The 72,089-nt window shown below is 39.8% G+C and overlaps 1 protein-coding gene across 1 annotated transcript; it reads left to right on the plus strand.

Moving 5' to 3' along the window:
• The first annotated feature begins 16,925 nt into the window (after nt 1-16,925).
• Nucleotides 16,926-57,298, plus strand: CPT1A (carnitine palmitoyltransferase 1A). The gene is made up of 20 exons (XM_071427625.1): nt 16,926-17,041; nt 30,312-30,394; nt 30,540-30,694; nt 31,705-31,844; nt 32,244-32,415; nt 35,470-35,571; nt 36,259-36,396; nt 37,259-37,336; nt 37,994-38,101; nt 38,926-39,013; nt 41,936-42,131; nt 42,680-42,868; nt 43,871-43,976; nt 45,768-45,884; nt 46,789-46,953; nt 47,686-47,820; nt 48,895-49,047; nt 50,116-50,220; nt 52,656-52,748; nt 54,200-57,298. Exons 3-20 carry the CDS (start codon nt 30,554-30,556, stop codon nt 54,284-54,286), a joined length of 2,313 nt encoding a protein of 770 aa, XP_071283726.1. The 5' UTR covers nt 16,926-17,041; nt 30,312-30,394; nt 30,540-30,553; the 3' UTR covers nt 54,287-57,298.
• Nucleotides 57,299-72,089: the final 14,791 nt, after the last annotated feature.

Genomic DNA, 72,089 nt, shown 5'->3' on the forward strand with positions numbered 1-72,089 from the left:
AGTCTCTGGATGTTTTCAATTTTTGAGCTGGAGTGTGCTGAGAGTAAATAATGTGGTGGTATATTTAGGTGGGAAGGGAAGCACATATCCCCAGAGCTGCTAGTGCAGCTTAGGGACTCCATGCAGAAAGAAGGCAAGCATCAGCTTTCTGTCCTGGCACTTTTTGTGTGGGAGCTGTTGCTGGACTTCTTCAGTTGTGAGCTGGGCTTTTCCTGGAGTGGAAGTATGAGATGGCACGTTTTTTGGGAAGGAGAGTGCATAGCCTCAGATTTGGTGGCACAGTTTAGAGGGTGAAATGGAAAAGTGCAGATGAGCAAGAGCTGGCTCTTTACCTTCCCCTGATGCCATCCCAAAGCACCACTAGATGGTGGTATGCACCTGCCTAACAATCTAAGTGTACCCTGATCTCCACCGAACACAAGTGCAGCTCCAAAAATGAAAAAGTCGGACAAATGTTCCCACACAGGAGCCAGGATAGAAAGATGTTGGTGGTCTCAGTTTCCCATTGCAGTTCATAAGCTGCAGCACCAACATTGGAGAGAAACATTTTCTTTCCCACCAGCAGTTCATCCTTCCAGGTCTGGATATAAACAGCCTCTCCTGATTGAAAGCTGTGGACAGCCACATCCAAAGGAAGGGAGAGTCTGCCAGTTGGGGAACCATGCACAGAGAACAAAACCCATGAGAGAGAGAGATATAATAAATAATTTCTCAACATACCATGGTCTTTCACATGCATTTGATCACCTTTTGTCACCACAGTATTAATTGGATGCAATCTGCCATGAAGAATTTCAAAGGGATTTACTCCCTCTCTAGCACATGGAGTAATCTAAATTGTCAGTAAAGCAACAGATAATACATCTACTTAAAATTTGACAATTTGTCTTGATAGTCTGATTTAACCTTTCTACTTTTTCATTAGATTTTCTCCAAGGGGTGTGCAAATGCTCCTTAAACCGAACAAAATTAGACAATCCCTGAACCACCTCTTTGAAGAAATGTGCTCCACTGTCTGAAGATAAACCCTCTGGAATTCAAAATCTAAGAATTATTTCTTTTATTAAAATTTTAACAACCTCCCTGGCTCAGCTGGTGCAGCAATAGAAAACTTCTGCACATCCTGAGAAGGTATCAACCAGAACTAGCAAATCCTTATAACATCTACATTTAGATAACTCAGAGAAATCTATTTTCCAGAATTCCCCTGGAGCTACTCCCCTTTTTACTACTCCTAGGGGTTTTAGGATTATTTGCATGGCAGATTGATTTTCTACTGGTTGTGAGAATTTGTCAATTCATAGTTCATGATTCAAAGTTCACAGGCAGCTGACCATAATCCCACAAACCACAGTTAAAACATTTTAAAAGAGTAAATGTGTTTCCATTGTCCTGCTGACTGGGGTATCCCCAAAGCCACACCCAGGCAGAGACACACACAGGCTCTGCTGAACTTGTCCATGCTACAGCCTCCCTGGCCTGCTGTTCACTCTGCTTTATCAAGGATTATTCTCAGCTGCACAGTCACTCGAGCTACTGACAATACTCCTCACCTTTAACCCATTCCTCCCAACAGAGTTATCCACCAGACTGCAGGAATTGTTTTTCTTTTTTGAATGTCTCAGTATTTCTACCAATTAAACTTCTTTCATTCACAAATTGGCATGGAGTTATTTGTCATTGTTACCTGACCATTGTTCCAGTTCTTTTGCAATTATATTCCAAACAGAGTAGAGCTGTTTCTTGATCTCTGTGGTAGTACTGTCCAGCATAGCTGCATCTTTCTTCCCATTGCTGGATTTCTGCTCATCCACCAGAATGCAAAAGAAAGCATCTTCTAAATCCAAAACAGTCAAATAAGTACTTGCCCATTATTTATTTGGATTATTGCTCTGAAATCCTTTACCAGCCTATGCTCTTCAGAATGAGCCTTCTTTACTGGGAATATATTATATTCAGATTGACACTCTAAGCAGCATTCAGGATTACATCCAGGATGTCATTCTTGGGTTCCTCCAAGGTCTGGTTCATTCATTAACAGGATCGAGCCTTCCATGCCTTTTCCTGTGGATCTGCAACTATGTGGAATTTCCCAGCTATGTGAGTATTTAACTTGCATAATAAATCACATCCTCTTTATCTGTCCCTGCCCCAATGTTATATAGGGTGAAAAGGGGGGAACTGACATTTTCCCATCTTCTGGCTCATCCCCTCTGCAACACACCTCAACACACCTTGCTGGTTTTACTCCTCCTCCTCAATACATGGCATCAGCATAACTCCTCCAGCTCACACCAGTGCCCTGCTTCTCCCCTGCCATCTACTCAGCCACCAACACCATCATCAAAAGCTGCAGAACCCTGCTTCCTGCTCCCACACCATCACAACAGAGCCACCAGGGACCCTGCAAACACCTGCCAAACCCAGGATTTCCATTCATACACATGCAGCTATTACGTTCAGCAAGGACATCACAGGCAGTTGTACAAGGCGTGGAAAGCACATACAGCCCCAGAGTCTGAAGTGCAGTTTATAAACTCTACAGAGAGAGGAAGGCTAGCAACAACTTCTTCTCCTGGCACTTGTTGGGGGGATTTTTGGTAGAAAAAAACCCTGGATGATTTCAGGTTTTGTGCTGTAACCTGCTGAAAGTAGGTATATATATAAAATAGCATAGTATATTGAGGTGGAAAAAAAAGCACAGGCTGTGTAGTTTGTGGGCTGCAATGCAAAATTGAAGGCCTGCAGCTGCTTTCTCTCCAGATACCTTTTGTGTGTGAACAGTCACCAGACATACTCAGTTTTGGAGCTGCAATTGTGGTTATATTGTGCCGTGGTGCACTTAAGTTTCTGGACAACTGCTTATCCCCATCTAGTGGGTTTGTAGATGAGCAACAGAAAGCAAGCAACTTTCTGTCCTGGCACTTTTTGTATGGAAGCTGTGCTTGAAAGTTTTTAATTTTGGAGATGGGTTCTGTGGAGTGTATGGGTTACTTCCTTTGAAGGAGAGTGCCTAGCCACAGTGGCAGTGGTGTAGTTAATAGGCTGCAAGGCTAAAGAGAAGGTGAGCAACACTCAGCATTTCCTAGGAAAAAGTTGTTGAATAGAAAGCACCAGGAGATAGGGCTGCTTGGGAAGAAATAACACACATGCAGCAAGTAAATTACAACAGCTTGAGACTGGCTCTAGTGGTTTGTGGTGCGTGCCATTCTTGCTTTTCCCTCTTTTAAAGCTTGCCAGCTTTGTTTGTAACCTGTGGGATTTTTCTGTGTTATAGTTGACTTTGTTCAGTTAAAGTGAATTAAATGTTCCAGGCAACACTTAAGTACTTCTAGGAAGTAGATAACTACCTGGTTCCTGTAGTTCATAAACACACCTTAGTTTAATAAGTCATCAGTTACAGGGAATTCTTGCACAACTTTTTTGCCTTTGGAGCTGAGTCTGCATGTCTCTCAGCAACTTTTTCTGTACTTCACACTGTTTTGCTTCTTATCCCTGTATATTGGTGAAAATTACTTCTGAAAATTAACTGGTGGTGGCATCTAGCAGAGAAAGGTATTTCAAATACCAGACATGCACCAAAAATGCACATTCTTTGGATTCTGTCTTATTTGTCACTCCTGTTAGTGGGACTGGTGGTCTTGTAAGTTGAAGGCCAGGTTCCACTCTCTAATGTTGCAGGGAGGCTTCAGTATAAAAATCACTGCTGAAAGTAGTTGTTTGAGCATGGATGTCACTCAGATGGAAAGCCTGAAAATCTTAAAAGTGAGAAGTTCAAATACCATGTTTTGGTTTAATGCTGCTCTTGTTGTTACACATCACCAGCATGTTAAGGACTTGTTCTCCTCTGCAGCAGCCATCAAAATGCAGGTTCATCTCCAAGCACAGCAACACTGACACAAAATGCACAGGTGAATGATTTGAATGCTTTGCTAGGTTGGAGCCAGGGACTCAGCACCCCACAGTATGGACTTCTCTTGGGAAGATGGAGGATCTGTAACTGATTTTGGTTTTGTCCTTGACAAGAGCCCATCACTAGGAGTGGAAAGGGCTTGCCCCAAGAGTCAGACAGGACTATGGACAGGACTATAATTATTTAAAAGTCACCAGGATTCGGGTGCAGTAAGCACAATTAACAATTTTGATGAAGTGCTGTGATTCTTAGGGCTGTGTGTGCACTATGACCTGCAGCCTAGAGAGCATGGATGTGCTTGAATGTGCTACTTGGCATTGTCAACACAATCAGCTGTCAGAGACAGGATCTGGCTGGCTGAATTAGCAGTCTTGCAGTGTGGGTGTAAATCTTTCTACACAGTAGTTTCTTCACCCAGCAAGGCAGTGTCTTTCATGGAGTGTCATGTGGGAAGTTCACCCTAGGCTCCCAAGCATTCCCACACTGTCTCTAGCTAAGAGAATTAAGTATACTGGGCTGGATTTCAAAGGAGACTCCCTCAAATTGCAGGTATTTCTTGGGATGCCCTGTCATTTAAATGAAGATAAAATGAGTCACTGCAGCTTTCTTGCTTCATTATGGTAAAATATTTTGCTTTAAAGCTGATGTTATGAATCACTTCCTTTTCTAATTAAATGTTTCATTACTTCAGTTGCTATATAGACACAATGTCAGAAGACACAAAAGACATCAAGTCAGAATACCAAATCTGTAAATCAAACCCCCACAGCAAACCACTACACTCACATTGGAAGAAATGGAGTTAACTCCACTGCAGTCATCAGCGGGAGCAGGCAGGCAGTATCTGGCCATAAATAAACATTGCTGGACCAACTTATTTGAGAAGAAATCTATCTCACTTCAATTTAGGTGTCTAAGAATTAATTTTAAGGGTAAGGTAAGTGGTGAGGGCTCCTCTCCTAGCCCCGGAGAGTCATTGCAATGCCTGTGGGGCATGTTCCAGCTGCCTGGAAAAGGATGTGTTGCCACCGCTCACAGAAGGATCTGGGATCAAATTTAGTAGATTAAGTAACAGAGAGGCACCATGAGGTAAGAAAACCTCTGCCATGAGGGCAGACTGAGGCAAGTGCCTGGATGTTGGCAAATTTTCTTTAAACTCATTTCCTCGGCCTGAAAAACACCACCTTGGCTTTATGGTACTCTCCCTTTCTAAAGTGGGAGGTTTCCCCCTTAAGCCCCTGAATAAACTGTGCTTTCTCCTTCTGAGGCATAAATCATAAACTCCCCATGTACATGAAAACACCAGTGGCCTCATTAACCACTGCAGCCCAGGGTCTGGGGCCATGAGGAAAACCTGTGCCACCCTGGGACTGCCCCTGAGAGCTGTGGCACTAGCAGGGATGCTTTCTCTAGTGATTTTACCAGCCAAGCATGCAGCTTCATTGTCTTCTTCTTTTAATTAGGGTGAACAACTTGATCTGTTGTTCAGCCACTTCCACCATGACTGATTGGTATTTGGTGAGATTTTGCTGAACAAGATGTGATTGAGCCACACTTGTCCACCTTTTCTGTTAGCAGGCTGAAATGTCAACACCAGCATAGGTGATAGTGTCCTAGCACCAGTATTTACAGAGAGAGAAATTGCTAAACCTCAAAGCATGTATCTTGTCCAGTTCAAGAGTCCATTTTGGGCAAGGGTGCCAAGTGTTTTTGTGCCTGTGGCCTTCTTTTGAAATGACAAGCTGTTTGAGAAAGACTCCCTCTATTTGTCCTCACCAGTTGTTTTTAAGGGATGATTCAAAGGTCTCTACTGTCTCTTAACTGCTGCAAGAATCTGTGTGAGGGAGGGGCAGGAATGGAGAACATGTCTAAATTTTCCCAGTAAAGTCAGGTCTTACATCTGATATTTACCCTACAGGCACAGTGAATGTGCGTAGCCCATGTACAGCTGCACATGCTGTAATATCCATTACTTAACATGCCTGGTAAGGAGTAAAGCCAACGACAGCATCCTACACATGAGACTCCAGGCAAGCAAGGGCATCTTTGGTGGGTAATGGCCCTCCATGCAATGCTGGAATCCCATGACACCCATGACACGGGTGACATCTTCACTGGAGCACTGCAGGCACAATGTGAAAGGTTAATCATGGGCTCACAGGGCTAACACTGTTATCACTGTCATCACCAGGTATCAGAGGAAGATTATGCAGCTGTGCACCCTGTGAAAAAAATGGAGATTTTGCAACCTTATCTCTGTTGCAGCATTGCTACTGTTACTGTCATTGTTATTATTATTACTGCTTCTGAAAAGTAGTGATGCATAGAGCCAGAATCCCCTCCACAGAAGGCCAGTGATGAAAGGGGGTGAGGGAAGTCAGCTGATACCTCCAAAAGCCCAATCATATTTGCATCAATATTCATGCTGTTTGTACACTATCTCAAGACATCCAGCAAAACTTCACACTTCTATCTCTGGAAGTCACATCCAACTCAAATCCCAGGAGAGGGCTGAGAATTGCAGATATCTTTGAGAAGCCACCATTGTGCCGGACTTTTTACCAAGATAAAAATGAACAAACAAGCAAACACTTTTCGCTTTCAAGGGGCTTTGTAGAAGTACACTCTGAAAAAGTATGAAAGCAGCGTAACTCTAAGTTTAGCTAATTTCTTAAGTGCAGTAATCCAAAACTATTTAAACACATCTCATGCTGGGATTTAAGAAGAATATTGACCTCCATGCAGGTAGTCCAATGCTACTGAGAAAATGATGAAATAACAAAAGATCAGTCATAAAATGATAGGATGAGAAAATGAATCCATCATTTCCTTCTTCTCTCCAAACAGATGAGCTGAAATATCTCCTCAAGTACAGAAGAGTCCAGGAAAAGGTAAAGGTCACACAATGGAAGGTCAATGGGTCATCTAGTTGAGTACTGCTTGAAAGCAGCTGCTGGAAAGGCAAGAAGAAAAGTTTCACAATGAGAAAAATACGCAATCTATGTTTTGGTAGTTATGTTGCATTAAACCTGAAGCATATATTTTCCAAGGCTTTTGTTTATCATTTCTTTTAGCAGCAGCCACATGACAGCACTATGACCTATTTTCTACTGCATATGTTGCACAAAATGCTTGTTCAATAACATATGCATTGATACTTGCACTCTAAAGACGCAATGTGACACAGTGCAGTACATCACCAAGTTTTCAAAGTGAGGATCACTTTGAAATCCTGAATTAAATTCAGGATTCATGAGGATGAGTACATTTAGGGACATGGTATTATGGCCTTTTTAAAATGCCTTTATTTTAGAGCGTGTATCTTTCCCCCATGCATCCTTTCCAAAGTAATTTTCATGCAATTATTTCTAAAAGAAAAATCTTCCTGCATGAAATTCGTGATTCAAATCATATTTTCTTCCTAGAAACCACATAAAATCAGTCACTGGCAGAGTCATTCTTGCTTTGTTACAAATACTAGGCCCGCATAAGATATCCTGAGGAATAGCACTCCGCTATTTTCATGGGCTTTGGTAGAAAGCCCATGCTTTCCTTGCATCCAGTGATGTTTCATAATATTGATTTTCTCCACTATTCTTCATTTTTAATCATTAAAAAAGTACAGTCTTTGAAGGAGAGATGCAACTGCTGTCCCTCCTCTGACCAGTTGATTTTCTTTTATATTGTCTTCTATACAGAAGACAACAAACTTCTCAGCCTTTGCTTTTAATAATTCCACATACCCATGCCTTTTTTTTTTTTATCTTAGCCATTCTCCCTTGACCCTAAAACTGCAGGTGTTATTCTAGTCATCCAGCAGTTCATCTGTGTGACTGCTAAATTCATTAGCTTTCCAGGCACAAATGCAAACTAGGCTTGTTCTCACACACAGAGATAGTGTGAAGCTCCAGCAGGGAGAACAGGGGGACTTGCAGTTGTCACTCCTGGCTGACAGTATTTTGACCAGTAGCCTGGCAGACATGGATTACCTGGGAAGCTGATCTGCCCTCAGATTTGTAAATAGCCCACAGAGCATATTGAAACTGTTTACGTCCTGAAAATCTTGTTTGTGAAACATGTTGATGGTCTGTGCTTCCAGTCACTTTTACTTATCTGTTCTCAGCTCTTTATGTGGTTACAATACATGTTTTGGATGCCTGTAGGAAGAATTTGTGCTTTGTGTACGACCAGGAAACTGAGCAGAGTTACACAGACTAGAACTGTTCAGTCACAAACAGGAACAAAGTCCACTGGATGCTTCAGGTCACTCCACAGACAACTCAAAGAGCAGGAAAGGACTTGTGCACTTGGTTTGCTTTCTGCTGCCCAGCTTACTATGACCTGAACTTAATTTTGGTAAATAGGTTAGTCAAACATTTTGCTTTCTGTAACAATTTTTATTACTCCTTGGGATGGTTTGATAAACACAGGGTCATTAAATGTGACTGAATAATTCAATTTTCTCCAGAAAGTGAAAAATGTTATGGTGCACTTCTTAGCTGTTTACTCACAGAGCCAATCTTTCACCTGCACGTGTTTAGGTGAAGTGTACCACAAAGTTCACTACTTATGCACCCAGTACAAAACACCTTTTTCCAGACTTGCTTTGCTTTTCATATATGTAATACATCAAGGTTCTCCAGAAATATCAAATTACAAAAATATAAAGGCAATACATTTTGCCTATTAAGTGAGAAAGGAAGACCAATATGACAAATTGTTTGCTCTGGGAATTGCTCAAGCAGGGCTAATAAATAAAAACAGCAAAACAGACAACTGTAGGGCAAAAACAGCCAACAACCAAAGTAACTCTTGAATCAATTCTCTGCCTTTAAACAATTTTGCTCTCTAATGAGGCCTTGGTGGTAAAACTAGCCATTGGCATTGCTGGTTAGGTGTCAGTTTCTGATGAGGGGAAAAAATGAAAAAAAAAACATCTTGCTTGATGTCAGATATTTCATGGCAGATATAAGGAAGATTTGGGCTTTTATGTTAAACATTCACGAGCAGTAACCAAGATCCTGGTTTGGAAACCACACATTTCTTCCTGGTAAGGATGTAAGAGGTTTCAACATGTCATCAGGGACATCAAAGGCAAGAGAACACAATAGAAGGGGAGGAATGCTTTCTAATGTCCTGTCCCAATTTCTGAAGGATTTCTCCCTCTTCTTACCCATTCAGCACTTTGTTTTGCTTGAGTTGAAAGTACTATAGAAGCTAAAGGAAACACATCACAAATAAATTATGCTTTATTATGGCTGCAAATATAAAAAGATAAGGAAATTCAACAGAAAAGGTACAAAGGTGGATTTTAATCATATGTGTACACTCAGCTTTGACTGAAGATGAGCCTTGCATACACTGCAAATCTACAGGGCCTTAAGATCTGTTGGTTATGCATTATTCATCTGAAACAAAGTCTAAGGAATTGAGTTCATATTGCAGCTTATTTATAGAAATTACTGGTGTGATCTGAGAGAAACCACAGCACTGAGATTTTTTACTTTAGGATGAGCATTATAATGAAAATGAGCCCTCTTTCAGGACTAAAGTTAGAATACTTTTACCTTTCCTGAAAGAGTGTTTGAGGAACAGTCAAAACATTCAGTTCATAAACAGTAGCACTGTGGATCTTAGTTTGATTGCTGTGACCATGGTGTTCAATACCGGATATTTTATCTGGCTTAGTTTGGAAATAGCTCTGGCACAGAGGCTAGATGCCAAGAGAAACTGGATGGGGACAGAGTTGGGGTGATTCAAATTTCCTGTATTTTCTGGGAAGTATTCTGAAATGTAGAGCAAAAAAACCATCCATCTCTAGGATGGAAGAGTATGTCCTCACACTGCTGTACTCCACACTAAAGAAGGCATACCTGAGTGAGAAGGAAATTTAGTAAGGAAGATGAGTAGATGTGCTTTAATCAGGCAGGCAGAGATGAATGCTGAGGTTTGAAGGGAAACACTGGGCTGCAGTGACACAGCAGCAACACTATGTACTCAACAGCAGTCCTAGTGAGTGTTGCGAGGCTTGGAGGCTTCATTTCAGTAAAAACTATGAGGAAAGAGGAATAATCTTTTAGTTCACTTCAAATCTTTTAATCTATTCAGCATGCAGTATTATCCTGTACTTTTCTCATTGTCTGAGAGACAATGGCAAAACCAGGTGAAACAAAAGGACTTTTCTTCTCTTTACTCCCCACCTGCATAGATGAGGTTTTGTGCAGCCTTCCTATGTCCTCTGCTTAGCTTGAACTTACAGGAGGAAGTCAGCTGATGCTCCTTAACTGTAAATTAGAGTAGCAAGGAATGACCTCACTTCCTTCATTTAAAGTTTTCTCTCTAAAGAACAGTTCAGTCTATTTCTGAAACCAGTCTGAGAACTACTATAAGGCGTGTAATTGGTATACCAGGAATCAAGCAAATAGTCAGAAATAATTCATATTATTGTCCTTGCAGACCTAGGTGAGTAACAAACAGTTCTGCTTCCATCCAGGAGACTGCAGCAGAAAATAGCACATACAATATCTGTGGCCCAATGAGTAAAAAAATTCTGCAATGAAAACCCCTTCAGTTTGGCTGATATTTGAAACTGTTAAGGAAAACTGTGCCATCAGTTTCAGAGTGACCGTTAGTCTGCATTACAGATTTTCCACTGACAGTAGATTATTTTAAATATTTTAGGAGTGGACATAACAGTATCTTTCCAAAAGTATCTGCCAGATCCACCAATCTGAAAACCCAATCTCTAAATATGCCTCTAGTCTTTGCTAGAAATGATTATGTGTATTTTCAGGCCACAGAGTTTTCTTTCTCAAAGTTTTGCAGAGTTCAGGGAATGCCACAAACACAACCACCATTAGGTTGCAACATTCACTGTGGCTTTTTCTAATATGGTAACCTTTAATACAGTAACCTTTCTAAAACAGTAACCTGTAGTATTGCACTTTTGACTAGTTCCCTTACCTTAGAAAACTTCCAACTACTTACTTTCTTTTCAAAGCTTGGCCAGGCTCCATTTTGCTACTGTTAACATAACCTTAGGCACATGCTGTGAGGCTTGCATGTAATACCCTTTGGACCTGGGATGTCATCCATCTTCTCACATCCAGGATGGCGTCAGATCATCTGTATTCTTCCCCTAATGTGACTGTGAAGGACAAAGTCAGGAGCCAAAAATACGCAAAGCAACAGATAAGAAGTGAAACATCAGAAGGAGAGAAATGAAAACCATGAGATCTAAAAATCTGCATGTGATGCAGTTCTGTCACTTGCTGTAGGTGTTCCCACCAAACAGCCTCTTGGCCCATTTTTCTGAGTGGAGGATCCCCTATGAACTTGCCCAGCAAGGCTCTCTCTTCTGTGTGCTAAGCAGTGCTTTCATTCTGGTCTTACTGGTCAATATGTATTAAAAATAACATGGAGAGACAGTGAATTGCTTGGAACATTGAGTATGCAGATGTCACTTAATTTCTTTTGCACTCTTCTGCCAAAGATGCTCAGGCACTTTTAGGAAATCCCAATGGGGTCTACTCATTGTTAGTTAATTAAAAATTTTAACTTTCCTTAAAAAACTTAGGTACCTGCTCAGTTTATGGACATTTTGGTCAATAGTGTATTAGAGCTATACTTGCCCACTTCCCAGTGGATATTGATTAGTGCTTGGGTTCACTTGGTTCCCAGGTCATCTCTTTGGAGGTACTGTTACAAAAGGTGAGACTATCTCAGCTGTTCCACACAGTAATACCAGAGACTGGGGACATAACCATGGCTATGGAGAGTTACTAGAGAGGATTTAATTTCTAAAGCAATAATGTGTTGCTTAGTGGTTACATGGCACCTGCACTTTGCAGACAAACTGTAAAGCCCGTTTAGTTTGACTGTACGCTTATTTTATTTGGATTTAAACTCCCATCAAAAGTTGTGACATGTTTTGAGTGATCATTTTGCCATTCCTTAAAAACAAAACACCTATCTCACTCAAGAAAATGAATAAACTAAAAGTGTTCTAAAAGGGATCTTGGTTAGGAAAAGAGGGGCATATTTATTTTCCCAAAACATTTTTCTGTTGCTGCAATCACAGATGTACACCACATGTTCTGTGCCAGATCTATCTCAGGGTAGTCTGATAACCCTGTTAACAACTCAGTCAAGTGAGGTTAGTTCTGGTTAAAAAAAGCAGTGCAAGACATGGCAAGACACTCTGATCTGCTTGAATATCTCTTGAACTGTTACTGCATCTTCATGAGAAAGTATTTTAGAATGGAAAAAGACTAAGCCAGCTCAAAGTCTGAGACATTAGTGTGCTGGCAGAGCTTGGTGTTACTCAGTATAACAACAGTGAATGAGATGGTTGATTCATACCAGTGAGGGCCTCTGACACATGATTGGTCTGGAAGATGTAAGAGAAGGAGGACGTGGCAAGGCATGGGCAGTATTTGTGGTATATGAAGTCACTAAATGATTTTTGCTGGCCAGTAATGTGCACTACACAGTTTTGCAATATTTTGATCGTGACAAAACATCTTATTCCTTCTGGATCCTGGATTTTGTAAAGATTTACATAGAAGCCTCTTTCATAGAAGCACAGAGTTGAAAGAGACTTGTCAGGATCACTGAGTCCAGCTCCTGGCCCTTTGCAGGCCACCCCAAGGATCCCACCAGGTACCTGAAGGCATTGTCCAAACACATCTTGAATTCTGTCAGGTTTGGTGCTGTTCCAGTGCCCAGCCACCCTCTGGGTGAAAAATCTTTTCCAAATATCTAACCTGAACTTCCCCCAACTCAGCTTCCTGCTGTTCCCTCAGGTCCTGTCAGTGGTCATGAGAGTGAAGACATCAGTGTCTGCCCCTCCTCTTCCTTCAGGAGGAAGTTGTAACTGGAATGAGGTCTCCCTTCAGTCTCCTCTAGGCTGGACAGACCAAATGACCTCAGCTGCTCCTCACACAGCTTCCCCTCAAGGCCCATCCTCATGGCCCTCCTTTGGACCCTCTCTAACAGCTTCATGTCATTTTTATATTGTGGCACCCAAAACTGCCCCCAGCACTCGAGGTGAGGCTGCCCCAGTGCAGAGCAGAGGGGACAATCCCCTCCCTTTCTGGCTGGGGATGCTGTGCCTGATGCCCCCAGGCCAGGGCTGGCCCTCCTGGCTGCCAGGGCCCTGCTGGCTCAGATCCAACTTGCCATAAACAGAGCCCCTATGTCCCTTTCCTGTGGCACTGCTCTACAGCCTCTCATTTCCTATCTATACACACAACCAGGGTTGTTGCCCTGTCCCAGGTGCAGAATCTGGCACTTGTCCTTGTTAGACTTCATGCAGCTGGAGATTGATTGACCTCTAATTTGTTGAGGTCTCAGCAGGGCCTGTCCCCTCCAGGGAGCTGACAGTTCTTCCAATTTGCACAATTATTTGGAGAACAAATAAATTAATACTTTTCCTGCATCATCTCAGGGAAGGTAAATGTGGCCATTTAGTGAGACCACACTCATGCATATGTGTCAAGGCACTGTCAGGGCCCTGAGGATATTCTCCCTTCCCCTCTCCCAGGCTTTTGGCTGCCAGACCTCTGGGCAGCCTTAGAAAAGGATGCAGGTGTCTGGTTTTTAAAGGAGCTGCTGGGAGAATCTGCTCTGCAGGGTCCCAGTGGGGCTCCCTGCTTAGCTTGGGAGTGGCTTTAAGCACCCAGTCTCATTCTCAGTGCCCTTCTGCAGCTGACTCTGCTGTTTTCCACCTTCACAGCCTTGGGCTTGCCCCATTGCTGAAGACTGGTCTAATGATCCAGCCAGCCCAGTTTCCTGTCAGATGACCTGTCCTGCTCATCTTGCTCAGATGCCAGGAGAAGATGCCCTTGTCAGGGAGGGTCCTGTCCGGCCTGCTTTGCCCTCACTCTTCGCTCCTGCCATACAAACATGCATACACTTATCTTTTTATGCAAAGTTACAAAGTTACATTTTGGAGCTGTTCTTCATTTCATTTTCTACCACCTTGTGTTGCCACTCAGGATATCAGTGAATGTGGAATACTGACTTGCCTGTGCTTACACTCTAACCATGGACACTGTCATTTTTAAATGCCATGGGAATTAACATAAAAGGAAAAAAAAAAAAACAAAAACAAGTAGTCTTGGCCCTGTTTAAAATGAAACTGCAGTGGTGTTTTCACTAGCAAGCAAATTGGAAAAATACCTGCTCAAGAAACTGAGACTGCACCCAACAAATTTGTGCTCAGAAAATCTTGAATAATTCAGTTCCAATGGGCAGACTAATTCTGTTACCGATATTAAACTGCTTGACATAAGCAACTTGAGAAACTGAAGTATTTTTTAAAAAAATACACCAAAACAGAGAAACACAAAATTGCACTGGAGATAGCCACACTTCCAGACCAGATCCAGGTTTAGGGTATAATACTTTGACACATCTTAAAAACAGATGAAAGTAAAGATAATGAAAGGTAGGTACACTGAGTAAGAAAAGCTGCTACAAAGAAGTCATGCTGCATGTACAGAAACCAGAAACTCTTGAAGGCCTGGGGGGTAAGATAAACGGATATATTTAGATCAAGAACTACGTAACTTTCATGGTAAACTGATATTATTTCAGTCTGACAAAACACAGGTTATCATGACCTGTCACTGATTACTTTGATTTCTTTGGATTACAAGGATCAGAATTAATTACAATAGGTCTTACAGCACCAAGCACATGCAGTCTGTGCTGATGATATTCAAAATTTTTTAGAAATTAAAAATAGGCCGATGAAAGGGAAAAAACTGAGTTAACTTTGCTGAGCAGTGCAAGGTTGCTACAGAAACACAGACCATGCTGCGAGCACGCAGAAAATAAATTGCAGTTGCAGCCGTGGACGTCAGAATCACCTTGTATCTTATCACCTTCTTAGTTAGCAGAGGAGATAGAGCATTTCAGCAGTGCCTACTGCCACAATCAAAGGCACAAAATGTTCTGATTAGGTTCTTCTTATAGAACTACCAACCTGGCTTCTGTGGGTTAATGGGTGAATACAGCCTGACCTAGATGCCAGTGTCAGGACCAGTGGGAATTACTCACAGGATTATCTGTGATGTTTACACTTGCCAGCTAAACAGAGCCAAGTCAGGTTTAGCTAAGTTGCAATCATCACAGCTTTACGTAAGGCAATAGTTTTCATTTCTTTACTGAGGTTATCTGCAGGGGGCTTAATCATGTTAAAGTAAGCACTCTGTCTTAACACTTCCTAATACATGACAGCTCACACAATTATTTGGAGAACAAAATAATTAACATCAAGATATGTTCTCAGTTGACTGATACTCTCCTGATTTCATGTGTAGATGAAAACAAGGACTGGAGACTAAGATATGTATACAGGTACTGGTAGAATGAAAAAGGCAGATTTGTTATTTTTGTTCTTTTTTTTAATACAAATAGCTTGATAGTAAAAGGCACCTGCAAGATACAGTAAATAAATAAATGCCTAACATGGTAGTTTTGGTTGCCTTTGTGCCTAATGAAAAACACACATGATTTTTCCCATCCAGTTACCTTCTTGTAACTGTCCACCTTACATTCCTATCCACTATTCCTATCCTAGCCAGACGTATGTAGATATGAGTGCTGTTGATGGGTGTAGCTGATGATTTATTCTTTTGTTTTCTTTCTCCCCCTGCTGATATTAATAGATCTAAATGCCTCTGCTTTTTCCTCTCCTCACCTGGCTTTTTTTTTTCCTTGGCTTTATGTTTCCTTCTGAAAGAATAACACCTTAAAATTACATCATTAGGCATACAATACTAGAAGGGAAAATTCTGACCAGAAGTGGGGGTTTCTTTTCGTCGATGATGCATGATCTTTAGTGTAAGGGAAAGATTTAGTCTGTAGTGTCCATGCTTCTGGATTTGGTCCCATTTATGTATTTGTAAGCTTTGAGCCACACATCCTGGAAATTGCAGCAGGAAGGATTGCATGGCTGGGTGGGTTTGCCCACATGTGAAAAATGTAGGAATCCCAGCTCTTAGCAGTTCGAAGGAGAGACTCTATACTGACACCACTGTGGTCAAACAGACCATGACCTCCTTTTGGGGCAGAGCAGTATTCCAGCTGTTATCATGCTAAAATCAAACAAAGCATCTGCTATCCAAGCTCTTGAAAGTGGCAAGTTCATTACAAATTCAAAAACTAGGAATTTTCAAGCTGACTGCCATTCTGCCCTGAGACTGGTACCTTTGCATTTTAATAACTTTCATGAATTTGCATTTTTAAAAGAATGTAGTCACTTTTACTGAGATGTATTGAGTGTACTTATTTCCCTCAAATCCCGCTGTTTGCTGGAGCAGAGTGGGCTGGCTGGTCCTTCCCGTGGGGTCTATTTTGGCTCCGTGCTGGGGCTCCCACACACAAGGGGCCAGGACTGGAAGCTCTTGCTGACGCTCACTGGGGCTCTGCCCTTGCGCCAGGATATCCTTGTGAGGATATCGCTCACCTAATGCCTTGCGCCAGTCAGAACCCAGGCTCCAAAGAGAAAACTCGAATGAAAGACCCTCCAGCCAGGGCTCCCGAGCAAAAGGAACCAGGAGGGAGAGCTGGTGCTGTCCTGCGCCTTCCCTTGGAAGCTCCTTCACACCCCCGTCTGCACTTGCTCTAAGATCTGACCCCACTCTTGCCAGAGCCCACGAAAGCCATCGCCTTGGGCTCACAGAGGAGCTCGAAATCTCAACTTTCCTTGGCAGTCCCTTCACCGCCAAACAGGTGCCCCTCTCGCAATCCTCCTCCAAGGAGCACGTTTCTTCCCGCCTCGTTCATGGCCCCGGATCCCCTCCTCGCAGCCCCCGAAGCTTCTCTCCCGCGGACGCTTGCGAGGCCACAAGGGCCGTGTTTCCCGGTTCCTGTCGCAACCCCAGGACCGCCGCCCCCACGGCCACACTTCCCCGCGGCTCTGCCTTCCTGCATCCCGTCTCCCCGCCGTCCGCCAGCCCAGCCCAGGCCACCGCATCCCTCCCCCGGCAGCTCCCGCCCTCTGTGCTCCGCCTCCGCGGGGCGTGCAGGGGAGCGGCCGCCGTCCCACCGCTGCTTCCCTCCCGAGCGGCCGCCGCGGCACTCGGCCCGCTCGCCGCCCGTCGCCGCCGGTCTCTGCAGGTGAGCGGCACGGGGCCCGGCTCCGGGGGCGGGCGGCGGCGGCCGTGTGCCCGCCGTGCCCGGCTGATTCACCGCGGGCTGCCGCTCCCCTCCCCCTGCAGCCGGGACGCTCCCGCAGCGCGCCGCCGTCCGCCCTCCTCGGGGCTGAGGAAGGGCAGCATCGGGCACAGGCGGACGGGCTCGCCTGGTCCGGTTTTAGCATAATTATTGTTTCCATTAGGTCGAGCACGAAGTTCCGTGGTGCATGTGCGAGTGCGCCGGGTGCTGCTTCCTCAGCGGGGCTCGTTCTTGGTGGAGAAAAGGGTGGGAAGGCAGGGAAGGGTGGTGGGCGCGGTGCTGGCGGGCGCCGGAGAGTCCTGGAAAGGCGCGGTGCCCTTGGCACGGTGCTCGCGGTTTGCCCCGGTGTGAGGGATCGTGCCTGGGTGCTGCAGATAGGGGCGGGGATGGCGGCAGGGGAGCGGTGTGACACAGGTACGCCGGGAGACCCGCCGAATCTGTGCCGCCGCCGAAACAAAGGTGACACGGGTGACTCGCACCTTCGTGGGTCTGACTCGTAGCCGGGAGGAGTTCCACGTCTGTGGAAGTGTGCATGCGGCGTGGCATCGGTGGTGGGTTTTCGAGTGCGGAAATGAATTTATTGTGTGTGTCTGTGAGAGAGAGAGACTAGTCTATATGCCCGTGTGATTCCAGCGTGTAAAACCTATAGAAACCGCAGTCACTACAAACTGCTGGAACTGCAAACACAGGAAATGTAGTATCTTGTTCAAGGCGTGACAGGTTTACTGCATGAGAATGCTAATTAGACCTCTTGTAAAAAGGTAGACCAAGATTCTCGCAGCATCGCATTTTCTCGCCTCATATTCCCACAGCTTTGGTCTTTGCTCTATGTTCTCTGGTCTAAAATAAAAAATTGAACTTTAAGTATTACTTGGGCTGCGAGCCAGTTATAATAGATGTGTACTAGTGTTGATGAAACTGTAACAGGAAGAACCTTTTTGGAAAGAGAAAAGAGCAAAGTAGGACCAAGACAAACGTCTCATTCTTCCTCTTAACCTGGCAGTTTGTCAGCACTTAGAGGACAATCTGCAGTCTAAAGGAAATTACAGTACAGAAAACTGCTCATTTCCTTTTCACGTGTGTGTAGGGGAGTAGCACTGAAAATGGAGATCTGATTCCTTCGTTCTTCTGTCGTTATGTTTTCCCGAGTGTCTGGCGTGTTCAGTTTCCAGATCTGCTAACTCCTTTATGCTTTTTCTAACTCCTTTATGCTTTTTCTGACCATCAGCACTGGATGCTGCATAAAACAAGTGGTGTGGGCATCCGTGGTAACTAGCAGGTTCTTTTCCTCCTGTAAGCATATCGATATAAACTAATGACTGCCAGTTTACAATAGCACAGCTGGTGTTGTGTGGATCTTTGTTAGCGCAGGAAATGCAACTTCTCATGGTTACACAGGTATCGGGCTCTGTCCTAGCCGTGACTTAGTTTGAAAGTTAAGCTGACCTGAGTGCTTTTTAAAATTTTGGGGTGTTTCAGCCCTGATTGAAGAGCCTCTTCCAGGAGGAAATCACTATTCCTTGTTCAAGAAAAGCGTAACCTTGAACTACTGAGGCTTCTCAGCGCTGAGAACCGGACTAGAACTCGCTCGGCTGCAGGAGCTGAGCCCCCCCTATTCGCTCAGAGGTGCGCTTGGCTTCTTTCCCCGTTCGCCCTCCTTTTCTCTGGGAACTTTTGTCTGGCAGCGCCTTCCCGGCGCGCGTGGAAAGGCCTGGAGCGGCCGGGGACGCGCGGGGCGGGGCCGCGGCGGCGCGACCTTTCACCCACTTCTGGGAGCGGTCACGTGGGCGCGCCCGGGAGCGCGCCGGGGGCGGGAGCGCGCCCGCAGCCCGGGACGGCCCCGCTCGGAGCGGGGGAGCGGCGGGAGGCTGGAGCCGGGACAGAGAGGGGGGGTCCCGTGCCCCCTGGGCAGCGGTGGGCACCGTGGGATGCTGGAGCCGGAGCGGGCGCCGTGGTGAATCCCAGGTCTTCTCTCAGAAGTCTGGGATGAACGGCGACTTGAGCAAATGTTTGTGCTAAAAAGACAAACAAATAACGCCCCCACCCCCCGAAAAAAATCCACAAATAAAACCCCAGCCAGTCAACAAAGCCCCTAAACGATGTATTTTTTTATGTATATTTTGGTATTTATTTTTTTTTAACATTCCAAACCCATTGTCTTTGCTCTGCAGCATGCTGGTATCGTAGTCATGAACTCCACATTTGGAAAAACACAATCCAAAGACTGAACCCTCTTCCTTCGAGTCTGGGTTAACTTTAATGTGAATGTCAATTTAAATATTTTTGCAAATCTTTGGAACCGGTTCTTCAGTCTTAGAGCCTCATGCTAGCTGAAAGACCTTATTGAGGTCTTTCAGCCTTGTTCAGTAAATGGTCATTGAACTACTGTGAGAGCAGTTAACTCAGTTTGCTTTCTCATCACCACACATTGTTGTCCATCTTCCAGCATCTCTTAAGTCCTAAAATGTGACATCTTTTATGTCTCGTAAAAGTCCTGTCACTCCAGAAACATTTGTTGTCATAGGGAAGATAATAATTCTTCTTTACTGCAGGAGCAGAGAAGCTCATTAAGTTCAAAGAGAGAGAGAAGGGTTCAGCTTGTATATTCTAAATGTCTGGGTATGTATTTTATAGTAGTTGAAAAAAAATACCCAGTCTAGAGCCTAGTTTTTATGAGGTGGGGGAGGTTTCTGCATGGTACGATAACTGCACAGGGTTTTAGCAGAGTATGCTTCTCTGTTAGATTATTCCGGATTTCTAGAAGGTCAGAGGATGTGGCTTGCTGGGATGTGGACAATATAACATGTATTGCAATAGAGGCTAGAATGATCTAAGAGGCCTAGGAACAATATAGTATGTCCTGTATAAGGGAAAAAAAAAAAAACCTAGAAATAATCCAACAGTTGTAAAAGTTTCTGGTTTGATTTTGGAGAATATTGGTGGTTTGTGTTTGTTGGGGTTTTTGGGGGGGTTTGTTTGTTTATTCGTTGAAGTGAACATTTTGGAACCATCTTCTACAGGAGCATGCTATTTGGAAGGGAAGAGAGATCATATGATCCAGAAACTGTAGGGATTAATATTCCTTAGGGTTAGCCTAGTAATTAATTAACAGATTGTTTGCAAATCTCCTCCACTTTGCCTGTTTCCAGATCAGGTGAGAAGACAACTTCTAACTGTGGCTTTTCTCCTTGAAGTGCTGGTGAAAACAGCCTGCACTCTGAGAAATCTTGATGGCATCTGTGTTGAGTAGTCTAATGGAAGTTTAAAGCCTGCAGACAAACACTTGGTTAGATGTCTTAAACTGGATACTGAGCCTAACATTGGAGTCTGGCCCCTGAAATCAACTTGCTTGTCACAGGAGCTGGCAGTCACTACTGGAGCCCTCAGAAATAACTGAGTGGGGAGCACATGAATTTTCTGTCACTCCACAGTTCCTCACCATCTTGGACGTGTTCAGTGTAAACAGTGTCATTCAGTGTAATGGAAAATAGTGTTTCAGAACCACGGTCTCTGACTGTTTTCTCCATTGGCATCAGTTTTTCTGAAATGGTTCCAATCTGATCCAGCCCCTCAGAGCAGTTGAAAGTTGTGTGTGAATCAAAGCTCACAGCGTTTCTCTTGACTTATTTTCTGTCTGAGAGCCACAGCTGAGCGATTGCCATTGCTGCAGTGTGGGGTCTGTTAGGAGCAAGGAGCACTGCAATGAGTCTGCCTCGTGCTGTGTCCTAACTTACTCAGGATCCCAGGGCCAGGGAGCTTCTGGGATAGAAGGTTTGTGTGTAGCAAACAGATCTCAAGCCAGCTTTTAAGGAAGACAGCTGTTTGGGTATGTTTATGTTGCATTCATTGGCCATTGTCATTATCTCTTTCCGTCCATATAGACCTGTTGCTCCAGTTCACCACCAAGGACAGGAATAAGAAAATGGGCACAAGATGCCAAAAGAGATATCTGCAGAGGGTAATGAATATATTCACCCACAGGTGATCTTGGAAAACTGCTGAGGTCAGGACATAAACTGTCTGTGGGGCCACAAGTTACTGAAGCCTTCTTAGCTGTTCAGATTTCAAACTCTCCCCTGTGGGTGACGTTTGCTGTGGGTCCCAGTGCTGCTGTAGCTGAGCAGATACATGTGTTCAGTTCTCTACCTTGGCTTGAACCACAGCATTTGTTCATCTCTTAGTTGTGAGAAGTCCTTAAAGACATTTGCAATTCCAAGAGACCACACCTGTCAGGTGTAGGTGAGGGTGGGAAGGATTGGAGCCAATGATTAGCAACAATCAAATAAGAGAACTTGTCCCAACTTAAGTGTCATGAGAACATCTGTCAGGCTAATTTTGTTTTCATCAGTGCTATGTTAATTCAGCATTTAAAGGAGAGTGACTCTTTGGTTTCTGTTTTATTTGTATGCCATAGTCATTAGGTTCACCTGAGAAGCCTTGAGTAAACTTAATCCTTGTGGCTAATTTTTGCACAGATATGATTTGGCTTCACTCCCCTCATATTTCTCTTTAAGATTTTGTGTCTGTAAAATATGATTAGTCATTGTAAGATAGCTGAGTTATTGGTAAGACTTGAAAGCAGTGAGTATCTGTGTCATCCCATATACTGAAGCATGTGATTAGACATTATTGAAGGTTGTAGGCAAAGAAGCAGTTTAGAAATAGAAATTCTCAAGTGAATAACTCTGTCTGGTTAATCTTTATAGTAAGTTCAGAAGTGAGCACCTTGTGGAATGTCACATGAGCTAAGTATAAACTCAATAAACTGCTCTTTTTGAGGCCTTGGTATCTTGATACCTTTTTGCATAAGTGCAATATACAGGAAGGTGCCATTACCTGAGAGAATATCAAAGAAAGAGATATGAGAGACCAGACAGTCTTTTTGTTCATGTCTTTCAATGTTTCATCTGCATATTTTATACTGTTTACTGAAGATTCTGTAGAACAAGACCTGAATTTCCTTTGAAAGGCATAGAACTCCAGACAAATTTGCTGTTTGTTTAGATTTCTCTTAAGCTGAATGCTTTTTCTACAGCTTTAATTTTGTTCAACTATGCATCAAAGGGGCACCATATGCACACACGTGAAAGCATTTTTGGCATCCTTTTGGCATTCCCTGGATAGCTGCATTACCTTATCGATCCTCTTGCAGCAGGGCAGAATTTTGGCATTTATGTGACTGACTGCCTCCCCATCACTGTATGACCCAAGAGTGGATGGGACCTTGAGTTACTGGATGCTGCTGTGCAGAGTATACTGCAGTGCCTGAAATTATTGTATTTATAGCAAACCCCATGAAAAACCTCCATATACTTTACTGAAGTCACATCTGTTTTATTATTGATAATACAGTCATTTTTAATTTGGTAGGAGCAGTCAATGTTTCATCTAGATAGGTGTATATACATGTCAAGCCTAATTTTTTATTAGGAGCTTGTACAATTTCCCACCATATCACTGCAAAATATGGGGCACTCAAAATCAGCTCAGGAAATCTACCTGCTGCCTTAAAACTGGCAGACTTTCACTGGGCACGGTAGTGGTATTTAAAATGCCAATATGCATTTGAAAACCTTGTATAATAAAACTTTGATGCTTTTCAGCAAAGGCAAAGTTACTGCAGTAACGCTGAAAAACTGAGATGAATCATTTTCTAAAGGGTTCATTTTTCAAAGTCCAGCTTCTTTTATCCTCCAATCTACTGGCATACTTTTGTCAGTTGCAGAAAACTTGCTCTTTTTGAATATTTGGCTGCTACTACCCATTTGAATTTCAAGGTATGCTGTTCATTTAAAGCAGTTGAAGCACAGGATTTCTTGTTCAGGCCTTAGTGCTCTATAAGTTTATTTTTTACTGCAGATGTCTTATGAAAACTCCTACATTAAATTTATTAAAGCGTCTCTGCAGGCTTGATAGTTCAAGCCCTTAATCTTCTTACTGGCTCTTCACTGAACTCTCTCCAGTAGTTTCATTTCTCTCATTGGGGAAGCCAGAATTGCACAGAGCTTTTGAGATGGGGCCTCACCAGCACTGAGGAGAAGGGCAGAGTCACTTCCCTCAGCCTGGTGGCAGCAGTGCTCCTGATGCCCCATGGTTCTGTCAGCATCCTCTGCAGCCTCTGCAAGGGCTCCTTCCTGCCCTTGTGCCACTTGCTGAGCTTTGCTTTCCAGTCTCTGGTGAGTGGGGCTAGCCCTCCCCACCTGCAGCACTTTGCACTTCTCCTTATTGAACCTCACCAAGTTTCAGCCTGCCTGGTGCTTCAGCCTGTCAAAGTCCATCTGAATGGCAGTGAAAACCTTTAATTTATCAGCCACTGCTCCCAGTTCCATTCCTCGTACTTGTGAATCCATCAGCAGTTTCACTTTGGCTGGTTTTTTCCCTCTGGTGGGTGGGGGTTTCTGTTGGTTTTATTGTTTTGGTTTTTTGCATCCACTTCTGGGATGACTGTATGGGTCAATTGAACTGTAGCAGGTGGCAAAGTGTGGAAATAAATGAACAGGCTAGGAAGTTATTTGAGGATGTTGGCACTGGCTTTGTTGTGCTTCGCTATGTATAATTTCATTGCAAACACGCTGTCTGGGCAAAGCCAGCTGCCATAGTTTCGTCTGAATACTTTGTGTAGGTGGTACTGAAGGCTTGGACTGACAGGACCATCAATAACAGAAATCCAAGTGAAATCTAAGTAATAATGAATGAGGAGACTGGATAAACATCTCAGTGTTTGGAATTCTCTTTCTTTTGATTTAGCGCCTGGTATGAAATCAACAGATTTGAGCGTACAAAGTTCTTTACTGATCTGTGAAAAACAAAATAAATTCATAGTTTTGGCTTTCTGGGAGATAGAAAATGCAAATTTCCATAGTAATGGCTTACACAACTGAGAGAAAATACTTGGTCACTGTCTCAGCACAAACACAACATTGCTGTTCAAGTGTTTAAATACTGGCTTTAATTTCATTATGTCTGTCCTCAGACTCTTAAAATTCAGTGGCCTACCCTAAAGTGTCAAAATATGTTATTACTAAACATACAAAATAAATCTTGTGTGTCCATTTTCTTTTAAAAGCTGTAGCAAGCTCACCTTCTGAAGGGAGATGTGATGGACAGCAAAATACTGCATAAATTTCTTCAATATTTTCAATATTTAAAGAGGTTTCAGACTTAAAGTCTTTTACGAGAACTTTTGGGAGCTCCAGAATTATTTTCTAGTTTTCTGTGGCTGCTTTTAACATTCAAACAGTAACTCTTACTGATTTGCATGTTAATAGAAATAGATTCCCTCCCCCTCACTTTTCTTTTAAATAAACTGGTTTGGGGTCATACCAAGACTTTAGGGTACTTGCTTGGTTTTCCAAAACCATTCTTCATTCAAGTTGTCTAGCTTTAAATATAGTTTTAAGTATGTTTACTAATTAAAATTGGGTTTCATGTACTTTCATCTGATGTTTTTCTCCACTTCTTACCTTGAAAGCTTCCTTAAACAATGTCATTTTAAATAGTTTAGTATCACACTTTTCTCCTCACCAGCCTCTATTTGAAACTGGAGTGCCAAGCTTATTGTAGTAAGTTAGTTTATTGTAAGAAACAAATGAGGAATTCTTCAGGGTCAAGTTCCTGTTGTGGTTCGTTGGATTTTTTGTTTTGTTTTGCATTGTTGGTTTTTTTTACTTCTAAGCTTGCCTAGTAGGAACTTGGCAGGGGTCAGACGACAAAGCCTTTGTCATAAAATGCTTCTCATTGCTTGATTGGTGGTGCCTTGTATCTGCCTGAAGTTATGAGGGTTTCTGGGTAATTTTGAATTCAGAAATGCCATGATACAGGTAATTCTGATTTCAGAACTGCCATCATACCTGCAAGTAGTGCTGCAAGTCTGCCCACCATCTATGAACACTCTGTGCCTTGGGTGCCAAGGATGTCTGGCTGAGAATTCTGACAGTATCAAACCTGTGTGTGGTGGTACCTAGGCATGTTCTCAGAGAAACTGCATGCAGCAGCCATTGCTTTTTGTAGAAAAATGTCAATTTTTGATTATCCAAGTAGAATAATTGGAGAGAATTGTTTTGTGAGCTTGGTTACTGACACTCATATGCCCTGCATATAAAGCTAATCTATAAATAGGTGTCAGAGACCTGTGAGGAGAAACTCAAACTAAATTATCAATGTACCTTGAAAGGGAGAGTCACAGAATTAAGTCTTTCATCAAAGCTGTTTGGGATCAAGTGAATGAGGCCTCTTCAGTTTTCCTCTGCATTTGTTAATTTCCTTTGCAGGAAAAGGAGTATTGATGTGAGAACTGTGTTTAAGTAATATGTGTCTTTTTGTTAGATGTTTAGAATTCTGACAAGGAGAAAGGACAGGGGTTTTTCTATTCAAGAGGAAATGGGGGAAAAGTGAATTGCATGAGCCAAGCAACGTATAGGAAACAAGTGACATCCTCTTAAAGCCTAGGATTTGCATTTGTTGTGAGATATATTCTTTTATATCTCTTTATTCTTGTTGTGAGATATATTATTGATTCAGACTAATGTTTTTGAGCACTTATAATTAGAAAGTAGATTTTATATCTCTTGTTGTGAGATATATTCTTTTATCTCTTTATTCTTGTTGTGAGATATATTCTTTATATATCTTTATTGTGGGACTTTATTCTTTTTAGCACTATCACTTTATCCATGTAAAGTGTATAAAATCCACAGAAAGAAAAAAAAGATTTATGCTCAGTAGCATTTCCAGTAGTAACTGCTTCAAGAATTAATACATTGTTTTGTGCTGTAATGCAATTAGCTTTTGTATCACGGCTTGCTGCTATTTTAAAATGACCATGGCAGTTCTTTCACTGTGCTTCAGAGAGACATTGCCAACCACTGGTAACTTCTTGCATGCCTGACTTAAATGGAAGCATCCTGCATGTAGGACCTCTCTTAGCCTCAGATTTTCCAGAGCTGAAGCCCTTATCTCCTTCTGTGATTGTAGGAACATATAAGTCCCAACACTGACTGGTCAGTGTCTGCAACCTGAAGTCATAAGGTCTGTGAGTTAAACATTAGTCTTTGTGGAGTAAATGTCCTGAAACTGCAAAAATAAGTGTGAGGGTGCTTTTTGCATAGTAGATGTAGCAGCATAGTTTTGCAGACCATCAGCACGCAAGCATTCTAGTGTGTAATGTGTTTTCTGTTTTCTTGACTTAAAAGCGACATCCAGCCTAGCAGCTCTTGTTTATAACAACGAGGAAAAAATTGTGCTTAGTTTAGTTTGGCTCAAGGAGAGGTTTGAAAAAGGAAGAGGAGAAACATCTGCAACTGTTACAGCATGTTTGAATTTAAATAAAACCAGATAAGAGCAAGGAACAGGCAGCTTTCTTCTTCAAATAAAAGAAAGAAAAAAAAAAACTCACAAAGAATCAATAAACCAAATTTTAAGGGGCAAGTGTGTGATTTTTTTAATGAAAACAACCATTTCAGATGAGTTGTAGAAATTATTGTGCTGAGGTTTTTTCCACTTTGAGTAAGGCTCTGCCAAGCTGCTAGGAAAGCCAGAAGCTGTTGTTCATGGCTCTCACGAGGTTAATCAGTATATGCTGTGCAGAAGTGGGCTGCAGAGCCGGGTGCCCATTCGCGGCCAGGCGCCGCCGTTGCGGCCGTGGATGCGGGCGGTGCTGGCTGGGCGCTGGATGCGGGCGGCGGATGCGGGCGCTGGGTGCGGGCGGTGCTGGCCGGGCGCTGGGTGCGGGCGGCGGATGCGGGCGGTGCCTCGGCAGCGCTGGCGAGTCAGGCTGGAAGGGCCGAGGCTCCGCCCGTGCCCTTTCCCCCAGTTGGCGGAGCACGTGGCAGCGCTGGAATGCCGAGGGGAAGCGCTCCCCGCTCGGATTAAACCGGCCGGCAAGGAGCAAAACAAGTGCTCAAAGAGGCGGCTTCGGGAAGCCTTTGGTGTTCCGCCATCATAATTCAGGGCAGTGTTAAAGGCTTATGGTTTTGAAAGGGAAGGAAAGGAATATGAAAAGAAACAAGCTGCTTTATTGTTTCGCATCTTAACGTCAAGCAGTACAGTTCTAGAACTGGACTGTATTTGTTTTCAGGGCTCGTTCACTTTATTCAGGATTAGTTCTTGGTGGATTTTTTTTTTTTTTTCATTTGGGAATAAGGAATATTTTCCTTAATGAAGCTTATTTATTTTTATGAGAATGTTTAATTTTAATTCATTAAAATGTCAGGTTGACTGTTAATGCTTGACGCTATTTAGAATCTTTTTCTGCCTTGGGCAGTAAAAAGAGCATGTGCTTGAAAACGAAAGGGTTCCTGAAATTCTTTCCATTCAGAAACAAAGAGGAGGTTAATTAAAAATTTAGGCTGAGAAGTCACAGTGGAGTTGAAGGGTAAGGGAAACTAGCTGATCTTGTACTTAAGACACTGGCATTCCAAAATACAAAATTCCATGTGTGAACCGAGCAGAACATGTTGGCCCTTCTTGAGACAAGTCCAGGTGCTTGATTCCCTGTATGCGAAAACGGTTGAGCTCTTTGTATGTGTTTGCTGGGGTTTTATCATCCCACTCCTAATAGTGCTACTAAACATATGATATATTCTTAACTTTGAAAGCTTTTGCAAACCCTGTTGAGTTCAGGCTATACCCTGTATTACTGCTGCCTCTCCCTGCTTTATTGCTCTCTTGTCAGCTGGTAATGACCAATTTAAATGAATGAATGGACAGCTGACTTTGACTTCCTCATACTTGCCTGCAGCAGAGCCCATCAGAGCTGTTAGTGACAGAGTCATTAGGTACTACAAATTGTTACTGTTACTCGGGCACACAGGGCTTGTGTTAAAGCTTTTGAAACTGGTGTTCAAAGAACTTTGTCTTCTTCTAATTTGTTCTTCTTTGTTATTCTAATCAGACACTACACACGCATAAATCAATTGCATACTATCTCTAGGATACTGTGAGCTTTAGGTGCCTTGACTCACCCAGCTTCTAAAACCTGAGCAGCGGCTGATGGATTTGTGAGATTTGTGGATTACCATTAGGCACTGTAGCAGTAGCTGTATTGCAGAGGTGGATCACTGTAGGCTGGTCCAGGAAAAGGCACATTAAATATTGCAAAGAATCCATGCCTGTTGGTCAGCAGCCTTAATAGATGATGTGCAACAGCACTTACCTCTTTCTTCTCTGCCGAGTATTCCTTCTCTTTCTATATTGTGTATTTTTTCCTAAGCCTACTGTTATTGCTGCATTCCAAGTGCCTGGTTTTCTGCTCATACACATTGGCACTCGTTCTTTGTGTTTCAGGTGACTTTGGTTAAGTAGAATATTTACAGACTAGAGGAGCTGCACTCTGGTCATAATGAACTGCCCATTTAAATTGCACTGGGTAGTCCTCACGTGCTGTTCAACAGGCATGAGAGTCTACCAGAATTTAATTACTAGCTTTAGGTTGGCAAACAAAACATGAATTCTAGCTTTTAGGGTTTAAAAAGGCTGAAGTAGATGTACTTTCTTTGATTTTGCTTCCATAGAAATGCCAGTGCAACCTTAAAACACTTAGTATTGATAATGTGTTTTGTACTAATCTCAATCTAAAACTTGCCCTTGAATCCCAACCTACAGATAGGGCAATAAATTCCACTACTATTTAGTCATACTTCTAGGAGGATATTGGTTTTGGGGCTATGCATGAAAATTTTGGTAAGCTCATAAATTAAGTTGAACAAGAGACTGACTTTGGAAGCATGATGATCTCCTCAAGAATACATAGTTCTGACAATTTCAATGGTATACATAGAGTCTGTCTGCAAAAATCTACTTTCTAATTGTAAGTGCTCAAAAACATTAGTTTGAATCAATAATTAGTAGGAGTAACTTCCAGGGTGTTTATGTATAAATGCTAGTTACAGGAACTAAGAAAAGCTATGGAAGTACCCACAAGTTTAACAAGGACAAGTGCCAGATTCTGCATTTGTGTTGGGGCAACCCTGGTTGTGTGTTTAGATTAGGAAGTGAGAGGCTGTAGAGCAGTGCCATGGAAAGGGCCCTGGGGGTCCTGGTCCGTGGGAAGCTGGATCTGAGCCAGCAGGGTCCTGGCAGCCAGGAGGGCCAGCCCTGGCCTGGGGGCATCAGGCCCAGCATCCCCAGCCAGAAAGGGAGGGGATTGTCCCCTCTGCTCTGCACTGGGGCAGCCTCACCTCGAGTGCTGGGGGCAGTTCTGGGTGCCACAATGTGACAAAATATATAAAGCTCTTAGAAAGAGTCCAGAGGAGAGCTGTGAGGATGGTGAAGGGTCTAGAGAGGAGAGAGGGTACAAGGAGCAGGTGAGATCACCTGCTCTGCTGAGCCTGGAGAAGAGGGGACTGAGGGAAATCCTCGCTGCAGTTACAACTTCCTTGTGGGGAAAAGAGGAGAGGCAGGTACAGGTCTCTTCTCTCTGGTGACCAACCAGTGACAGAACCCAAGGGAATGGCCTGAAGCTCTGTTGGGGAACTTTAGGTTAGATATTTGGAAAAGGTTTTTCACCCAGAGGGTGGTTGAGCACTGGAAGAGGATCCCAAAGGAAGTGGTCGCAGCCCCAGACCTGACAGAATTCAAGAGGTGTTTGCAGAACACTCTCAGGCACATGGTGGGATTCTTGGGGCTACACTGGGTTTACATTTCTGTTTTAACTTCCAGTGGTTTTGGTTTGAGTCTTTTGTGGCTGCTCAGTATAATTGTCTTCTGTCTATATTGGTATGCTTGTTGAGATTTGTTTGGGCAGTTAAGCTGAGCTGCAATTCTGTGAAATTTCATCATAGTTTCAGATTTCTTTGGGGAGGTAATTTTTCTGACAGTTGTGATTTGGTTTCCTCAACTCTGCATAGTTTTGATTTTTGCAGTTATTTGCCAGTCACAGCACAGAGCCACAGGGACTATAGTCTCTTACTGCTTTGAGTAATCATCTTGAAATTAGTATATGAAAAAGATTTTGGGAGAAGATATGGCCAGAAGCAGCTTTGTTTTTCTAGCTGAGGTGAAAACTTTAGGTACCTTTTGTTTCAAATAAAACATTTTCTGAATCTTCTTTGAAATGTAACGTGCTCTGTACCTGTGATATGCTTTTTCTAAATGTTTTGGCTTTCACTTTCTGTTCCGCTCTGATTTTTTTTGTATTGCGTGTATAGGTGTTACACAGCTATTGTGATGCTGCCAAAATGCCTGAGTTACAGGAATGTTTTGTTTCCATTTGCAGCTGTTTTGGTTAAAAGAGGTGCCTTAAATTAACCTTCACTCAGACACTCAGACTGAAGTGCAAGCAGAGCCTGTAAGGAAAAGGCAAGTAGTGTATATAAATTTTTCATACTTGGAAATCTTTGCCAAAATCATGGCAAAGATTTGCCATATCTTGCTAGAGATGGACTAGGTCCTACTTCCTTTGAACAAGAAGGAAATGCTCTTTCTAAACTTTGTTTTTTGGCAGATCTCTCTCTGAAAATGGCGGAAGCTCATCAGGCAGTAGCTTTTCAGTTTACAGTAACTCCAGATGGGATTGACCTGCGTATGAGCCATGAGGCACTCAAACAGATTTACCTGTCTGGTGTCTATTCATGGAAGAAGAAGTTCATCAGATTCAAGGTATGCTAAACTAGTCCAGTCCACCAAATTTCTGGGTTATTTAATATGTTATGAATTTATTGAAGTTTTTTTATGGAAAACTGATTTTTTTTCCCTTTATGGTAAATAAGGTTTCTTATTGTGAAAGACTTAGGGGGTTTTATTTAAGACAGGGGGTGCTGAGGAAGGTGGCACAGGGTGATACTGTAAAGACTGAAAGGGTACATATTTTTTATTTATTCTGTGGAAGCAAGATGAAGCAGATGTAGAATTTAACTAACTTCATTCTCTTCCTAATCAACCACATAATAATGTAATCTTTTAGCAGAAGTCCAAAGTTCTACAAGTTGTGATCTTTAGTGTCATATGTCTTAGAGGTACAAGGTACACTCTTTATTATAGCTAAGTAGTATTGTTTCTGATGAGGTATTTGATAAAGATTGTTTTGTTCATGGGATTAAATTGCAAATATCTGTTTCATTAGTAGCAATCTACATAAACTACAGGTTATCTTCAACATCTCTTTCAAAAACATAAACATATTAACAGCAATCTCATTAAAATTTTCTTATAAAGCCATGAGAAGAACTGTTTAAATTGCATTAAAAAGTTAATTCTGGTTCTCAAAATTAACTTTGTTAATTCTTGTTCAGTAGGATATTTTTGATATGTATTCATGTAGAAGGGTCTAACTCAGTGTAAGCTGAAATTATTGAAGTGTCATTTGTTTTAGAGTTGTTAGGTAGTTTCACTATTTTTAGTAAGACTTGCAGCAGGATCAGTGGTGTCTGCAAGAGGATGTAAAAGTTCCTTTCATTGTTGATGTCATTGTTACAATTTTCTGTAGTAATCAAACTTAGGTAAATCCATTCCCTACTGCTGAGATAATCTCATGTAAGAAAATGTTGGATAATCTTAACTACTTGTTTATAACTAAATGACTTAAATGTGTTGATTTTTGTTTCTTTCCATGGTAATATGAAGTCAGTCACTTTGGTATGAAAAAATTATGTGAAGGCTTTTCTTTCCAGAACGGAATTATCACCGGTGTTTACCCTGCTAGCCCATCTAGCTGGCTCATTGTAGTTGTGGGTGTGATGTCAACCATGTATGCTAAAATTGATCCTTCCTTAGGGATAATAGCCAAGATCAACAGAACACTTGATACAACGTAAGTAGACTGAAATGTTAATGTTTCTCTAAAGGGAAATTAGTTTTATTTGCAGCTGCTCTTAAAGCTATTCCTGTTAAAATGTATCAGTTTTGGAACAGTACATTTGTGACACCACAAGCCAAATAAGCAGCTGTATGAGGATATGAAATAGGGAGGTTGTACCAGTATTGCTGCATAGTTCTGGGTATTTGGGAGGCACATTTGGGAACTTTTGTGGCCTTTGATGTTGCTTCCTGAAAAGGTCTTTGGAAAGGGATGTATGAAAGCAGGGTAAGCAGGCATAAAGCTTGTGTAAGGCCTGTCTGTACTACTATTAGACTTCTGTTTGCAATACCAGCTTCTCTTTGGAGCTTAAATGGACACTAACTGGCATGTGCTGGCTTTTGTTTTAAATAGTGGCTATATGTCAAACCAAACACAGAACATTGTGAGTGGAGTACTTTTTGGCACAGGGCTTTGGGTTGCCCTTATCGTCACAATGCGCTACTCCCTGAAAATGCTGCTCTCCTACCATGGTTGGATGTTCTCTGAGCATGGCAAGCTTAGTGCTGGCACCAAGTTTTGGATGGTAAGGATATGTTGGTTTCATTTCATCTTAACTTCTAACTGATCAGCATTCAAAGCCTTAAGGGAAAATTTTGTAGTTTTATTTCTTTCTTGTGTTTTTTGTGGCATGGGACAGGAGGCTGTTAGGAGCTATTTCTGCTGTCATCCTTCTAATGCTGTAATGAAACTCTTCATCATGGCTTTCTAGAAGGAAGAGTGAACACTTCAAGAGTAACTTCTAAATTGTCCAATGCCTTGGGCCTGTGTGACTCAATACCTGCTTTTTCTCTATGTGCAAGTGCAGTTAAAGATCTTTGGCTGCAGCACCAAAGAATCTTGTCCTCACAGAAAGGGCTCCCCTAATTCTTTGTTGTAATGTTAGGATTTCTAGTCATCCATTATAAAATTATTCTTCTGCTTGAAGAAAATATTGCTGAGTGTCCTTTCAACTGATTTATTGGCATGTCTCCAAAATGAGTTGGGGAAGAAGCATAAGGTGTAGGTAGCGTGTTATGCAGTTTTCAGATGAGGATAAGGTGAGAGTGGCAAGTCCCCTGTGGATTGATTGTTGTGGTGCTTTGGAAAAGGATTCTTAAAGGATATGGTAGGTATAAAGTGAGGAAATGTAGATGTCGGTGCTGCAAGAGATGAAGTGAGGTTTTGCTACTTGGACTCCATTCTTTCATCTCACTTTTGCCTGTATTGTGGTAGGAATAGATCAGTTTCTGTACTGTGATAAAATCAGTCTCTGCAGCCTCAAAAATTAACTGATGTGTGTTAAACTAAGCACAGCTCATTATTTACTATGGGAGCTACTCAAGGATAGGTATCCAGAATGGTGTACACTAAAATAGAGTTTAATGTTTGTCTGGTACAAGTGAAATTTCTAATTGATGGTTTCTTCTGGAAGCAGTAGCAGCCTCATGACCCAAATTGGTACAGTCCAGAGGCTCTGAATGGTAAGGCTTTCTGTCAATTGCTTGGAGCTGTAGCTGCCTTGGTTTTCAGCATGTCCTACCAAAGAGATTCTTCAAAGCTCTTAATATTGCCTTATCAACCTTAAAACAGTATAAACTGTAATGCTACTTACCGTGCTTTGTTGCATATTGTATTTATCAATTTTTGCCTACCATATATGTTGCATATGTATTTTGTTGTGTATTGTATGTGTTTAAAAGTACACTGAAGGTGTATGCCCAACAGTGTCTCATCTATACCTGCTGTGAAGGGCTATGTAACTAGACCCAGCAAAACTAGTGAAACAGCTCCAACTGCCCTAACTTTCTAGATTTTTATAATACTGTTTTCTCTTCACATGATCATGCAGATCAAAAACCTGAGCTCTAATTTCAGTCACAGTACAAAGTGATTTTTCAGACTGGTTGGAAGTCTGGTGGCACTTTTAATCAGCATATTTCACCTTGTAAAATCAAATTTCATGTATCATTGTTAGGGACAAATCCAAATATTAGTTGCCATTTTAAAAAATAAATTAAAAAGTGGTAATTGTATGCGAAGAGATGCAACATATGTTAGAATGACATTATTTGCTGTGTCTGCATATGAAGTCAGTGATGTAATGAAATGTGTGTGTCTGTCAGAGCACTTTATTGGTCTCAAGCTATTAGAATTTCTCTATAACAAGTTTTCTTTAGAGATAAGTACTGTGAAATGTGTTTGCCGGGTTTTGTCAATTGAGCAGGTGCTCTCTTAAAATAATTTTATCCTTTTCTGGCGTAAGAGTTTTGGAATAAAATTGTCTCCAAGTATGAAATTAGATTTCCAGATGAAAAGCTGAGCTTTCACTTTCCCACCTGTTTCCAAAATTATCTTGTCCTGAAGCATGCCATGTGCATCTGATGGCTGTGATACAGATCCATTTGCAGGGAGGTCTTTGTTGCTGGCAATACTCTGCAATTGTTAGTTGTTTTGTGCTGCCTAAAACTGTCTCCTCTACCTGTGCTGACCCAGGAAGCTGAGAGGGAGGAAAAGTTCCACATTCCAACAGTTTTGTTAGGAGACATTTTTAGAATTTAGTAGTGAAAAAACATCCTCTGTTTATTCTATCTTGTCTGTTGGCTTATATATATTATCCTGTGTATTGGACCAGGATTACACTTTGACAGTAAAAGTTCCACTGGGTTGTGGGAGAATCCAGTCACTTCACTTGACTTTCATGCTGAAATACGGTGGCAGTGTCAAAATGCTTCCATGAGTAGCTGAGAAGTTGCATGGTCTAGAATTTCAGCTTAGTGTGTGCTGCAACTGTAAAGTAGTGGTGGACAGAAAAGCTGCTTCTGTTTTCACTCTCCTGTGGAGCACAGGAGATTCTGCAATATCTGAAGCTAAGTTCTCTCTGGCTTTTTTGTTTCATTGCTGGGGGGTTTTTAGGTAACACAAGCACTGGGTGTAACACTGGCATGCTTGCACAATTTGCTATGTTCAAATCATGCAGTAGACTACCTGAGATTCGTGCTTGAATTAACTCCCTGTAACATCAATCCTATTACTGATGTTGAGCTGTAACTTTGGAAAACATTAAGCCATGATACAAAAGCATAATTATTATTTTTAAAGATTACTGTAGTTATCTAGAAACCTTAGCTGAGTCACAGGCTCGATAATGATTGTGTTTTGAAGCACAATTTATTTATGTTTGTAGTATCTACTGTGTGATATAGTAAAAGGTCACGTGGTAGATGTGAGTTTTTTAATCTTTCCAGAGGGGAATATATGAAGAAAAGAGGGGCTAAGTAACTGTATTTATGTTGAGATCAAGGTGTGCCCTACATAAACAGCAATATTGTCTGTGACAGGATGATAACTGGGAAGTCAGGAATGACCATGCCTATCTTGCTCTTCCACTGCCATGCTGTTTAACCTTGAGGAAGTTAGTTTGTGCCAAGGCCTTTTTGTCACATGTGGAACCCTGATAAATGGGGTAGCTTCCTAAATCTAGTACAGTATAATTTACCAGTGAAAATGACTGTGAGTTACATTACACATTTAGTCTGTTATTGTTCTTCTGTTGAAGCTAATAATTTGGTGTGTGTATTTTGTTTTTGCTTTTCTTCAGGCCCTTGTAAAACTTTTCTCAGGGCGTAAACCCATGTTATACAGTTTCCAGACATCTTTACCACGATTGCCAGTTCCAGCTGTTAAAGACACAGTTAATAGGGTATGTACATTCACCAGTTTATTTTCTTCAGTAGCACAGAATCCTAGATGCTTTTTGGGGTGTTTTTGCCATTCCTCATGAAAAACTGCATAGTGGTATTAATATGGTGTAAGAGATTCAAACTTCTGCATGGAAATGAAAATAAAGGCTGTGACAAACCAGTGAAACTGGTGACAGTTTGAAGCCAGTGTGATTCACACTGGATGACATAATGCCTGTTGTTGTAAGGCTGTGCCACAAAGTGTGATTTCCATGGTGTTTGAAGCACACTTTTGTTATTCTCTCCAATTTCCAGTGTTATAACACAAAACCTTGTAGGAAAGTGGGTAAATATGGCAGTATGTCACAGAAACTGAAGGTTTGATTTTTAGAGGCGGAAAAAAAATCTCTGTCTGCTACTGAAGAAGCAGCATGCCTTACCCTTTGGAATGGAAAATATTTAGAAAAGTTACCTCTTCCACTTGTGTTTTGCTCACAAATGCCTGAAAACATATTTTATTTTTGAAGTTTGCAGCAGACATTTAGAAGAGCATATACTCTTATTTTAAAAACATGGTACTTGCAGCCTTATGGATTGAGAGTGGATAATCTTTCTTTAATGTTAAAATGCTTTATGTAGGAATGGTGAGAAGCTATGTATTAGTTCCTGCACTAATCAGGAACACTGATTCTTTTCTTGTGTTCTAGTATCTGGAGTCAGTTCGACCACTTATGGATGATGAAAAGTTCAAAAGAATGGAGAGTCTTGCCAAAGATTTTGCTTTTAATTTGGGACCAAGGCTTCAGTGGTATTTGAAGCTAAAATCCTGGTGGGCCACCAATTACGTAAGTTGATAAATAGGAGGCTCAGTTGTTCAAATTACATTATTTGTTCCCTGATGCTCTTTTTGGCTTAAACTACATTATTTCTTAAATGTAAAAGAAGGAAATTGAAATAGCTGAATATTTTTTTACAGTGCATGTGACTTTGCATGTTCATAATTTGTGTGATTTGGTGAGCAAAAGTGAATGAAACTTGAAAAAATGAATCCTTATTTTGTGTTTTGTTATTCTGGAGAATTTTGCTGTTAGGATTGCTTTTGGGGCTTGTTTATTTGCTTGTTGAGCTTGATAACTCAATAATGGGCCTGGCTACCAAGGTAGTTTAGAAGAATGGTATTCTATATCTATAACTATAGAACAGGTTTTTTTTTAATATAGAGCAGCTGAGGCAAATAGAAGAAAAATAAAGAACTGTATCAATTGAGTTGTTGAGCTGTCGTTTCTTTTCTTCTTTTTTTCCTTACCAAAAAAAATAATCCAATCCTCAACATCATTGTAAGAACTGTAATGTTAATTAATTCTTCATATATTGTCTAATGTACCCAGGTAGCCTAACCTGTCCTGGCGAAGGCTGTAAAGCATTCAGGAGATCTGATACATTTTAAACATTATGGGGAGAACATGACTTCTTTGAAACCTTATCAGAGAGATATAGCTGAATTGGATTTAGTTTTCTCACCTTTTTTCTCTGTTTTCCCTGAAGTCTGATAGAAATTAGCAGGGCGGGGATTATTGTCTTTTTAAGTGCTAGCAGTTTCCTTCCCATTTGTGGATGGAATGTTGTCTTATGCAGCCATCAACATAGAAGACTTAAACTGTGAAAATGATGAGATTTTACTGATTTTGTTTTTCCTTCCTGCTGCAGGTTAGTGATTGGTGGGAAGAATACATCTACCTTAGAGGACGTGGACCAATCATGGTTAATAGCAACTATTTTGCAATGGTGGGTAAATAAATCCTATAAACCCCTTATGTTGCATAGAAACTGTAACATTTCTGGCAGGCATCTTACTTCATGGTGTCTTTCTGCTTAGAAATCTGTTGCCACTGAGGATGTAAACTTTGTTTTTCTTTCTCTGGTATAACCTGCAGCCAGTGTCTTCAGGTACCTCCAAGTACGTCACATACTGAAGTATGTGGCACAAACACCCATTTTAGCAGCCCTAGCACAGCTGCCACTTTGGCAATCTCATGCAATAATGACTTAAGCAGTTTTGTCCTTACTGTAAAGAGTAATCTTCCAAAAGCTCCATGTAAAACTTCATGGGTAACACAGCTGAAGGAGGCATGTGCTCATGCTAGCAAATATACATACAGGAAGTAAAATTGTAAAAGATTGAAAATAAAAAGGAAAAAAGAAATATGATGGTCTTGGATCAAGTTTTATGTAGCACTGTCTTTTCTACTTAAATGATTAATAATGTTTAGGGAGATTGTGACTACTGAAGAAAAGTTTCATCAGCTCACTGCACTTGGAAACTTCATAAATTTTAAAGCCTTTTCTACCTTGTCCAGAATAAATGTTTAAGTACGTGGATGAGAAGTACTACTTTAATGTAGCCTGGTAATCTTTAATTTATGATTCTTATCTACTTTTCAGGACTTCCTTTCTTTATATCCCACAACCTTGCAGGCAGCTAGAGCTGGTAATGTTATCCATGCCATCCTGCTCTATCGGAAAAAACTGGACAGACAAGAAATCAAGCCAGTATGTATATCAGTTTAAATGGCTTTTGATCTTTTTCCAGCACAATCTGTGAGAAGCTGACCAGCTTTCAGAATGGGAGAGGAACGTCTTATTGTGACGAATTTTTGTGGTCCATATCATCTTGGCTATCGCTTGAATTGCACATGGGCAGAAACTAGCCACTGTCAAAAGTACAGAATTGCATGGATACAATACAGGATGGTTGGGATACAGGTCTGGAGGCCACTTGACACCAAGAGTGGGCCAGGCTAATACGATAACATCCTGTGTTGCACTAATTTCTAGGTAGCAAAGATAGTCAAATCCCATTTGAGTTTCTGTACTGTCCAGTGCCTGTGTATTGTAGTAAACAAAGACTGTGGAAACAATTAAGTAGTTTTTTTCAAGATCATGGAAGGGATGTGATTAATTGAATGGAACTACAGGTCTGAGAAATGTGACCTTTTGTTCCTGTACAGCCATAAATAGCTTAAAAGAATGAATTAAGGGATAATGCATGCTGCATGTGTTAAGTTTTGCATCCAGACCACCCATGGAGAGCTCTTTGAATTTCAGGTGCTAGCTAGCTTCAGTCTTCCCTCATGGAGGGTGAGCTTTTGGTAGAAGGGGAAAAAATAATGGCTCTGGAGCGTCCATGGAACATTCCACATGTAGTTTAAGGAAAGACCATGAACAGGGAGGAAAAAACTCAACACTGCATTAATGTATTATAAATCTTACTCTTCTGAAGCCTTTGTTTAGCAAGATCTTGGGGTTTTTTCTTTACTTTTTAATTTTCTGATCGTATATGCAAAATGACATTTTACCGTATGTTTGCTTCACAGATTCTTTTGATGGGATCCACTGTTCCACTCTGCTCAGCTCAGTGGGAAAGGATGTTTAATACTTCCCGTATCCCGGGAGAGGAATCAGGTAAGCAGGGCCAGCCAAGGAGAATGAGCACCTTGATGGAATTCAGGGCTTGCTGTCTTTTCTACTAAAAATCTGGTTTTCGAGATAAAGATCTGATTGGCACAAGTGTTCCAAGACTCAGGATGTAATGGATTGCTGTAGAGTTCCTAGATGTCTTTCATTTTAGGGAGATTTTGAAGCCTTTTAGTGGTTTTTCTCCTTTATTGGAATACGATCCCAATATTACCGGGTGGAATGTGCCTGGGCTCGTCTGGCCCTTGCTGCTTGGCCAGAGGTGGCAACTGTGGTGTTTTCACCTCAGAGACACCTTTGGCTGGCTGGATGTTGCAGCTGGCACTTGGAACAAGTCCAGGCAAGCAGGAACTCAGTTTTACCTCTGCTGGAAAGGCTTTAGGCAATGGTGAAGGAGAAAAGGAGACAGATTCTGCCGGAGGGTTTAATCCAGAGCTTTATTCCAGGGTCACAGATCTCTGAATCTTGTAACAGCTCCAACAGAATCCCAACCGCATGGTCCCGTGTCTTTTTAAGCCCGGGGAAAGGGGAGGGGGAGGGGAAGGGGCAGGTGTGCCACCAACCAGGTGGAAGGGGGGCAGTCTCAGGGGACAATGACACCCAGACTGGCCAGTGACCCCAGGGCTGAGAAGCATCTTTGGAACTGCACCAACCAGACACTGCCCTTGCTGGAATGTTAGGATTGAGGGACAGCACTTAGCAAGGGGGCAAGGGGGAGGGGAAGGGAGAGGTTGGCACACCTGAGGGACTGGGAAAGGTGAAACAGGATATTGCTCCACACCGCAACACTCCTTAAATTAAAAAAAACAACTTCAAGATAATATTGTCTGTCCTGTTTTTGAATTTATAAATAATCTTTACTTTTATTTTTCCAAGATCAAGATGATTTTTGAGGTCTTAATATTAAAAGTGGCATTTTTTTGTTGCCTTTTATTGTTTTTCCTAAGTTTTGTCACTGTAAGTGGGGTCAGATTGCATCTAGAAGAACTGACCATTTGTAATCGGCAGGTGGAAGAAAACATTAGTATTAATTTCCTTTCTCTTTGAGAGCTTCACAGCCAATTTTAGTGGAGACTTGTGCTGGTGTGTTTTTCTACAAAATCTGTATCTAGGCTTCTCTGATCATGTTGTATTCTGAAGAGCCTCTTAGAACTGATTTCACCTGTTTACCCAACAGTGCATCATTGTGGCAGCATCACAGTGAAACATGAGCAGCAGTTATTGTTTACTCACCTCCGTTGGGAATGCATGTGGGGGCTGCCACTTGAAGACAGGATGGATTTTTTTTGCTTTCTGTGAGGCCTGTAACTCATTCTAATGTTCCAAACTGCCTTCAAACTTGTTACTCCCACTCAACTACAGAATTCAAAACAAAGAGTTTCTAGGCAGATGCAGGGATCTGCCCACTCTTCCCTGGTGGAGACTGACATTTGCTGTAAGAAGCTGGATAAAGTGGAGAAGTGGCATTGGATAGTGGATAAAGCAGTAGGTGCATGTGTCAGATAAGGACTTTGCTCTCAGTTCTGCTGCTGGCCTTTGCTAGATTGTTGAGGAATTTTTTTTCAAGCTATGCCTCAGACAGCTTTATCTGCAAACTGAAGGAAAGGACATCCCTGGTGTCATTACTCCATGTCATAACCAGTAGCTTAAATAGATGAGCAGGTTTTCAAATCTCTCCTGGACAACTTTAGTCTATGAGCTACTCTTATTCAGAATACTGCAGTACTTCAAGTACTGAGAGAGCAACCCTTGCCCTTACCTGTTGTCAATAAAATAAAAGGTATAAACAGTTTGCATTTAGCATTGGTTTTCTTTCAGTCTAAAATGAGTTCTGTACAGAAGTGTGGAAGTGGCTCATTCTAACTGGCACCTGATTAAAATACATCCTGTATGTCTTAGGGGTTCTCCTCAGTTTCTCCTGTTTAAAGTCTTTCAAATTAAACTACAGTCAATATAATAATTACTGTCCTTTTCTCCTAGGCTTTTCACATTTCCTATTACACTTTTTCCATTTTGCTTTGTTTCTGTTTTTCTAAGGGAAAAACAGTTGTGTCATTCTGTATATGTCTTCTCTAAAGGAAAAACAATTATGTCATTCTGTATATGTCTGAGTTCCAAAAACATCTTTCACACATTCTCATGAGCAGCTTGACTCCTTGTCTCCTGATTTCAATTACTTTATGTATATTACAGTTCCTAAAGAAAAAAAAAAGGAAAAACTTATTTTCCTATTAATTGGTGAGAAAATCTGGATGAACATTGTATTGTCACTTGAGCAGCAGCTAAATAGTCATGATTTTTGACAAAACATCCTATGGAGTGGTTTGATACAATGCCTTCATGACTAAATTTAGGCTTATCAAGCCAAGTAGATGGTAAAATGAGGGGAAAAATGTGGCCTAGTTTTCTGCTTCACATAGCATTACACATTTTGGCCATATATGGAATATTCACTCTGCGTCTGCCAAGACAAATGTAAACAAAAGCTGATGGTATAAATTCTGAGTTTCTTAAGACTCTGCATGAGTTGTCTAGGACCTGAGTGCAAATGATTTAAAAATACTTTTCCTGATACTCATCTAGCATGTTCTTCACCAGGCTACACAGCTAGTGCTTGTTTTTCAGATAAAGGAATATAGGTTTAGTTGCTTGATAGTGGCCTGCAGTGTGGAAACTGGTGATGCTATATGTGGAAATGACTGTCAGATCTGGGTATTTGACTGTTTGGGTATTTGACTGGGCATCTTTGTGATATTTGACTGTTTGGGTATTTGACTGGGCATCTTTGTGATGAAATACCATGGGGTGCTGAAATAACTTGTAGTGCATGCAATAGGCATCTGATGTTATGTAGTGCATTAGTGTTTTGAGACTTCAGCTTTGTGTTCACCTAAGTGATTGCAATTCTAGATACCCTCCAGCATGTGAAAGACAGCAAACACATTGTTGTGTACCACAAGGGCCGTTACTTCAAAGTGTGGCTGTACCATGATGGCAGATTGTTGAGACCCCGAGAAATTGAACAGCAAATACAGAGAATTCTTGAGGATGATTCAGAACCTCAGCCTGGTGAAGAGAAGCTTGCAGCTCTTACTGCAGGAGATAGGTATGGGGGTTATTACTTTTTAAATAAGTTTAGTTTTAGAAATCATTGCATAACATAATCATTGACTATTGGCTTTAGAATTTTTAAATAGTCTGCAGTCAGTTGTTTGTACCTTGGTCACTGATTTTGTATACTGATGATGTGTAACACTGCTTCAGTCACTTGTAATTGTGTGGAGTTAAAAAAAATTTGCAGTGGCAATCCTATATGCAGATTATTATTTTTACTGTTGTCTTTCTTATAATAGATACTTTCTTTTGTTTAGTTTTAAGTGAAGATGATCTATGCTGTAGGTATTGCATGTGCAGAAATGTTGAATTTCTGAGGATGAAGTTTTGCTCGTGTGTGATGATGAGTTGAATTGGTTCCTAGGATTCCACTGTACAAGTATTATCAGAGCTTTTCACAGCTCTCATAGTTTAAATGCAAAGAAAGTAGCTGTATCAAATTCCACAGAAGTAGGAGGAATGTCTCATAGTGATTTTAACAGTAATCAAACATTGACAAATTTATGTAATCTGGCTATAAACCAATTTTTTTTTTTACAGAGTACCATGGGCTAAGGCTCGTCAGGCTTATTTTAGCCGTGGAAAGAACAAGCAGTCCTTAGATGCTGTAGAGAAAGCAGCATTTTTTGTGACATTGGATGACATGGAGCAGGGGTACAAGAAGGAGGACCCAGTGAAGTCACTGGATGCATATGCAAAATCATTGATACATGGCAAATGTTATGACAGGTGCAGTATTGATGCTGTGGAAAATGCCTTCCTTTTTTTTCAGAATTTGCTAATACATATGAATTAATGATGACTTTTAAATTGATAAATTCCACAGAATCACAGAAGGGTTGGGGTTCCTAGGGACCTTCATCTAGTTCCACCCCCCTTTGCAACAGAAAGGGACAACTTTCACTGCATCACATTGCTCAAAGCCCAGTACAACCTGACCTTCAACATTTGCAATGACAAGGCATCCACAGCTTCTCTGGACAATCTGTTCCAGTGTCTCACCAGCCCACTGTAAAGAATATTTCTCCATTATACCATATCTAAATTTACCCTCTTTCAGTGTATATCTGTTGCCCCATGTCCTGTCACTATGAGCCATGACAAGAAGTCTTTCTCAGCTTTTCTTATAAGCTCTCTTTATAAATTGAAGGGCTGCAAGAAGGTGTTCCCAGAGCCTTTTCCAGACTGAACAATAAGCTCCCTTTCTTCATGGGAGAAGTATCCCAGCACTCCTGCTGGAATATTTTCATGACTCTCCTCTGACCCAGCTAACAGTTCCATGTCCTTCTTGTGCTGAGAACCTCAGGGCTGGACACAGCTCTCTAGGTGGGATCCCATCAGAGGGGAGTCAAGAGGCAGAATCCCCTCCCTCACCCTTCTGGCCATGCTGCTTCTTAAGCAGCCCAGGACAGGATTGGCTTTCTGGGCTGCAAGTGCCCCTTGCCAGCTCATGATGAACTTTTCATCCCCAAGTCCTTCTCTGCAGAGCTGCCAAATCCATTCATCCATCAGTCTGTTGAACTGAGCATTGTCTTGACCCCGGTGCAGGGCCCTGTAGTTAACCTTGTTGAACTTCATGAGGTTCAAACTTCTATTTATTTAAATGTTCTTATATAGAAAAGGATAGGTTCTAGTGCATTTGAATGTGAATTTTAGAGAGACAGGAAGTTACAATACAAAAATGCTTCTGAAATGTACAAAACCATAAAGAAATCTTGATTTCTTTTGTAGGTGGTTTGATAAGACATTCACTCTTATAGTATTCAAAAATGGCAGAATGGGCCTGAATGCAGAGCACTCCTGGGCAGATGCTCCTATTGTTGGACACCTGTGGGAGGTAGGTGCTTGGCACAAAGAGCTAATGCAGAAGATAATGTGACAGGGGCTTGCAGCAGCCCTGAAGGCCAGCAGTGACTTTCAGTCCCTTGCATTCGCATTGCTGAGGAGTGACCTGGGGCCTATGGCTACAGCAACTGTAGAATTTGGAAAAGATCCCAAACCCTCACTTAAGAAGCTGCTATTTTTTGAAGGCCAGAATTTTAGTGAGCTTAGATGTCTTCACAGAATAGTGATAAAGCTCCCCAGCTACCTTTTCTTTAATGTTTTAAATCCACCGATTGTTGCCTCTTTGATATGGCATTGTAATTTTTGTATGTATGTTTTCCTAAAGCTCTTAAGTTTTCTTGTGCTATTAAACTCCCATGCTTACTTTTAAAATGTAAAAAATTATACACAGTTTTACTTTTTGTCTAAGCATTGTTTGCTAAGATGCAGACTGATACGCTGTTCACATTATCTCGTGTATTTATTTGCAATGAATGCAGTAAATTCACTTTGCTTTGCATTCATCATATGCTTAGTTTAATTCTTGAAATCTTATTTGATTTTTTCCCTTTTTTTCATTTTGAAGCTTAAACCTACAAACAGTTATGTGACTCAAATCAATTAAAACTATTTCAAAAATGTTATTTAATTTTGATTTTGTATGTATTTGTGCAAATGGCTCTTGAGTCTAATTGGCCCCCCAAGTAATTTCTGAGTTTTGTTATAGAAGTGCTTCCATGTGTATAAAAACAAAAAAAAAGCCTCATTGCATTCTCCACCCAGGGAAGAAAGAAGGCCAGACTGATAAGAGTGACATGACAATGCAGATTAGACTATCTCAATGAAAGAGGGATACTTTTTTTGCTTTTAATGAATTATATTATATGCTTAATTCATATATCTGTACTTAATATTAGTTGATACATTTTCTGCTAAGAATTAAGATTACTGAAACAAGATTTCATTTTCTAGAAAGTTGTCTGTTGTTAGCTCTTTACAGATTGTCTATTTTTAGAATTGAATGGATTAAGCTTTATTTCATAGTTGTCATGTTCTGACCAGTAAGTGAAATGAGAAAATGAAGAGAAAATGAAATTAAAATAAGATATTAGAAATTAACCATTGACAATCATCAAGCTTTTTCTTTCCATATTGAGCAGATTCAAATCTTTTGGTAGTTCTTTGTGTTTGTATGTGGGTTTGTTGTTTCTTGATTTTTTTTTTTAACATTGAGCATGCTTGATATCTTATAAGACAGAGCCTTTTATGTCTGTTCAAGTTGTGTTATTCATCTTGGAACATGCTTCTTTCCCACCCAGGAGCTCTAGTGCACATGTAAAATAAACTGCAATTTTGAAAGGGATAAAAATCTTAAAAATAATTGAGTTCTTGCAGGATTTGCACTTACTCTGAAATAAATTACTACTTGATGAATAAGTTTTGACAAATAACAAACTTGAAGAAATTCTCTAGAATCTAAATTGAACAAAAATGGTGAAGTCTGAGTTCAGTTTCCTGCTTCTACTTAGTTTGAGGTGGATTTTGAATTGAAAAGGTTTTTATTAAACCAGTAGCATCTAGCAAAATGCACCAGCGTAATTAAATAAGTGTTTGGTTCACATCTGGTGTTCTTCTTGTAAAACTGGGGGCTTCACTTGCAGTTGTTTTCAGTATTTGGAAATGGCTTGTTTTTATTTTATTTCACTGTGTAGTGAAAATAGGTTATATTGCTTTCACATTAAAATCTTAATTCCATGGCAGTAAGTCATGTGTTGCAATTCTGAAGAAGTATCATTCTTTGCAGAATGTGATGGCAACTGAGTATCTTGAACTGGGCTATTCAGTAGATGGACATTGCAGAGGCGATCCCAATCCCAATATTCCCATTCCTACTAAACTGCAATGGGAAATTCCAGAAGAAGTAAGTACAGAAGATTTAGTGGTATGTCATTATGGTTTAGTGGTATGACATTAGAAGAAATGTCTCTTTTCCCCAGTGGTCAAATAATTTATGTAATTATTGATAACCCTATAAATTAATACTAAATTTCTTTTAGTCCTGTAGGTTGTGTACTTCATGTGTAGTCATTACTCAGTTTGCTTAGAAAATCAGGGGGTTTTGATGTCAATCTTTAAAAATTCTGACTGGGAAATGCCAGCATTTTACTAGAAGCTTTCTTGGTTGGCAATATGTCAAAAATAAATGGCCACCTCTTTTAAACAGTGACTGTATTAAAATAAACATTTACTTGCTGAGGTTTCATTACTGTTGTCACAACAAATACTCTTGTCTAATAGTTCCTTTAGAATAGCTGGGGGTTTTTTTGTGTTCATAGTTCATCTAATAAGATTTGATTTTTCTAAGTTGGTTGTTGTTTTTTTTTTGCATGAGTTTCTAGAAAAACTGCCACCACCTATATGGATTTTAATTTTGAATAAAAAGCTAATGGCTGGTGATTTATTTAATTAAGCATGTATGGGAGCTTGGAAGGCATACTGCTAATGCCATTCTGTAACTGTAGGCCATTCTTTTATATTCTCCTGATCTGAACAGTTTTAATGCTGTTTTTATGAGTTATTTTTGGATGTGTACTGGCTTAAAACATTTTTATTACCTTTTTGAATTTTAACTTTCTAGCAAAGATAGCTTCTTTTCTTTCTCTAAAGGGAAATTATTTAGGTAATGATGTTCCTGGCATGCATAAAGGCAAGCATTTCCTGTTTAACTGTTAAAAATACTTGTACTTTTTCAATAATTCTCTCAAATACCATGAATGCATGTTTGTATACATAGAGGTGTTTGTTTGTTTGTTTGTTTGTTTAAGTGCCAAGAAGTGATTGAGAAGTCTCTGAGCACTGCTGTAGCTCTAGCAGATGATGTGGACTTCTGTTCATTTTGTTTTGATACTTTTGGGAAAGGACTAATAAAGAAAGTGAAAACCAGCCCTGATGCCTTTGTGCAGCTTGCCCTGCAGCTCGCTCACTACCGGGTAAGAGCAGAGTGTTTCTGCCCTATGGAGCCTCCTTGGGCTGGCTGTAACATGGGTGTGACTGAACGTGTGACTGTGTAGGGTAATCTTTCACTGCTTGTACAAGGTTGTTAAAGACATTCAGTGCAAATTGATACAAACCCTAAGCAGATTACTAGCTGAACATCAGTTCTACAATGGTTCACATATTGATACATTTCTGCAGTTTTCTCTTCTGCTTAGTTGGTGTGTACCCCTAGGCATTTTGTACTAGAAAGAAATTATGAAACTTCTAGTAGCTGTGTTCATAAACACATAAACAATGTCAAATTTACCTTTCAGATTAGAGTCACACAGGATGCAGTAGTCATGGACACTCCCTAAGAGGATTAACAGAAATCCCTACCTCTATTTTCTTCTGTTAGTTCTCTTTTCCTGTATTGGGCTGTCAGAAAAGACCAATGTAGCAACATTCAGCCTCTCTTTTAAACTGAAGAGGGTTGAATATGAAATGCAGAGAGTAGTCCTTGCTACTTGGTTGTTCTGTTAGTGTTTATCAAATCCTGCTACTAATCTTATTTTTGCCTTTATTATCTTTGGGTAAGGGGGCTAATGGTGGGCTACTGAAAACTCAAATGTTGAGTTTAATTTGTGCAGTGATTCATAGCCTGTGTGCTTAGCTTGGAATGTTGATTGAGAAAGAGGGGCCAAGTCTATCTAAACCTTTAAGTTCTTATTTTTCCCTCTTTCAAGGATATGGGAAAGTTTTCTCTAACGTATGAAGCGTCCATGACACGCCTGTTCCGAGAGGGCAGGACCGAAACGGTTCGTTCGTGCACGGTGGAGTCCTGTCGTTTTGTCCAAGCCATGGAAGACCCCACTGAAAGTGTAAGTTCATGGTGTTAGTGCCCTGTAAAACTGGGAGGGTGGATTTGGATTGGGTATTAGGAATAAGTTCTTCACTGTGAGGGTGGTGAGGCACTGGGACAGATTGCTCAGAGAAGCTGTGGATGCCCCATCCCTGGCAGTGTTCAAGGCCAGGCTGGATGGGGCTCTGAGCCACCTGGCTAGTGGAAGGTGTCCCTGCCCATGGCAGGGAGGTTGGAATGAGATGATCTTAAAGGTCCCTTCCAACCCAGCCAACCTATGATTCTGTGATAATTCATAAGGCACATGAGTTACCACTAGACAACCATGTAAGTCCCCAAATAGTTTTTAAGCATTTAGTGTGATGCGTTTTTTTTTCGGAAGTAAGAGCTGCTTAAGGTAATTGTCCATGTTTTCTGTCAAAAAAGCAGAAATTCTGGGCCATACTAAAAAAGAATGGCAGAACTTAACCCAAATATACCCTTATTTACCTGCTTCTGCACTCCAGAAAACTGTGATTGCATGTAAAATTTTTGTGATTTGTAAAACTCAAACATAGATTTGTAGAACAACTAATCTCATACCAGTTAAGCTTTCCTTTCTGACAGGGAAGCAAGAATAATTCACAGGAAGGAAGTGATTGCTCTTTTATGTTGATTTTGATGACTAGCATTCATGGACCTCTGTACCTTCAGTGTTGGCAGTTTGCCTTCTAAAATAGCTCTGGCAGTTTGTTTTCTTAAAATCACGTTGGGATTTGCTCTCTGTAACTCTTTAAGACCAGTACCTATAGAAGCTATAAATAATATAGTAAGCTTGAGCTGTAATCATGTTTGATTGTAGGTTAGATAACACTTAAAATACAGATTAGTTTTCATTATGCTGTTTACAGTAGGTAACAGCAGACACTTGCTAATAGCTGAAATTAAATACCTGAGGTTGAAAAGCCAGGGGATACTATTTGAGATCAGTTGTCTTGTACTTGACCTTGAAGTGCTCAAGGCTTGAGAGTCATTGCTGTAACTTAGTTTCTGCACCTTCATCCTTGATGCAGTTCATTTAACTGAGTTTTCTTAATCTTTGTTTATTTGTTAGAGGGAAAATACGCTGAAGTTTTTCCGGCAGGCAGCTGACAAGCACCAGCACTTGTATCGCCTCGCCATGACCGGGGCGGGCATTGACCGCCACCTCTTCTGCCTCTACGTCGTGTCCAAGTACCTCGCTGTAGATTCTCCTTTCCTCAAGGAGGTAGGTGACCTTTACTGGTAACTCTTCATTACTGTAATTAGTCCTTTGGTGAGTTTGTGTTTTGTGGTATCTGCCCAAGAGACTTGTGCAGCTCTGGTTTTCCTAAGAAAAAAGGTAAAATTGCAGCTAGTGCTGTTTAACATCTGCTGATAAATTGTTGAGTTAGTTTCATTTTCCTTTACGTATGCATTTGTTGATAGACCTAAAAGAATGCTTTCAGTGAGCTTTTTAGCATAATACATGTTACTTAGAATTGCAGAAAATATATAGTCAGTATTGAAAAAATTTGTTTTGCTTTGTGTATTTTCAAGGGAGTACAGCAGAGACTGTGTGTTTTCTCTGAGAATTTTTTTGTGAAACTGACAAATTCAGTTCCTTTTAAGTTACTAAGAGTTAAAGGAGCTGTATATGGCATTAATGTAGTTGCATATTATTCTGAAAAATTATTAATTAAACTAGATTTTAAGGTTGGATTTTATAAAAGTAATTACACTGCACTTGTTCATTTTTTCTGGTTAATCAAAAATGTGTTCCACCTTGCCTCAAAATTAAGCTATTCAGGTTTGTCTGCTTGCCCTCCTAAAAGTGGCTAAGTCAAGAAGAAAACAGTTTCTACAGTTTCCACAAACTTTCAAGATGTTGTTAGAGATTTTACAAGCTTCTATCTTGATGTAGGATCTTCCTGGGATTTGAATATGACTAATAATGGTCTTGTTAAAACAAGACCTTTTGTGTGTAAGTTACAAGGCTGTAGACCAGGTAATCTTGTTTGAAGTAGCATTTCTGTTGAAATTCTATTTTATTCTCTTTGAGGAATTGACATCACTTCCTCATATGATAATGGTTTCCATATCAGGACAAGTTTAACTGTTTCATTTAAGCTTCTTAGTTTTTCATTCCATTGAAATGGGAGTTAACCTTAATATTGCTTTATAAAGTGTTTTCTAACAGCAATACTGCAATACTACACTTGTTATAACACTTGCTATCCTGACTAGTTTTTGAGAAAGTTGCATGTTCTTAACCAGTGTTTTCTATTTGTTTGCATCTCTTTTATATCTAATACAGGTTTTGTCAGAACCTTGGAGGCTGTCAACGAGTCAGACACCCCAGCAGCACATTGATCTGAAGAAGAACCCGGAGATGTTGTCCTCTGGTGGAGGGTTTGGACCAGTATGTTTCCTAAGTACAAGTATCCACTAAAAAAGAGTTTTACAATCAAGACAGCAGTCAAAAAAATTCAGATCTGTAATCCCTCATTGTTGCATATCAAAGGTGCAGCTCATGCTTTTAAATGCATGTACTTAATAATTTCCCATGATGTGGCTGTGTTTAGAAAAGTCTGCATCACCCTTTTCTGATATCCCACTACAAGAAAGGATTATTCTTAGGGAAATGCACAGTTATGAAATGAGATACAGGGCTCCAAGGCAAAGAGAGCTTATGAAATTGGGGTTCTTACCACATTGCCTGTGCCCAGATCTTCTGTACATTAAACTGTTGTTACAGTGACAAATGCATTATTACTTAAACTAGATTTTAAGGTTGGGATTTGTGAAAGTACTTATACTTCACTTTTCTTATATTTCCTGCTTGATGAATAAATGTGTTCGTACATTCCTCCAGATTAAGCTGCTCACATTGTTCTGCTTGCCCTCCTAAGTGTGAATCATGGCCAAGTCAAGAATACAGCCGTGTTCTATGGCTTCTGTAGACTTTCAAGAAACCAGTGTATTGTTAGAGATTTGACAAGCTGCTTATTTGCTGTGCTATTTTATTGGTATTTGAGTTTGGCCACTGATGAGAATATTGGTGTCAACAATATCTCTTCAGCAGCCTTTATGGGGCTATTATAATAGATTAATCTGTTTTCAAAAAGCATTTCTATTGAAGGAACAGTGAGAGGTATCACAGGACTGCTCTTTGCCCCACAGAAATTAGGGTGACAAGTCCAGTGTATTTTGGCTGGTTTGTCAAGTTGGAAGATGGGGAATGGGAGGTGGGGTGTGTTAAATTGTTGATGTTTATTTACTCATGTTTCTGATACAGTTTTCAGTAGTTTTTGAAGTTAAAATGAATTTGACTTGCAGTATCAAGGAGGCCAAGCTATGGCTCATTCTTGAGATTCTGACTTCCTCAAGCCATTATGAAATCAGTATTCTGAATGCCCAAAAGGATTTTGGCTGCAAGAATTCTAACACTGTTTTCCTTTGTTTTTGTTAACAAAAACTATGCTTTGGTTTGCTGAATCAGCCCAGAGATTCAGTACATCAGCTTTCTATGCATGTGTTTTTTGTTGGTTTTGAAGGGTTTTTTTGAACATTCAGTAGAGTTTATCTTTGTAGCACTAACAGTGAGAAGAGTGAGAAGACTGTCAGAGTGCTTAGCAGCAGTGGCAGCAAGGACATGGAAGGTTGAGATCCTTTGAGTTAGGAAAGACATGAAGTGGGGTGACATCAGGATAATCTGTGTTTACCAGGCATAGTTGGAATAAAACATCAGACTGAAACTTGGCACAGTTAACGCTACTAATGTTGAAATTGGACCAGACCTCTGCTCGTGATACAGGTGTTCAGAATCACGTTTGCTGTAGAGGTAGAAGAAAACTTGCATTTGGCAAGTTTTCATCATGCAAGGCCTTTACACTGTGTTTGTTTACATCTGCAGAATGACCCCAGCAGGCTGATTGGATAGGTATACAACTGAACTAATTTATTCCTTGCTGCTTAAGCAATATATATAAAGCTTAAGCATTGAAGCTGTATAGCTACTTAGGACCAGGACTTTCTGTTGCCTTTCTATTACCAAAAAATACCTGAAAAAGTATTTTATTTCAAACTATTAAAGCTGGGAAATATTACAGATAAATATTCAGAAAGTGGTTATTCCATGCACTTCAGATGAGACTAGACCTGTTCCTTAAGTGGAGCCAATCGTCAGAAATTATGGATTAAATATATTAGTTGAAATTTTACTTGAGGAAATTGCAACTGATTTTAAAAACTGTAACAACTTCTTAATTGTACATAAGTTGATTGAGAACGAAGGAGAAGGAAAAAGTTTAGTGTGGTAGGACATGGCTTGGCTTTTGGCTACAGTCAGCAGAAACAGAGAGCGCTCTCCAGCTGTGGTGAATCCAGGTTTATTGGGTCCCAGGGGGACTGACAACTGAAGAGAAAGAGAGAGGGGTTGCAACAGCTTATAAGGAGGGAGGGACACAGGGGAGGAGTCAGTCCTTGGATGAATAGAGTTTTAGAGGGGAGTGGAATACAAAAGATTGACTTAGGGAAAACCCCAATGGGGATAACTTGAGGGTGGGGCCCCAGCCCCTGAGCCAATCACTTGATGCTCTAGCTGGAAGTTTCTAGAGAGTTCTAGAGAGAAGGGTGGGAGCGCCGAGTGACGGACAGGGCACCGGGGAGGGATTTGAGAAAGGGTACCTTAGTCTCCAAGGCAACTGGGGAGGAGCTGGGATAACTGGCAGCACAAGGGAGGGAAGGGAGAACCAGGGCAGAACCATTACATGATAGGGGGGAACAGAACAGTCCAACTTATACACACACAACACAACAGTTTAGAAGGTGTTTTTCTCTTCTTTCTTCCCCTAGGTGGCTGATGATGGTTATGGTGTTTCTTACATAATCTTGGGTGAAAATTTCATCCATTTCCATGTCTCCAGCAAAATATCTTGTTCTGAGACGGTAAGAGTCAGTCCTTTCCTATGGTTTAATAAATCTGTTCTGCTTTGTGCTTATAGAACTATTCTACTCATTGTCTAAAATATAAATAATGTGGTTTTTATTTCTCAATATATGCTGCTTTGTTGGAGTTTTTTGCCTCCAGTTGTATAAATTTAATAGTTTTGTGAACCAAGGATACCATATTCTATTTTGCTTATGCTTTCAAGCATAAAGAAAACACGATCTTTACACATGTGTAGTTCCCTGCAGCTCAGGTGAAATATCACATGTGTCCCCTAAACAGAAAGATGGGCTTATCTTGGTTTTTCTTATTACAGTTTTGGTTTGTCTCGGGCTGCAGCTGTAAAGACGGAATAAAATGTATGCTGTCTATTTAAGCCTTCCTGGTTTAAATAATGCTGAACAAAGCTGACCCATAAATTATAATCTGTGCTAATCAAAAATTTATTAAAATAACACCCGTTATTAGAGGATAGTAGATGTCATATGTTGAACATGCTGTTGTTGTGGAGGACTTTGTGCTTTGAGTTCAATTCATCCTTTCCCTTTATATTTTTATGGCCTTACTGAAAATGCTGAGTTCATTCAGGGTTACATAGCTGACCTAGTTTTCCTCTTTTGACCTTAACTTGTCCAGGAGATCATGGTGCTTCTGGTTAATCATTAAAGATTAGGAAATACAACTTTGTTTTTATCATAGTTGAAATTGTTCTTCAGATGCCTGTTAGCTTGTACTTTAAATTTCACTCTGTTGCTTTTACTTATCAATTGAGTCAAAAGTCCATACAGAACAGGCAGCCATTTTGTGTGTGTGCCCTTGATATTAGTAGGGCTGCTGTAGTAGATCCTTTAATGTAGCTAATAATTTACATTTGTAATCTTAATTTCTTTCTTGTGCCATCCATCTAATGCTTAGAATAAACAGAACAAGTTCCTGTTTTGTTTACACTTAGAAAGTTGTTATTTTCATTTCCAATTCTTTTTTCAATGGCAAATGATTCAGCATTTCTGATAGGAGCTCAAATAAAAATAATTTTTCTGCTCTTTCAGTACTTCTTGGTCATTAGTCATCCACTCACTGAACACTCCTTTGTTTTCTGAAAATGAGCTTTTTCAAAATCTTGTAGGAAAAGCAATATCAAAACCCAAATTTTAAAGTAGCAGAAAGCTATGCGTGCATCCAATTTCAAGACGATATGATCTCATTTCTGACTGTAGGAAAGTAAATGCATAATGAAGAAGTCATTGGTCAGCACTAGCATAAACCTGGATTAATCTGTAGTTTTAGAAGTTCTCTTATTAAAATTCCCATTGTATGATAAAATAGATGCCTGAATTCCAGAAGCTCCAAAACTACAAAATATTAGAAAGTTTCTTCTTTTGCCTGAAAAATATCTGTTGATGGACAGTACAAGTATTTGGTTTTGGGTTTTGTTTGTTTGTTTTTAAAGGATTCTCATCGTTTTGGAAAGAACATCAAGAAAGCATTGGTTGACATCATGGGTTTATTTAACCTCAGTAAAAACTGTACCAAGTGATTTGCTCGCTTGATGCCAAGCAATCTCCTCTTGGTGGGATGAGGACTCTGCTGCACAGTGAACAAGAGCAAGGTTTGTTGAAGAGTAGCTGGAGAGGAAACTGAGTCAGCACCTTCTTGATCACCTATTAAAACCTTAGCAGTATATTAAATGTGTCTTTTTTTGTTGTGATTTGTTTTGGGGGGTTTTTTGTCAGTAGTGTGGGAGAGCTTATTTTGACAAAGGATGACTTCTAAAATCTTCTGTTTCTAGGGAGGAAGCATAGTATCAATGCATGAAGTCATGTATATTCTAACTTCTGCAGTTTTCTCTTAATTTGTATACACTTTCTCTTTTTTTTTTTTTAATTTTAAATTAGTTTACTTATTTCCAGAATCAAAGGGATAAAACACACTGACTTAAATACTAGAAAAAGTTGGATTTGCTATGTATTAATAGCAGAATGTTCTTCAATGTATCTGCTGCTTTATGTTAATGAGTGACAAAACTTCTGGCCATTTGCCTTCCTTGGTTTCTTTTTAGAGGTAAATTCTGTAAAACATACCAAAAAAATCCCTGCTGTAACCCACCTTAACACATTAAGTTGAAGAAATGTTAATGTTTTTTGAAAAACAAAAAAAAAAAGAGACCCAGCCATTGGATAGTACAATGTGTCCCCTCATTAGCAGGTATCACATTTTTCTTACTGCTTGCAAGCCTGTTTGTGACACTGATTTTATTTCTGTATAAATAAATGGACCTGTGTACTTGTTCATGCAAGTGCCTTAGAAAAACAAAGATCCTTAGCCCAGGAAAAAGGCATATGCTGGGAGTTGTTTCAGTGGTGAAACAGGGAAGGTTGTAGTAATGCAGATCTGGTTTTCAAATTACAAATGAGGATGAAGTGGCATAAGCAGATGTGAATATGTTGCCAAATGGTGCAGTCAGGTTTAAAATTCTAATGGAATGCTCCTGTCTTAAATAGCAAAGGTCGGCCCTTAGGAGGGGCAGGACTAACTTTGTTTGGGATGTATTCATGCATTTGTTTTGGTGAGTGGAATTGGTGGTCACTCGGGTTTCTGGGCCCTGGGAAATGTTAATTGAGTTGAATGCAACCTGTTGGAAATCCTGCAAAGCAAGGCTGCCCATGGGGGCTGATGGATTGCAGTTTGTCTGGAAGGGTCACTGCTGCCTTGGCAGCCACCTGCATGAGAAGGGCAAACTGCTGAAGCCATGGGAAATAGCTCCAGAGTGGGAAAGGCATGGCCTTCTCAACCCCTCCTGGGAGATGCTCTTGGTCAAGCAGTTCCTGAAGGATACAGGGAGGGAGAGGAAGCTTTTTCACTCAGAAAGGAGCTTGGTGTTTCCAAGTGCAGAAATAAAATGGCTGCTACCAAATGGAGTAACTTTTGCATGATGCTTCTCTTCCCTGGGCTTTTTAGGTGTGGTACCTTTTTGACATCCTGCAGTGCAGTAAAGTGTACTTGTTAGCACAGCCATTTTATTATTATTATTATTATTTTATATAAGGTACATGATGGTTACTGATACGGTGAATGATGCTCCTGAGCTCTGCTGAGTTTAAAAGACCCTTGGGGTGGATATAAAACTTCTCATTAGACTTTGAATGTTTTCTGGCCAGTATCTCTAACTTTCTATGCCTCTTCATGCTTATTTTTACTCTGATCCAGCTATTAAAACACCTGTGTATGTATGCTTGGGTGGGAACTCTCAAAAATCCAAGAAGCATACTTTGGTGACTGCATGCTTACATAAATGTGGGAACCCTCACAGGAACTGATCAAAGGCACTCATTATTTGATTAGGGTACAGTGTGTGGGAAAGGACACTTGGAAAATAAGCCTTACTGTATCTGGCAGGCCTGGCACTTATCAAGCTACTGCAACCATTTTATAGTGATCTATTTTTGGAGCTGCAGAAATAATGCACTGGGGGTTTTGGGGGCTGTTTTTGGTGTTGGCTTTTTTTTTTTAATTGACCACTGACCAGTCTGTGTTTAAATTAACATATTAGCTTTTAGGGTTTTCTTTAAAAAAAAAGAGGTTTAGATTTGACTCTCAGGTCTTAAATGTTTCTAGTCTAATTGTAGTTAGTGCAATTTTGCATTCTTGGAGAGTAAGTATGATTGGCACAGAAAGCTGTTTTTTATTGTAAATGTTTCAAATGTTTTGTGGTGTTAAATGTATCTTTTTAAATTTTGGAATAGATATAGTTCCTGAACAGATAATATTTTATTTCTTTTTCTTTAAAATGTCAGCAGCATGTAAATAAAATATGCTTTTTGGATGTAAATCTTAGAAATCCACAGTGAATGTAGGTTATTAATAAATAATTTAAATCCTGATGTTCAATATTGTGTACATACAGTAAAACTGCTTGGGTTTTTTTTGCTCAAAGCCATAGGAATGTAACTGAAATTACTTAGATTTGAATGAACCTTCTACTACAGTGTATTTTATTGTAAAGCTAAATGTTCATATTCCAGTAAAACTGCTAATTTGATACTAAAACCTTGAATCATTGATTCTCAATTAATTCTTTAGGAGATCAAACTTAGGGTTGAGGAGGTGGCTAAAAGCCAGGTTGGATGATAATAATTTTTTCTGTTTATGAAATGGCAGTGTGGAATTGGTGGAATATACCTTGAGTGAGCATTTTTCAAATTTATTATTTCAGCTGTTTCATGGCAGAAGTTTGGAAAGCATGGAGTCCATTTACAGGGTACCATTGTTCAGAATTAATACTGTCCCCAGCTGAATATTCTTTTAAGGCTTGAGGCTTTTGAGAGACTAGGGAAGTGTGTGCCTGACCTTGAAAATCATGGTTCTAGTTCAGCCTTTGTACCAATTGTTTTCTCATGTAAAATGTATTAATTTAAAGTAGCAGATTTTTTTTTATCTTGTTTAGTTACTTTACATCTGTTGTTGGTTATTTACATCCAACACTTTGTCTCTATTTTCTACTTTCTTCTGTGACTTCAAAAAATGAAATAAAATTTCACAATTACCACTACCTGAAACAATGTTTAATATCTTTTGTATCTTCTTCCCAGCTCCCTTGCTGTAGTTGCTTGAAATTCAGGACTTATGAATCCATTGCTGTTAAATCCAGTTAGGAACAGTAGCAGTGAACTGTTCAGTTTATTTTAGCAGTGATTTAAATATGTCTTCTAGTTAATAGGTAATGTGTCAATGAAGAGTTAAACCTACAAGGAATTAAATCTCCCAAAAGAAGCTGAACATGTGGATTCACCGTTGTCTGACATCAAATTGTGTCCACTTTCCTCTTTCTGTAGTGATGCCACATAAATATTTCAGTGTTCTGACTTCAAGCATTCTCCCTCCAGAAGGGGATCAGCCATACAGATAATAAAGATGTGATCAGGTGGAACAGTTGCTTTCTTGAAAGTTGAAGATAATGAAATTCATTAATATCTATATTAAATTTAGAAAAATCTTTGTGACCAGCTCACTTCCTTACAGTTTGTCACACTATACATGAATGTTTCCTTCCTTTGCCCTTTTTCTTGAAGGTATTAGAGCGAAATTCTGATCAGGTTAAAAATAATTGCATTGAAATAAAACTGATTGCTTGTTTCTATGCTGCTTGCTTACCTTCTAAACTGCTCTCTATGTAAGGAGGAAGCACTGTACACACAGGTGGAGAGCAAATTGTCAAGTTCAAACAAATTCCAGTTTGAAACTAGAAAACCCAGCTGTAGTTGATTTCAGTCTTTGTTCCATTTTCTGTTTGACTGGTTTATTTTTGAAAACACAAATGTAGGTATTGAGTGTGATGCTATTATAGTTGTAAATGCATGTGAACAGAACTGTGCACTGAACAAAAATAACCAGAAATAATATTCAAAATATGTAACAATATCTGGTAATGCTGAATGGGCCATAGCATTTATATGCCTTGTTATATTATGAAAATATATGTAGCTTCCCATTTTAACATCAATAAGTCATGAGTTTTGTTTGGTCATTTGGCTTTTAAAAATGAATCATTTAATACATAAAATAGTTATAAGTAAAAGTTTCTTTTCTTCAGGTGATCATATCAAAAACATTTATTCTTACCTGTAACTGGAGATAGGAAACTTCCTATCTCCAGTTACAGGTAAGAAAAAATGATTTTGTTTCAAAGACATCAAACACCCAAACTGTTTCTCCCAGGAAGTCTTTTACAAAAGAATAGTAATATTTCTTTCACAAGAATGTAAAGCTGCAATGACATCAAAATCTTTTATTGATGCTGCAAGGGAGTTCTTGGTTAAAACACTCATCTTTTTATAAAAAAGACATGCATTATTTTATGTACTAGAATTCCCTCAGTGATATCTGTGGTTTACCTCACACTTGTGCTTCTGTGTATGATTAAGCAGGCAAGGTTTTATGCTAATTGGAAGAATCTGTCCAACCATTGACTGTCTAAAATGGGCTTTATTCTGAGTGCCAGAGGGAAAGAGGTGCTTTCAAACACTGTCCTATCTGATCTGTTCACCAATGAGAGGCACAGAAAAATGTTGCTCTTAGATTTCCTGCTTTGTGGAGCAAGGCAAAATAGCATCTGGAATTTTTGCCTGTTTCTGGCCCTCAGGGTTCGAGTCTAATTGGCTCCTGCCTTTCCCTTGCACATTCTGATTCCAGTTCAGGACAGTTAGGAAGGGGTTTTCTCCTAAGGCCACCTGAACCCAAACTGCCAAGTGGGACTGCTCCAAATAACCCTGGGCAGCTGATTCATTGGGATTTGAGCTTTTTTCCCATTTTGCAGTCTATGTAAAGGAACAGGGCTGAGGACTCAAATCTGCCTCTATCATCAGCAATCCCTACCTATGCTGAGATGTTCTTTACAACTAAATTATTCTCTTAAAATTTCTGATCAAATATAAAATTCTTATTCAAATATAAATTCCAAGGTATGTGCAAGACAAGTTACAGAAATTTGGGCTTTTCATGAAAGATGTTTATGGAAGGTGCTGGTATTTAGTAAACAGGATTTTTAAGGTTGTCTATTCAGGGGTCAAAGTGTGTACTGAGAGCAGCAAGGCTTAGCCTAGAAGTGTGACTTTTGGGAAGGTGACACTGTAATTGTAGAACTGTAGAACATGCAGAATTGGAAGGGACCCATCAGGATCATCACGTTCAACTCCTGGCCCAGCACAGGACACCCCGAGAATCCCACCCTGTGCCTGAGAGCATTGCCCAGACACTTCTTGAGCTCTGTCGGGTTTGGTGCTGTGGCCACTTCCCTGGGCAGCCTGTTCCAGTGCCCAGCCACCTCCAGCTGAAAAATCTTTTTTCTAATATCCAACCTAAGCCTGCTCTAACACAACTGCAGGCCATTCCCTTGGGTCCTGTCTCTTGTCACCAGAGAGAAGAGACCTGTACCTGCCTCTCCTCTTCCTTTCAGGAGAAAATTGCAGACTGCAATGAGGTGTCCCCTCAGTCTCCTCTAGGCTGGACAGACCAAATGACTTCAGCTGCTCCTCACCCAGCTTCCCCTCAAGGCCCTGCACCATCCTCATCCTCCTTTGGACCCTCTCTAACAGCTTCATGTCATTTTTATATTGTGGCACCCAAAACTGCCCCCAGCACTCGAGGTGAGGCTGCCCCAGTGCAGAGCAGAGGGGACAATCCCCTCCCTTTCTGGCTGGGGATGCTGTGCCTGATGCCCCCAGGACAGGGTTGCCCCCCCTGGCTGCTGACTCAGATTTAATTTCCATGAATGAGTTGCTGGATTGGCAAGGTAAGTGAAAGATTGGCTTCCAGTAAGTGCAAGTGGCACCACGTCTGTGATGAATGCCACAGCACACAGTTGTTCATTTTGGAATAATTATTTATGGTACAGCTGAATTTGTAGTCCAGTTTCAGATGACTGTTTCTCACACTAAATCCCACTTAGTCCATTTATAATAGTTCAAGATTAAGTCTTTTTTTACATATTTGCTTGTGACTATTGCCTAACTTCTTCAGGGCCATTTAGAAATAAGAGAATGCTTCTTAGGGTTGAAAACACTGAATGCCATTGTTACTGTGAAGCATGTTACTGTTCATTGTCATTCTTTAGGAATATTTTTACTTGAAATACAAGCAAAAAACATTCTGCCATTGACAATTAAATTGACCATTCACAGTGTTACACTTGAATATAATCCATGCTTTAAAAAACATGACTTATACAGAAAAACTATAACATTTATTGTGTTTGTTTGAGATTTAAAGTAGGTTTTAAAGCACACCTGTTAAGAATTAAAACTTTATATTCCAGGCTAAAGTAAGAGAAGCAGTCAGTATTGTTACTGAGGCAGCAATTCTTCAGATTACAAATGTTTACAAGTCTGGCTGCAAGTTATTAGCATTGCACAGTGTAGCAGAGGAATCCAGATGTTCAACAGAAATCATTCCAGCCCTGTGGTAATTATATGCTGTAACTGATAGCAAAATTATATGCTAGAGAAAATTGACTAATTTGTACCATGCTAGCATGGAGAGTCACACTTAGTAAGTGCCATATCAAGAATAATAAGGTAGTTCCTTGAACTTGCAATCTAAATTTTATCTAGCTACGCTGCTACATATATACATATAGTGCTATTTATATATATAAAACATTTTACTTTCTATTCAACAGCTGTTTAGCAAACAGAAAAACTATATGAAGATTGATTTATCCAAAGGAAAACTCTTGATTTATCAACCACAACTAAATAAATGAAATTAAGTGTTACAATGGCATGTTAAGGAGCTACAGTTTCAGATCTTAATAGGTGCTTCCAGAAATTAAGGGGAAAAAAGCAAACATGTTAATGCACAATGATCTGTTTGTTTGGCAGATTCCACTCTGTGATTATGAAGCTTTCTTGGATGGGTGGTACTCTTAGCAAAATCTTTATGTGCTTGGAATTACATCTCATTAGGTTTAAACTAATCATCAGTTCTTCATTCCAGATTATCCACCAGTTGGAAGTAGGTACTCAAATACAGTTCATATAAAGAGTTGTGGCACACAGAAGCTAAAATTAGTTCATCTAATTCCTGACTATCACGACCAAAGTAATTATCTTCAATCAGGTACAATAAAAACAAAAATTGTCTCTAGATAATTTGATGTTACATAGATACAGATTTCTGTGTTTGTCTAGATAATATACTGTCAGGTAGTATATCATAGATTGTTAATTTGGAACTGCTTGTGTTTGTGTTCTTAAGCAACAACAGGGCAGATGAGCCAAAAGTAATGGAGACACCACCACTTATTATTTTAATTTATTTTTTAACTGAAAAATTTCTAGGCACTCCAGGGATATAAGAGTGATGGATATGTTAAAATTATTGGAAGTTTTAATATGGTTACTTTCCATAGAAATCACATTTAGCACAAGCCCCTGAATACTTCTGCATTTACCCTCGTTTGCCACCAAGGGACACTGTTTCTCTATAAATGAGAAGCCTTGAGCGCGATGGGATTTTCTTTAGTCTTGGGATTTGGAACGTCTCAGTCATATTTAGATAATTACGTGAACTTGAAATGCCATCAAGTTGTTAAAAAAACCCTGGGTTTCGAGGTCCTAAAGTTAGTGCTATTTAGATGGAGTAGCGCGTTTTCATTTAAGCAGCAACAAAATTTTTGAGGTTCAGTTTTAACGTACATGTATTTCTTTACCTAAATATAGCTTCCCCAAAATATTTTTACATGCTTTATTTCATTTTTTATTATTATAATTTTATGTAGTCTTTTATTTTGGTAGAAGTTGAAACGCAAAGCCTTTTCCCATTAAGCACCATACAAGCACAGATATTGCTCCAACAGCAGCAGGTGCTGAGTGTGGGCATCTCTCAGCAGATGCTCCAGGTGTGGAGCCTGTTTGCTTTTATTTATCAGAAGCCATCAGAAGGGTAAAAAAGACAAGTTAAAGGTCATGTTCCCCTTTAAAATTCAAATTGTCATTTATTTGCTGTAATGGTAGGGAAGAAGAACCTGAGGGGGAGCATGCTGGAATATGTTCTTTAGTTTTTATTTGCTTGGGCTTTTTTCTGTTCTACTCAGCCTCACAGTAAGTACAAGAATTAAGACAAGGAATTGAAAATTTCTTGGTATAATTCTCTTCAGCTTTTGGGTTGTCCTTTGGTTTCCTTTTTTTATTTTCCTCTTTCCTTAGATGGGAAGGAATTAAATACAAGTTCAAGATTCGTCTTGTATTCTTACAATGTAAAGTACAGCATACGTTCCTTTTCCTCCTTTTAAAATGGGTTGTTAAGGCTTGGTTTTTAACAACTGTGTGTATTTTCTAGTCCACACAGTAGTTTAGCTGACATTCTGTTCTTTCTGCTTATAATGGTGTCTGGTTTCAAAATGTGCTAGAAGTACCACCAGAATTAAAAATACAGTTTTCGATGAGAAAAATACATTTATTTCACTTGTGAACCTTTACATTTGATTATATAGATTATGCTGTTTCTGAGAACCCTTTTAAGATTCTTTTGAGGTGAACAAAAGCACATTGACTTTTACCAGAAAAAGGAGAATATTTTCTTCTATTAGGATTTTTTACACATTTTTCCTTTTATTCAGGTTTCTTAATATCAATGCAATTGTGCAGTTCATTTGCCTCAAAAACATTTCATTATCTTACTTAATTGAGATGTTTCTAAATCTAATTAGCATGTGTCTAGCTCACATTTTTAACACTAATGATTTCCTTTCATATTTAATTGCAGATTCTTTTTAAGTAAGAGGCAGACTTGTTAGGTAGCAGCAATTTAAAAAAAGATAAAACAGTACTTACATTTCATTTCAAAACTATAGAATAATTTCCTTGTAGTTGTATATGTTTTTCCTCTTTTTTTTTTTCCAACCTGTATAGCTTACCTTTTGTTTTAGGGGCTACAAAGTCCAAGAAACCACATAACTGCACAAAATCTCAGTGCCTTTAAGTGTAAGTAAAAATGTTTCAGCATTTAAGGGTTACTAATTGCAGTGTGTAGATGAAAGGACAAACAAAGGACATGTGCTTTAAGACAAGCATTATGTTAGTGTTAAAAATTATTCATCTGATACTGAGATAGAAAGATCCACAATTGATGTAGATTTGTGCCACAGAAGCTCAGCAGTTCGTGCAGGGCTGAAGATGACTTCATGCAATCCATAGCTTGAAAAATAACAAGAGAATCTGGAAGCATGTTTGGAAAATCCTATGTAGAATGCAAATGCTGTATACAAAAATGAAATTTCTCTGCCTTGCTGATGCATGCATACATGAATAATATGCACAGAGATGTATACACAATAATTAGATTTGATTCTTTGATGGACTAGGTACATTTTACAAAATGTAAATTTGATAGAGAGAAGCTCAGTGTCTAGATTTGGATGTGATTAAATTGCACAGAAATAAACCTTTTTCTTTAGCAGAAACTGAACATTCTGCTTAAAAGTAGAGCTTAAATTTCAAAACTTAAACCAGTTAAAATATTTTTATGTTATTTTGCATGGTTAATCATAAACACTGTGATTGCTTTCCCAATGGTGATTTTTGCAACAACAGCAACTGCAGCAATTGTTACAGCAACTGAGTTCATGAAACTGAATGATTAAAAGCCAGTAAGATAAAAAAAAAGGAAAAAGAAAAATGTAGAGTACACACTGGTATCAACTTCATGTATAAAAAATACAGGTTTTTTTTTTTTCCATTAGTTGCAGTACTTAAAAGACATTACTCTTAGCCTAAACAAAGCTGAGCATTACTTCTGTATTATAATTACATAATGAAATGTAGGGATGTCATTCACTCCCTTCACAGAATGTTGGATTAAAACTAGTCATATGTTAACTGAATGATAAATTTTATTCTTTCAAGGAAGCATTCTACCCCAAAATTAATTTTAGAAAGTTTTTTACTTGAATGAAAGTATATTGTGTCCCAAAGTCAGTCAATAATTAAAGGACATGAGGCAGGATCTGACTGTTGCATGCAGATGGAGTAAGAGACTTTTTGTTTAACCTTTCCCTGACTGCACCCATTCAGGAGAATTGATATAGCTTAATTATGGAGTAAGAACATAGTCTTCCATATATGATAAATCAGGAAAAACTCAGAAGCAATCTGTTTGAAGTAGAAGCTACTCAGTATAGAACAGAAATCCACTTCCTAAAATTCCCAGTATGATTGAGTTTCAGTAGGATCATTACCACTAAACAAGAAATTAGGGTTAGGACTAGTGACATAAACATGAGTTAAATGTAGAAATGAGGAGCATAAATTAAAAATAAGATTTAAAATTACTGGGAGGAGTAGAAAGAGATAAATACATTACAAGATGAACTTAAAATTCTTGAAAAGCTGAATTTCGTGTAACATGTTCTCATCATCAGATCCATCTTTATTTGAGACCCCACATCAGGAAACAATGCCAGAATATAAAGTGTCAAGTTACTAAGTTCAAAAGACAGATGAACTCAAATGATGATTTGACCAGTCAAGAGTTAGGAAAATAATATAGAGGAAAAAATCACTGGGAAAATTTAAAAGAGATAATACAGAAAATTAAAACACAATCCACTCCATGAGATATTTATGTAAAAATTGAAAGCTGCTATTAGCTGCCCTTCCTATTATTCATGTTTGAAGTTAGTCCCTGCTTGGTTAGACCAGGTGACATCAAATTTAGTCAACTATACTTAAGAATATTAGGTATTAAATATTTCCTTTTCAATGTAGAGATTATTAAAAAATGTAACACATTCTGACAGGAAACCCCTTTTGACACTACATGGTCCATTTGAAGAGCTGACATATATGGACAGAAGAAGAAAAGGGTAAGTGTGAAAAGGGCCCAGGTTTTAATAAAAAGCAGGATGCAGAGGAACATGAAAGGAAATGGAAATACGAGAGGCACACCTCAGGAAGAGTGTAAGCTGGAATAAAGTAGCAAGATGTAAGAAATAGCTTCTAGTTCTGTATTGGTTTTGTACTGGTTTGAGGCAAGGGGAGGCAAAAAGAAATGTGTGAATTAAATGGTGAATCAAAAGGTCACTGTTGGCTACCACTACTTGGTCACATCATACAGCTATGAAAAAGCTTTATACTGTTCTAGGGAATACTGCCAAGTATATATTTTAGTAGAGGAAGGAAGATGTTTGTAGTATTTCATGAAATGCTGGGAAATCTCCATTTGGTTTACTGTGTAGAGTTCTGGTCATCTGTGCTCACAAAAAATAAACTTGATCTGGAACAGATGCAGTCCTCAAAGTCTCCTGGGACAAATGAGAGAATGGAATATGTGTCTTTAATGGAGAGAACAGAGGAGTTTGATCTAGTCTAGGCAAATTAAGTCTGAGAAGATATATGCTTCCTCTTCATAACTGAATTCAGGAAATCGATATTAGAGAAGACTAGAAGTTGTTAAAGGATACATAGCACTTAAATTTGGAAAGGAAAGGAAGTTTTCTTAACTGTTCAAAGAGTAAGGTTCTGAAATGTTCTTCCAGAGAAGATAGTGTGAGCCAGGAACCTAAACTATTTAAAAATGGAACTTTAAAAATTGTGAAACAGATTTCCAAAAATTGTGAAACAAGAACCTAAACTATTTAAAAATGGAACTTCAAAAATTGTGAAACAGATTTCCTGGAGACAATAAATCCATGGTACAAAGTTTTGGCATATTCAGGGGATTCTGAAAGGAAGGACAGTAGATGATGCCATTTTTCCTTGCCTGAATCTCATACTTCAGGACTTTTACTAGTCACCATGGCATCCAAAAAAATCCTTCACCTCATTGATATGTCATTCTTAGAACCACTGAGTACTGAACAGTAACAATGCTGAGGAAAATGCAGGCAGTGTGTATTCACCTTGATATTGAATAGTCCTGCTTAAATGCTTTAGCTTGAATTGGTCAAACACTCCTTATGATTATGAAAGAATTTTCAATGACAAAAATAGGGGGGTTTTTTTCTTAATTTTTTTTCAATGATTCTCCATGGGAGAATTGAGAACAATGTTCTGCCCATTTGAAGACTTGCTTGATGTTGATGGCCTCTGGCACAGGCAGCTGTGGCCCAGGAGGGGAAGGAGGTTTTGGGGTCTGTTGGTGCCCTGGAGTCCTGAGAGTGGCCAGAACCACGGGTCTGTTGTGCTCTCCAGGTTCTGCTGATGAGGCAGAACCCTGTAAAGCAGGTGCCCCTTTTTCTCCCTATCTAATAAATAGCTCATCCCCATTTTGGACCTTGAATATGCCCTGTTTTGTTAGGTTTTGTATTTAGTTTGGGGTTTGTTTTCCTTTTGTTGCTGTTTGAAGAGTTGGGGGCTGGAGGTTGGTCATTTTAGCCTTTTGTTAGTGACCCCAGTAAATCTTTTCATTCTTCACTCAAAGGGAGTTCAGGATACTCCCTTTCAGTATTTTTAATCTAGACATTTTCTCATTTTGCTGTCATATTAATATAGCCCAACATTGGCCAGCTTCTGTTATCTGCAGAATCTGATTCTTTCTCACAGCCTGTTGTGTTAACCCTGGCCAGGCCTCCTGTATACATACCTTTGTAGTTAATATTGCTGAAAGTGATGAATTTTGTACTGATATAAAATTATTATATTCTTCTCATTCTATTTTGCTGCACTATTAGAGGAAGCAGTCATTTCTTATTGAATGACAAAACCCTACTGTCATGATTTAATCCCCATGTTTAGGTGATTTTAGTTTGTGTTTTTCAGTTGCAGGAATAGCAAAAATAAAAAGGTGGGGGAAAAAGACTTAGCATACCTGTTGTAGTGACAGCTCTGTGTATGTTTGTTACCCTGGGTGTGTTTGTGTTTCTGTTTCTGAAGTAAAGCCATGGTAAGTTAGCTCATTCTGTGGGCTGTCACTTGTGATCTTTACCCAAATGGTTTTCATTCCAGCTGTTGCAGTGTGGCAACCTGCTGTGGCATTTTTATGGTGTTTATTCACTATGGTGGTTTTTTGCAATCATTGTCAATAACTAATTAAGCTATGTCTGGCCTTTGGAGATGTGCTAATAAGTTTTAAAATGTACTAGTTTTAGTACATTTGCACACTACAGACAGTAATGATGTGGTGTGTGGTTGAGGAGAAAGGGGGACTTTAAAGATCTGAGTTCACTTTCACACTGTGTCACATGCTTCTGGGCTGGGCTTGAGGTACTCACTGAATTTCCATGGCTTTGTCTCAGGAAAATACTGGAGTGAATGCTGAATAATAAAGGCAGTCGTGTGGTCAAGAGCCTTCTTAAGTCAGGACTCTTGGAAGTGGGATGACAGGCCCCTACCTCCACCTTGTTTTCCTGTAGTCTGTCATCTACGAGTCCATAACTCAGCCAAAGTCTCCCCATTTACCTTTACAAGCTCTGACTTGGGCTTCTAAAGGAATAAGGAATACCAGGTCCTGACCAGGCACCTCACAGCAAGGCACCCAGAGCCCAGCTGGGGTCTCAGCTAGAACATAAATTGTATGTTTGGAAAGAGAAGAGGTGTACAGTTAATTTGCAAAACCCAGTAGCTCTCTTGTAACTACATGCCAAAATAATGCTTTCATAAATCTTCATTACAGAGTGGATATTTGCCATTCAGTATTACCCACTTCAGAGACCAAATGTGACTCATTATTAAATTACTTCAATCTGTGCTGATGTAGAAGCACCCCTGACACATCTCTTTGTGAGCCATTTCTTCAGAGTAATTGCATTAGTAATAGCCGATTACACAGCAATCTTATGTTCCTACAAAATTAAGGTAATTACTGTAGCTAAAAACACATCCCTCTGTATTCTGTCCTAGCAAGGAAGCTGGTAAAAGGCAGTGTAATGCTTCAATTCTTTGTAACAAGAGAAACATTAAGGTATAATTACATTATTGATGCGGCGTAGGAGAAGTTTTCATATTTGAAGGGAGCATGGAAACAAAATAAGAGTTTGAAGCTATAAAATCTTAGTCTGGAAAGGGGGGGAAAAGAAGATCTTTTGCATGTAGATGTCTTAACAAGCATGGAGGAAATGTATTTGAAATACATGAATGAGTTTGTGTTCTGTACTTTGAAAGTGTTTGAAAGATGTCTGTCTTTGAAGTAGATTTTATTATGCAAAAGTGCAATTTTCTTGGTTCCAGATGTTCCAGAGAAAGTCATACAGTTAAATTTTTATACAAAATAAATGGGAATTAATTTTTTAATTTAATGGCAAACCACCTGAATTCTAGGGTCAGATTCTAATTAGACTGTGTGCTATAGAATTTGATTTTTATTTTAATTTTCATCTTTCTTTATGTCTTTGAGGGAAACTTGACATTTGACATTTTCTTTAATACAATATTAGAAGTTTAATATAACAGCTGAGGGAGGGCAGACAGGCCATTCCCTATAAATGTAGCTAAGTAATAAAAACTTAAATATTCTAGGAGGGCTATTGAAAAATTAATCTCTCCAGAGACATTGTGCAGTGTGAAAATTCACTGACAGAGGGATCCACCAGGTGATGAGAGAGTGGCAGTTGGTGTTTGGCTGGGGGCTGATGAGAGCCTGTTGCATGAGATAAGTGCCCCTTGCAGATTTTGCTTTCTGTAGGATCAGTGTACCACGGTTGAAATGCTGATAGCCCTTGAATAGAGAAGAAAAGTTCAGCTGTGGAATACATCTTGCAATATGTCATATGCAAAACTCATAGGATTAACGTGGTGCTCAAAATTGTTTTGACTACTAAGGTAAATCCTAGCAACTAAATATTGATTTTTCAATTGACACAGCAGAATATGAGAATATGTCAGGTTCAGCTAAATTCCTTTTATGCAAGTATCTTAGCAACTGTTGTATATAGTTTACATCTGGTAGGAATATTCATGGTGAAAGAAGCGATTCTTTTAAAATGTTTACAAATTAGAAATCTTAGGAGATCAGAGTAACAACTTCAAAAACAATTTTTGCAGGATGACAAATTATGGAAACTAAGGCTGTATTTTTCTGTTGCTTACCAACAGCACTGGGGACAGTGGGCAGTAACTACAGCAGGAAACTCTCCAGAGGTACATTTTTAAAGACAATGTGATCCCATGTGGGAACATTTTGTGTTGTAAAAGGTATTTTTCATCTGCTGTGCCAGGTGATCACAAAGACAGAGTTTACATGGAGACACCTCATTCCCTTTTTCAGCCAAGCATGTGAGAGTGACAGGCCCAGGAACAGAGAGAAGCTAAATGTAACCATGGAGTTGAATGAATATTGTTGCATTCATGACAGGTTTTGGAAGGAAGCTCTCTGAGGATGGCAAAGACATATTTATATGGTATTTTGAATACTGGTGCTTCCTCCACACAATTTTGGAAATTATATGGAGAGCTATAAGATTTTCATTTACCTATACTGTCTCATGCATAATGTAAGGAGAAGAAAAGATGAGCCATATTAGTAAGCCTTTAGCTTTCATCACTCTCAGATGTAACTTTAATGAGATAAAATGAAGTTTCATCCTGGAACAAATTGATTTAACACTTTCTGGTCTTTAAAGAAACTTACACTGCGACTTCAGAATAGTTACATTCAGTTGACTTCTTAAATTATTGATTTTCAGCGTGAGGAGAGGTTTGCAGCAAACATCAGGAAAGCTTTGTTTTATTAAAAGCAGCTTATCTGTGTATATTGTACTGTAAATCTTCTTTTGATGCTCAGAACATTCCTTGGTGTTGAATTCAGGTTTTTTAGTCTAAAGCCTAAATCAGAAAAACCCAACGATGCAAGTATTTCCTGGGCATTCCGCAGAGAGCAGTGCTTGGTATCTATGAATAATTTTCCTAACCTATTATTGCTGCACTGAGAACAAGAAGTTTCCTCTGACATAAGCAGGTGTTTGGTTTGGGTCCTACATCTGCACAGCAGCTGCTGCAGACACACAGCTGTTTATCTACAGGCCTGGGGTATTGATCTTGCTAAGCCTTGAAAGCATCTATTTATCTAGCTCCAAACCAGGAGATGAATCCCAAATCATTCTTTGATTCTGTGATATTACACTGCTTCACAGCATCCTTGTCTTGTCAGGGCTCTTTCTGTTTGCTGCTGCCACCCTGCTGCTGTTCTTTTGGATGTGGGGAATGCATTAAACTGTTGTCAGCCTTTTCTCTACTTCAGATACACGGAAAAATCACAAAACTTCTAACTTGGTGGGGGTTTTGTTTCCAACAAATAATTGAATTCTTAGAACACCACCGGTTTTGAAGAGAGAGCAGCACAGGGTGGTTAGTGAATTATGCTCTTAGAGAATTCAGATTGGCACTGGCAGCAGAGACAGAATAATTCAGACACCTTTGGAAAATCCTGACCTCTCTCTCTTATCCTGTAGATTTCAGTCAGCATAACAAACCAAGGAATGGATTCTCTTTAGTGTGAATAATCCCATGTAGTTAGAACTACTTACACCATCAGAAAAGTATTTTACTTTTCATGTGATAAAAAGCAATGGATATGTAGCTTGTATACTGGTAAATTATGTAGAGATTTTCTTTTAAAATTGCTTTTGAAAAGCAGAAATCCTCCAGAATAAGCTTTTAATATCATCCAACATTATCAGAGGCATATCTTCTGCCATCTAGTAATAATGAGAGCAAGAAACAAACAATTGAGGAAAACTATTCCATCAACACAGCACCCAGTTGAAGGTAACAGGTATTAGACTACCTGCTGTTGGTTTTCTGCCAGCACAGATGATTCAAAAGTGTGGAGAAGATTATCACTTGCTGCAATTCCATAAAGTTTTTCTGACACCTGGGACAACTGTGGAAGAATCATTTACTCCTTATCCTGGCATTCAGTGTCCCAATGAGAAAGAAGCAGCTGGAATATGGCATTATTGACATCTCAATTTAGCCAAAGATGATCCTGCTTTGAAAACAATCCTGTGGCTGGTTAAATCCACCTCAGGATTGATGTATATACATCTTCAAAGTATTTTGATGTCAAGTTGAACTGCTCCAAGATCATTGTAGTAATGTCTCAGTCTAGAATAAAACTTCTTAGGCAAGACTGACTAACTTTTGAAAAACCAGAGGATTTAGAGTATTACGGGGGTGGCTCCTGGATCATCACTCACTCCTTGAAATCATTCCTGAGATATTATACATAAATCTTAAAAGTCAACAGTAGGTCAGATATAATCCACAGTCTCTAGAGCAAATGCCACCTGAATGATATCTGAAGTAGGTGTAGCATTCTCTGTTCTTTAAGTGACTTATTAATTCAAATGTCTTGGTTTCAAAGATATTTGTAGAAGTGCTGCCTACTCAGTGACATTCTGTTGTCAAGCAGCAGCAAATTCACATTCCACTCAATCATTACTCACAAGCACTTGTCTTTTTTCAGTTAATATAATAATATAAGCATCTTCTTATATGCTCTAATGTAAGAAGAAGGCTGCATACCATTTAGGTTCTTTTAAGTATCTGTAAAAAATAGGCTACCTACTTACTTGGTAGCCTTAGAAGGCCTCAGAACTGGTGTTTTAAACCCTGCAATAAAGTGTATAGTTCTGTTTCCTGGTAAAAGAACAGGTAATTAATTATGTTTGTCTGGTTTTGAAAGCTTGGCTACAAGCAGAAACACAAGAAAAAAGATAGGGTTTAGCTGTGTGCTAATGTTACCATTCTGTGCTATCTGCTGGCACTCCCTTCTGTCATTCAAATACTGCCCAAGCATTTAACCTGCAAAACAGCTGAAGATCATAAAATATCATTTTAAAATATCAGAAGATCATAAAATCTCCGTTCAGGCGGTCTTGGTCCTTCCCAGGTTTTTGTCGCACAGTGTTT

The sequence above is a fragment of the Agelaius tricolor genome, unplaced genomic scaffold (assembly GCF_023055355.1).
Source record: "Agelaius tricolor isolate 1412-34295 unplaced genomic scaffold, bAgeTri1.0.p SCAF_5, whole genome shotgun sequence".
Lineage (NCBI taxonomy): Eukaryota > Metazoa > Chordata > Aves > Passeriformes > Icteridae > Agelaius > Agelaius tricolor.

Bases quoted from the DNA above. Each gene is read 5' to 3' on its own strand.
- CPT1A (XM_071427625.1), top strand. From the start codon at position 30,554: ATGGCGGAAGCTCATCAGGCAGTAGCTTTTCAGTTTACAGTAACTCCA. The intron at 42,869-43,870 runs GTGCAGTATTGA...TTTCTTTTGTAG, and splicing joins CATGGCAAATGTTATGACAG to GTGGTTTGATAAGACATTCA. The intron at 49,048-50,115 runs GTAGGTGACCTT...TATCTAATACAG, and splicing joins ATTCTCCTTTCCTCAAGGAG to GTTTTGTCAGAACCTTGGAG.